This window comes from Rhinopithecus roxellana, chromosome 15, assembly GCF_007565055.1.
Source record: "Rhinopithecus roxellana isolate Shanxi Qingling chromosome 15, ASM756505v1, whole genome shotgun sequence".
Taxonomy (NCBI): domain Eukaryota; kingdom Metazoa; phylum Chordata; class Mammalia; order Primates; family Cercopithecidae; genus Rhinopithecus; species Rhinopithecus roxellana.
Window position 1 is genome coordinate 20,777,473 of NC_044563.1, and position 72,089 is coordinate 20,849,561.

At 40.4% G+C, this 72,089-nt stretch overlaps 1 protein-coding gene and 1 pseudogene across 1 annotated transcript; both read left to right on the forward strand.

The window, feature by feature from the left end:
* Nucleotides 1–7,212: 7,212 nt before the first annotated feature.
* On the forward strand, nucleotides 7,213–8,157 carry LOC104677677 (olfactory receptor 9I1). Its single transcript, XM_010382789.2, has one exon. The coding sequence runs from the start codon at nucleotides 7,213–7,215 to the stop codon at nucleotides 8,155–8,157; it is 945 nt and encodes a 314-aa protein (XP_010381091.2).
* A 6,568-nt stretch (nucleotides 8,158–14,725) lies between these two features.
* LOC104677692 lies at nucleotides 14,726–44,990 on the forward strand (annotated as a pseudogene).
* Nucleotides 44,991–72,089: the final 27,099 nt, after the last annotated feature.

The window sequence follows — 72,089 nt, forward strand, 5'->3', positions numbered from 1 at the left end:
ATGCATTGGAAGGTAGAATTTCCTGTGCTAACTGCCAGGAGTCCTGATCTGTGGCTGCCACCCTTCTTTGTAACATATTCTTGCATCATCTGGCATCTGCAGTTACAAAAACCACCCTAGTTAGGCTGAATGCTTGCTAATTTCCAAAAGGTTTTATCCCAGTCATGTTACTCAGAAGCAAACGGAGCACGTGGCTTCTTTGAGATTTCTTCTGCTGGAAGAGCTCTGATCCTACAATAATGAGCCAACGAAAGCTTACGGGACACAGAGAGGTTCTACTGAATCAGGACCCAAGTTATTACTAGGAAGAAAGATGGGTTTTCCAGGAACCCACAGTCCAGCAGAGGAGATGAGACTATTCACTAAAGAATAATTATGAACAATGTTAGACAACTGGAGTTCAGTGCCAAATTATGTGGTTCTAACAAAGAGATCGTGGGTTTCAGAGATGAGGGAAGAGACAAGAGCTAGAGTGGTTAGAGAAAGTTGACCATGGAAACCCTGGAAATGGATCTTTAGGGAAGGTGAGCTGACAAACTCCTCAGTGTAGACATGAATGAAGTATGTTTAGACCACCCCAGACTCATACCCTCCTGAGCCAATAATCATGCTTCCTTGAAATTCTGAGCAGACAATGCAGCCAGGTTTCAGCCCCTGATATGGGACTTGACATCAGGACTAAGGATGAGTGCATTGTAAAGAGAACTTCACCAGGAGTCCTAAGATCTGAGTTCCAGTCCTGATATTACCACTGAGTAACTTTAGGAATGGGGAGCCAATGGCCAAGAAAAACCAAGTTCATTCCCAGCAGAGTCTGCAGCTGAGCTTTGAGACAAACAAGGCTTACGCGTTTTCATGAGCTCCCATAAGATTTGTTTTTATTCTCTCAGAAGTGTGCAGAAGCTGAGATAATGAGCGTCTGCTGAAGTGTGGTCTCCCTGACCAGGCTGGCTTTTCTCTGGAGTCTCAGGGGCTATCCCAGGTGCCGATTCATAATTCAAGGAAAACCACGAGATCACTGCATCCCTCCCATAAAACTATCCACAAAGGCAATTTAAATATCCCACTAGTTTGCTTAGTAAGAAGAAAACCTAAAGTCAGTCAGCTACATACGTCTATTTGAGCAATCTTAGCTGCTTTCTACAAAATGCTTAAATAACCTTGGATTAGCTTCACTGCAAGCCCAAGATGAATCCAACTGAATTATTCCACCAGGTAATTAAGACTTAATTATTACCTTGTCTCTGAAGTAAGGTCCATGCAAACTAGAGAAGGTGAAACTGGCCAGAGAATCTTACCTTTGTCATCAGAACTTGTCGTCTGATAAGACCATGATCAGACTGGGATATCAGCTCTTATGTGAAATATACAAGTAAGATTGGATCAGTTTTGTGTGTGTGTGTGTGTGTGTGTGTGTGTGTGTGTGTGTGTGTGTTTTGGTTGGGGGGAATCTACAGCTTTAATCTCTTTGGGCTTTTGTGTCACTAGGTAAATTTTAGAAAATATAAATAGTTTCATGTGGGAGGCATGGTACTAGACTGCAGAGCTTAGACAAGAGATTTTCCTGTAAATGACTCTACTTTCTGTAATTATGCTGGAGTAGAATTAATCATATGTACTAGGACTCTGGCTTTGGAATAAGATAGACCTGGATTAGACTCTGGCCTTTTTCATTGACCAGTCATGTGACCTTGGACAAATTACTTAACTATTCAGAGTCCTAGTCTCCTCAGGGACAAAATAATACACTGTTCATAAGATCACTGTATAAATTATATGAACTAATGTGTCTACAATGCATAATATCGTGATCAGCACAGAGAAGATGTTCAATAACTGGTTGCCAGGATTAGGAAAAGCAGCACAGCATGTTGGTTCAACACTCCAACTCTGGGGTCAGAGAACCAGGGTTAGAATCTAAACATCTTTTCTTTCTAGCTGTGAAACCTCAAGCAAAACATTTAATGTCTCTAAACCTTCGTTTCCTCATCTGTAAACTAAAGATAAATATTTATCCCTCATAATGTTATTGTCAAGTTGAAAGGAAATGAAAACCTTTAAAGTGCTTAGCATCTACCTGACTTGGAGCAAGAACTCAGTAAATGTTAACAACAATATTTCGAGACACCGATTTCAGTAAGGTGAGAAATGTTAACTTTGTTGAGCTCCTTCACTCTCCCCAAGGGACTCGATCTTTGGAGGCAAAATGAAGAAGAGTTTGGAGAACGTCCCAAGTTAAAGTAAGTGTAAGGGTTGGGGACCATCCCTTCTGTAAAGGGTTCCTCCTGAATTAGAGGAGTCTTTTTCCCTATCCCCTCCAGAGGTCACATATTCTTTTATGTCACATATTATAATTTAAATATATCACAAGTAATATTATCAACCTATAAATGTTCCTAGACTTTCTTAAAAGGGTCACTGGCCATAAACCATTGCTTTCCCTTTCATAAACTGTCCTGGGTTCAGGGAGTCAGTTGTTTCTCTCTACTCTGGGCCTCACCCAAGCTAATGGTACCCCAATCTCCTTCTTAAACAAGATCACACAAAACTGGGTGTCACCAGTCTGGTCCTAATATTTTTCCCTCTGGGAAATATTTTGAAAATTGCCTTTCTGGAAAATAAGCAAACTCTACCGTATTAGATAAAAATCCATTCTAAGTTTTCAGGAATCATTATTATGTTCTCATTTTATTATTGAAAAAATTGAGGTTCCAATTCGTTGAGCAGTTTTCCAAGGGTATATCAAGAGGGATATGGTCCAACTAAGTCTCCCTCAAGTTATAAAGAAAGAAAAAGAAGAAAAAACATGGACCACAAAGAACTCCAAAATCAATCTTTATACTTGACGCCCATAGAAGTTGAGTATTTGCCTGATGGTTTTAGAGAGGCACTTTGATTTTAAAGGTTTGGGGCTCGGGTCTGCAGAAAGGGTCTTTCTTGTCCCCTAAGAAGAGAGCATGATAAGATGGAAAGAATACAGAATTTGGAGTTAGAATGTCCTAGGTTCAAATGTCTGTTCTGTTCCTTCTTAGGTATATAACAAGTTGGACAACTTTCTTAACTTCTCTGAACTCCACTTTGTTCATCCATAAAATAGTCATAGCTATACCCAGCTTGGAGGGCTTTAGGAAGGACTAGAGCTAATGTATGAAACAGGCCTTGCATGCATGTGCCACAAACTCAGTGTGATAGCATCTGCACCCCAACAATCTGCCACCTAATCTCTGGTCAGGAGCCTTGAACAATTGTGTCTCTAATCAGAGAGACCCCCAGGAATTAGCCATGAGATACATGTAAGATGGACTACAACAATTTCAGAATTAGATGCTGAGAAAAGTGTTGAAATTAACCAAGTTTTCTCATGATTTGAAGGTAAAAAAGCTCTGATTAACTGCAGGGACATTTCTTTGGTTCCATAGATTATAAAGATATAGGAAAATGCAGGGAGACAACAAAATAAATTTATTGCTAAAAGGATTTGCCATCAACTAACTCTTCTGCTTCTACTTTCACTTGGAAGTAATTTTAGACAAATTAATCTCCCAAAGATTTAAATTCCTCATTGGTAAAAATAAGATCATAATACCTGCTTACAGGACTGTTTTTGGAATTAAATAATGTATGCAAAGCACTCACAGTCTCTAGTAGAATTGATAAGTAAAATATGTTATAAGCATACCAAGGAAGATCATAACAACATCAGAAAAAAAAAAAACTAAATTTTCCAAAATTACATAAACAAATCACAAAAATACGGTGTATGCTAAAAAATGGGATTTATGTCACAATATCATGTACACAAATTTTAAAACACACCATAGCCACTATATTTTTAACATACATATATTTGTAAATAAATATGAAAAGAATAAACATGGAAGGATATGTATTTTGAATACACTAGAGTGCACCCCTAAGAGGAACAGGGGAAGGAGTAAGAATGAGGCAGGACTAGCAAAAATAATAAAATAAAATAAAATGAAATGAAAAAGAGCCTTGCCCTGACCAGTGATGATGGTTTATCAGGAACTGAGGAATAAAAGCCCTTCAATTTTTTACCTAAGATCCCATAATATTATGTTTAGGTAACTATGAATCACTTGAATAGTGCTTGCATTTCTTTATATACTCAGTATTTAGTAGCTAAAGAGCCTAAATACCTAGACATATAAATCATGGATTGTGAGAAACAAAAGATTTAATGGTCATATAATCTAGCTCTGCCATATCATAGAACAGAAAGTGAAGTCCACGTTGAAGGGAAAGTAAACGTTTGAAGGTCACTCAGCTAATGAGTGCCTGTCGTAGAGGTGACAACCATAGAGCTTGAACCATACCATGAAGGCCTTCCAAAGAAGCTGACTTATCCCCAGACCCTGCTGCTGGAGCAAGGTGGATGGAATAGCCCTAGGACAGGTTTGACGTGATCTGTCAATGTCTGTCTCCCACTAGGACCCTGATTAGAGCTGAAGTAAGCTCCAGACCCAAGAACAGCTACCATGAGCCCTTTCATGAAAGTGTGTGCTGCTTGTCTCTCTCTACCCATGTGGTGAATAAAGCAGTCACAGTGATTCTACAGATGGGGCCTCATTACAAGTTCAAAACCTCTTCCTGGCAGGTCCCAGTGGAGTTAGACCTTAGGTGAAAGGGAAGTAAAAGAGGGATCCCATGGAAGCCAGAGGACCTGCCTGTTATCCCCATGTCAGCAGACAACTAATTATTTGACTTTGGGACAAGTCATTAACCTCTCTGTCAGTTGTCTCAATGCCAAAATAATTACAATATCTATCTTGTCCACTTTACAGGGGTGTGGAGGCAATAACAGACATTTATGGATATAAAATGTATGAAAGAAGGTAGAAAGAGGTATTATGATTAGTTTTTACTACTATGGATTTTATCAAAAATAGCAACCCCCATGTTGCCACAGCAAAGAAAATTCCTTGTTGTGCTACATGGAAAAAGAGTTTCTTAACAATCTAATTTTTATATTCATGGCTTCATCAAACATAGTTCTAGATTCAAGGACTCTGAATTGGTAGATTCCAACCTAAGGAAATTGGGGGTGTGAGATGAGGGAGGCCAAGCAAATGGTTCAAGGGGAGCAGTGTAGGATAATGGAATCTGGAGACTTGGGTGTGGATCCTGGCTCCTCTACATGTGGGTCAACAGATGGTTTCATTTCTCTAATCTCCATTTCTCAAACACAAACAAGACTAATGTCACTTGTCCAGTAGGATTGTTGCCAGGTTTCCATAAAGTATTGTATATGGCAGGTCATGGGAGAGTAGAGATGCCTTTGAAAAATAAGAGATGGGAACCTGGGCTTCCATGCAAAGACTCCCAAGGAAGACTTTAGGCATTTTAATGAGTATACTGGATGGACTTGGAACATGGTTTATGCAGTATTACGAGGTGACTCAAATCTGCACCATATGGCAACAGGAAATCTTAGGAAATGCAAAATTTCCATGACTCAAATATAAGCAAACTAAACATAATTATTTTAACCAATTTGGTAGATCAAAAGAAGGAGCATTCATTTGACTTGACGTTTGAAAGACTCTCCCAGAAGCAGAAGTTTAATGACATTTCCTTTTCTGTGTATCCAATCACAATATTTAGTCTTTTTGTGTATGGCGTGTATGTAGTCATAATAGAGAAACACAACTTATTGATAGTAGAATCAACCCATAGTCAAAATATAGAGAAGACTTAAATTAGCAAGCATTCCCATATGAATGGGATAAAAGACTGATTTTTTTGTCAATGAGGTAGAACGGAGAAGAGAGGAAAGAACAAGGGAATAATTTCTTCATCTTACTAAGGATCAAATTTACTCAGTCAAAAAAATAATATATATATATATTATTGAAAGAAAGATACAAATATATTACACGAAGATAGCAATATTAACAAAGTTCATGTGGGGTAAATGGACTATGTTTCAGAACAGAAAATCAATAGCTACCATCTAAAATTGATGGTAATAGCAACAACAAAATTAGCCAACATTATTTAACTTTATGTGCTGGGCACTGATCTACACCTGTTACAGGTATTAACTTATTTAATATTTAAAAGGCTACAAATTGAGTTCAGTGTATACTACTCGGGTGATGGATATACCAAAATATCATGAATCACCACTAAAGAGTTCATTTATGAACCAAATATCACCTGTTCCTCAAAAATGTGAAAATAAAAAATAAAAAGTTATATTCAAATTCAAAAAAGATAATAAATCTATTTTCTCTTCCTTAAAAAAATTAAAAGAGCCCCACGACGTAGGCATATTTTTCTGTGTTACAAATGGGTGAATATGTTATTTTAAGAATGTATGAACTCCTCTACCCAACTTTGATTTAATGAAAAGTTGAGGCACAAAGGGGTTAGGTAACTTACCCAAGGTCAAAAAAAGGTAGCAGGCCCATGAGTTTGAACATATTATTTACAATCATGGTGTATAAATAACCAAAAACATTTTTAATGCAATATGTTGAAGATGATGGCCTCTGAGATGGGGTGGTGATGATTAAAGTAGAAAGAAAGACTTTTTGTTATCAGTTAATACTACTCGACTAGGCAATTTTTTTACTGCCCACTAAATAATTATATAATAAGACAGAAAATATCATTGTGTACTATAAGGGAATGGAGGGCAGGAAGAACAGATTCATCAGCTTCCAACTTGTGAAAGGCTTTCATGAGAAGAAGTGATTAAAATTGCTGTGAGTATCTAGAAGGGGTAAAACTAAGGCCAGTATGTGAAAGGTACAGAAGGAGAAACCCTAGGTCCAAAAAGAGAATCAACAGGTGGAACTGTTCGCAGATGGAGACTCATATGACAACTGAGTGACCGTGTGGTGGGTATATGGTAAGTGAGACTCCAGCCCCAGATGGGATTGGAATAGATGCTATCTAGGTCTCTTCCAAAGCTGAGAATTGTGTGCCTCTTATCTTTACAGAAATTTCCAAATGTAAACTAGAATTAATTTGAATCAGAAATACCAGCTTCAGGCTCAGTTCCATAAAATGCAAGAGATGTCCAAAGAAAATCAGCCAGTTTCAGAATTTCTTAAAAACAAGCTTTACAAATAGGCCCAGAATTATAAGCCACACTTCCATCATAGAGGGAAATATTCTGTCCTTCACTTCTGAAATTCTTTTTATTTCATTCTCATCCTCAGACCAACAGTCCATATTGTCTCCATGGCCAAGAATAATCTCACCACAGTAACCGAATTCATTCTCATGGGCTTTATGGACCACTCCAAATTGGAAATTCCCCTCTTCCTGGTGTTTCTGAGTTTCTACCTAGTTACCCTTCTTGGAAATGTGGGGATGATCATTTTAATCCAAGTAGATGTCAAACTCCACACCCCAATGTACTTCTTCCTGAGCCACCTCTCCCTGCTGGATGCCTGTTACACCTCAGTCATCACCCCTCAGATCCTAGCCACATTGGCCACAGGCAAAACGGTCATCTCCTACGGCCACTGTGCTGCCCAGTTCTTTTTCTTCACCATCTGTGCAGGTACAGAGTGCTTCCTGCTGGCAGTGATGGCCTATGATCGCTATGTTGCCATTCGCAACCCGCTGCTCTATATTGTGGCCATGAATCCCAGACTCTGCTGGAGCCTGGTAGTAGGAGCCTATGTCTGTGGGGTGTCAGGAGCCATGCTGCGTACCACGTGCACCTTCACCCTCTCCTTCTGTGATGACAATCATATCAACTTCTTCTTCTGTGACCTCCCCCCACTGCTGAAGCTTGCCTGCAATGACACAGCAAACATCGAGATTGTCACCATCTTCTTCGGCAGTTTTGTGATTTTGGCCAATGCCTTAGTCATCCTAATTTCCTATCTGCTCATCATCAAAACCATTTTGAAAGTGAAGTCTTCAGGTGGTGGGGCCAAGACTTTCTCCACATGTGCCTCCCACATCACTGCTGTGGCCCTTTTTTTTGGGACCCTTATCTTCATGTATCTGCAAAGTGGCTCAGGCAAATCCCTGGAGGAAGATAAGGTCTTGTCTGTCTTCTACACAGTGGTGATCCCCATGCTGAACCCTCTGATCTACAGCTTAAGAAACAAAGATGTAAAAGACGCCTTCAGAAAGGTCACTGGGAGACTCCAGGTGTCCCTGACCATGTAGATCTGAGTGAGAGGAATTTTGCTTTAGTCCACTTTTTTCCCATATCAATATATCCTAATAGGCACCATCACTATATGCAACCTATACCTACAAACAGAGAAGACAGAAGGTAGGTACCACCAGGCACACAGGGAAACTACAACTGTGGTGAAATTAGTTTCCAGTCATTCCATGTTCTTTCTTCTTATCCCCGTCTTCCGCTTTCAATCCATTCCTTAGCACTCAGCAGTCTCTTGCTGTTCTCTAATGTCACAACTTACAGACTCTCAGGTTCCGGGAGGTCTTGAGTTTATTTCATTCATAAAGAATTTCATATTCTTTATGTTATTTTATGAATATATGAACTCCTCTACTCAACTTTGATTTTATGAAAAGTTGATCCTCATTGCCTCTCCATATGGAAACATAGCTGACTGATACTGAGTTAACTCTTTGCAGAAAATTATAGCTATAAATTGTACTATTGGAGAACAAGGGTTTTTTGTGGTATGGATAACCTGTCAACTCATTATAAAGTAAATGAAAAGAACCTATGAACCCAGTGAAATTTCTAATCAGAAAAAAATAGAGTAGATCGGGAAAGGGTGCTTTCTTTGGACTAGTCTTCCTCTAATGGCTTCCTAAATGGTTTCTAATATCTGCAGGACTATAATATCTTCTTCTTAAGTGACAATTCTCTAGATTCTCAATCTCCAGTTTCTTTATTTTTTTCTCCTCCTAAACACACTGCCTGCCTCATGACAATTACTGCTCTCAGGCTTGTTCCCAGCATCTGCAAAGTCAACAATGATAGACCTGTAGCAAGTAGTCACAATTGATACTACTTTCTCAAGTAAAAATAGCCTCTATGATTACAGAAGTAAGCAATTATTGTCCACATCGGATGGTGAACTCCTTGAAGACAGGGTCATAATGCTTCATTTAATACTCTCTTCTATATTGCTGCTTCTGGTACACTAAAAACTACTATACATTTATGAAAGACATTAAAGAAGAGACAAATAAATAGAAAGACACCCCACATTAGAGTGTAAACTAGTTCAACCATTGTGGAAGACAGTGTGGCAATTCCTCAAGGATCTAGAACTAGAAATACCATTTGATGGATAAATTCCTGGACACATACACCCTCCCAAGACTAAACCAGGAAGAAGTTGAATCTCTGAATAGACGAATAACAGGCTCTGAAATTGAGGCAATCATTAATAGCTTACCCACCAAAACAAGTCCAGGACCAGATGGATTCACAGCTGAATTCTACCAGAGGTACAAGGAGGAGCTGGTACCATTCCTTCTGAAACTATTCCAATCAATAGAAAAAGAGGGAATCCTCCCTAACTCATTTTATGAGACCAATATCATCCTGATACCAAAGCCTGGCAGAGACACAACAAAAAAGGACAATTTTACACCTATATCCCTGATGAACATCGATGCAAAAATCCTCAATAATATACTTACAAACCGAATCCAGCAGTACATCAAAAATCCTATCCACCAAGATAAAGTGGGCCGTATTCCTGGGGTGCAAGGCTGGTTCAACATACGCGAATCAATAAATGTAATCCAGCATATGAACAGAACCAAAGACAAAAACCACATGATTATCTCAATAGATCCAGAAAAGGCCTTTGACAAAATTAAACAGCCCTTCATGCTAAAAACTCTCAATAAATTAGGTATTGATGGGATGTATCTCAAAATAATAAGAGCTATTTATGACAAACCCACAGCCAATATCATACAGAATGGGCAAAAACTGGAAGCATTCCCTTTGAAAACTGGCACAAGACAGGGATGCCCTCTCTCACCACTCCTATTCAACATGGTGTTGGAAGTTCTGGCCAGGGCAATCAGGCAGGAGAAGGAAATAAAGGGTATTCAATTAGGAAAAGAGGAAGTCAAATTGTCCGTGTTTGCAGATGACATGATTGTATATCTAGAAAACCCCATCGTCTCAGCCCAAAATCTCCTTAAGCTGATAAGCAACTTCAGCAAAGTCTCAGGATACAAAATTAATGTGCAAAAATCTCAAGCATTCTTATACACCAATAACAGAGAGCCAAATCATAAGTGAACTCCCATTCACAATTGCTTCAAAGAGAATAAAATACCTAGGAATCCAACTTACAAGGGATGTGAAGGACCTCTTCAAGGAGAACTACAAACCACTGCTCAACAAAATAAAAGAGGACACAAACAAATGGAAGAATATTCCATGCTCATGGATAGGAAGAATCAATATCCTGAAAATGACCATACTGCCCAAGGTAATTTATAGATTCAATGCCATCCCCATTAAGCTACCAATGACTTTCTTCACAGAATTGGAAAAAACTACTTTAAAGTTCATATGGAACCAAAAGAGCCCACATTGCCAAGACATTCCTAAGTCAAAATAACAAAGCTGGAGGCATCATGCTACCTGACTTCAAACTATACTACAAGGCTACAGTAACCAAAACAGCATGGTACTGGTACCAAAACAGAGATATAGACCAATGGAACAGAACAGAACACTCAGAAATAATACCACACATCTACAGCCATCTGATCTTTGACAAACCTGAGAAAAACAAGAAATGGGAAAGGATTCCCCATTGAATAAATGGTGCTGGAAAAACTGGCTAGCCATATGCAGAAAGCTGAAACTGGATCTCTTCCTTACACCTTATACAAAAATTAATTCAAGATGGATTAGAGACTTAAATGTTAGACCTAAAACCATAAAAACCCTAGAAGAAAACCTAGGCAATACCATTCAGGACATAGGCATGGGCAAGGACTTCATGTCTAAAACACCAAAAGCAATGACAACAAAAGCCAAAATTGACAAATGGGACCTAATTAAACTAAAGACCTTCTGCACAGCAAAAGAAACTACCATCAGAGTGAACAGGCAACTTACAAAATCGGAAAAAATTTTTGCAATCTACTCATCTGACAAAGGGCTAATATCCAGAACCTACAAAGAACTCAAACAAATTTACAAGAAAAAAACAAACAACCCCATCAAAAAGTGGGCAAAGGATAGGAACAGACACTTCTCAAAAGAAGACATTTATGCAACCAACAGACACATGAAAAAATGTTCATCATCACTGGCCATCAGAGAAATCCAAATCAAAACCACAATGAGATACCATCTCACACCAGTTAGAATGGCGATCATTAAAAAGTCAGAAAACAACAGGTGCTGGAGAGGATGTGGAGAAACAGGAACACTTTTACACTGTTGGTGGGACTGTAAACTAATTCAACCATTGTGGAAGACAGTGTGGCAATTCCTCAAGGATCTAGAACTAGAAATACCATTTGACCCAGCCATCCCATTACTGGGTACATACCCAAAGGATTATAAATCATGCTGCAATAAAGACACATGCACACGTACATTTATTGTGGCACTATTCACAATAGCAAAGACTTGGAACCAACCCAAATGTCCATCAATGACAGACTGGATTAAGAAAATGCGGCACATATACACCATGGAATACTATGCAGCCATGAAAAAGGATGAGCTCATGTCCTTTGCAGGGACATCGATGAAGCTGGAAACCGTTATTCTGAGCAAACTATCGCAACGACAGAAAACCAAACACCTCATGTTCTCACTCATAGGTGCGAATTGAACAATGAGAACACTTGGACACAGTGTGGGGAACATCACACACTGGGGTCTGTTGTGGGGTGGGGAGATGGGGGAGGGATAGCCTTAGGAGAAATACCTAATGTAAATGATGAGTTAATGGGTGCAGCAAACCAACATGGCACATGTATACATATGAAACAAACCTGCACGTTCTGCACATGTACCCTAGAACTTAAAGTATAATTTTAAAAAAAGAAAGACATCCCACATTCATTAACTGGAAAACTTAATATTACTAAAATATTCATTTTATCCAAAGCAATCTACAAATTCAATGCTATTCCCATCAAAATCCCAATGGCATTTCTTAGAGAAATAGAAATTGTATATGGAACAATAAAATACCCAGAATAGCTAAGGCAATCTTGATAAAGAAGAATAAGCTGGAGGCATCACATTTCCTGCTTACAAAATATAGTAATTCAAACAGTATGGTACTGGCATAAAAATAGACATACACATCAATGGAACAGAATAGGCAGCCCAGAAATAAACTCACACATATATGGTCAACTGATCTTTGACAAAGGTGCCAAGAATACACCATGGGGGAAAAGACAGTTTCTTCGATAACTGGTGTTAAGAAAACTGCATGTCCCTATGCAAAAGAATGACATTGGACCCTATCTTATGCACACACAAAAATTAACTCTAAATAGATTTAAAACTTAAATGTAAGACCTGAAACTGTAAAACTCCTATAAAAAATAAAAATAAAAAATAAAATAAAAAAATTTTAAAAAAAAGGAGAAAAGCTTCATGACATTGGTCTTCCCAATAATTTCATAGATAATGACACCAAAAACACAGAAAAAAAATAAAAAATTGACGAGTGGAACTATATCAAACCAAATATCTTCAGCACAGCAAAGGAAACAATCATCAGAGTGAAAAAGCTACCCAAAGAATGGTAAAAAATATTTGCAAGCCATCTGTTTAATAAGAAGTTAATTGCTAAAATATATATAAACTCAATTATAATAAAATAAATAATACAATTAAAAAATGAACAAAGGAACTGAATAGATATTTCTACAAAGAAGACCTACAAACAGCCAACAGGTATATTAAAAGGTATTCAGCATCACTAAATCATAAGGGAAACGCAAATCAAAACTACAATTAGATAACACTTCACACCTATTTTGAAGGCCATTATTTAAAAAAAAGATAGCAAATGTTGATGAGAATATACAAAAATTGGAACCCTTGGACATGTTCCAGTGTCCAAGGGGGTGGAACATGTTTGTGGGGATGTTAAATGGTACAGCCACTACGGGAAACAGTAGAGAGTTTCCTCAAAAAGTTAAAACTAGAATTATCAAATGATCCAGCAGTCCCACACCTGGACATATATCCAAAAGAGTTTAAATTAGGATCTCAAAGAAAGATCTGCACTCCCACATGCATTGCATCATTATTCACAATAGCCTAGACATGGAAACAATCCAAGCATCCATCAACAGATGAATGGGTAAACAAAATGTGGTATAGACAAAAAACGGAATATTAGTCAGTCTTAAAAAAGGAAATTTTACCATTTGCTACAGGATGATGAACCCGGAAGACATGTGCTTAGTCAAATAAGTCACAGAAGGAAAATACTGTATAATGCCGTTTTTATGAGGTATCTAAAATATTTAAACTTATAGAAGCAGAAAATACACTGGTGGTTGCCAAGGCATGAAGAGAAGGGGAAATGGGCAGTTGTTTTTGAGTCGATATGAAGTTACAGTTTAAAAAGATGAATAAGTCCCAGAGATCTACTGCACAACCTAGAGCCTGTGGTTAATCATACGGTTTTGTACACTCGAAAGTTTATTAAGAGGGTAGATCTCATGTAATTGCTCTTCCCACAAAAACGGAAAAGGGACAAAAGGAAACTTTTGAAGGCGGCGAATATTTTTGTTATTTTGATTTTGGTGATGGTATTATATGTAAGCATATAACCAAACTCATCACATTTTATATATTAAATATGTACAGTTTTGGTATATCAGTTATACCTCAATAAAGATACAAATTAATTAATTGCGACTTCAGAATAAATCTTACAGAACATTGTCATCATTTCATTTGCATGTCATGGCAACTTAAATGGTTGAGTAATAAAGTACTATTAGTGTCTATTTTACCTTCTCTACACAATTTCTTAAAGATAATGTCTGGTTAACCCGGGGTGTAGATGCAGAATTGCATAGAATTTATAATAAAAGTGGACTTGTATCCTCTCTGCTATTTAATGACTCTGTAAATTACAAAAAAAAAAAAAAAATCTACCTTCTCAGAACATCAGTTTCCTCAAATCAAAAAAGAAAAATATTTCCTACTTGAAAGAATTGTTATACAACTTAAAGATGATGAAAATTAGTTTGTAAGTTTGGATTAGTCAGAATTGGTTAGGTTTTCTGTAGCAACAATCGACTCCAAAAAAGTATGTTATTTATTGTTCATAATGCTTGACTCAGGCAAATTGACAGGGGGCTCTGCTTCATGTAGCCATTCAGGCACCCAGGATTAAAGAAGCTCCACCATTTTAATAGCTGTACTGTCTGGAACATGCAAACTCCTCAATCACCAGAGCAGAGGATAAAAGACTACAAATTTACACATGGACATTTACTGCTTCAGTGTGTTGGTTAAAACTAGTCACATAGTCCTGCCTCACCAAAAGGAGGCCATTAAAGATAAAACAAAAATGTTACATTGGCTAAGGAATACTGACTCTCCAAGGGATTCTCTGTGGTTACAATTATTAACATTCCAAAAAATCATGAATAATCAGATTACTTTTTTATTGTTCATCTTATTTCCTACAAATCACTGCTCCCATATTTGGGGAAATTATTGTGTTTTGCCTGTACAAAAGCTTATTTTGTATAGGCAAAATATACTTATTTTTGGATACCTCAGATGGTATTGGAGAAGATTCGGGAAAAGGCAATTTTAGGGATAGGGGATAAAGACTTCTGTTTTGGGTATGTTTTACATTAAAAAAAAAAAAAAAAAAAAAAAAAAAAAAAAAACTACCAGCCAACTGAGAATTGGCCTTTCTCTGCCTCTCATCCTTCTTCTTCTTTATCCACGGGCTTCTTTCTTTTCTTTTTTCTCCACTCCTTCTGTTCATATGGCAGGTCATGGCCTTGTACAAAATACAAGTTTCATGTATTTTAGTTTTACTCAGTATACATTTTTTCATATTTTTGGCTTCAGATAGTAAAGTATTTTAAACTACATTCTATTTCACTAATAGTATTCCCAGAGAAGGACTCTGATTAATTAAGTTTGGTTTAGATGCCAATGCATGTTTAAATGAAATCTGGCCTAGTAGCAAAGAATGTTTTGTACAAAATAACTACTCCAAAAGTATCCATGCTACCGACGCATTGCATACACATGCACACCCTTGCCTGAGAACCAGTCCAGTGAGCCCATCCCTGACAAAGGCACACCTCTGCTACAACAAACTCTCAAAGTCTAACCCACTGAGACACTCACAAACACTTCTTCTTAATAGCTGAAGAAGCTGTTAAAACACACTACTGTGTTTACCCAGAATCAAAGCCAATGCATCCTGCCCAATTGACATCCTAGGTCCCATTTATGGAAATAATTATTTCCTTATGAAAGGTACTCCAGTAAATTGAAAGAGGTGACTATTCTACCAGATGCACTGATAATGTAGTAGCATGAGAAATATTAAGAAGTAAAAAACGAAACACAAAATATGATGCCTCTAAAGGAACACAATAATTTTCCATTCACAGATCTCAAAAAATGAAATTTATGAAATGCCAAAAAAATCAAAATAATAATCTTCATGAAATTCAGTGAGATACAAGAAAATAGAGATACATAATTCAACAAAATCAGGAAAATAATTCATGATCTGAGTGAAAAATTTAACAAAGAGATAGATGTCATAAAAAAATCATGAAAAAGAAATATTGAATGCTGATATGATTTGCCTATGTCCTCACCCAAATCTCATCTTGAACTGTAATTCCCATAATCCCCGCATGTTGTGGGAGGGACCCAGTGGGAGATAATTGAATCATGGGGGCGGTGACCTCCGTGCTATTCTCATGATGGTGAGTGAATTGTCATGCGATCAGATGGTTTTATAAGGGGTTTCCCCCTCTTCACTCTGCATTTCTCCTTGCCGCCGCCATGTGAAGCAGGACGTGTTTGCTTCCCTTTCTGTCATGATTGTAAGTTTCCTGGGGCCTCCCCAGCCCTGTGGAACTGTGAGTCAATTAAACCTCTTTCCTTTATAAATTATCCAGTCTCAGGTATGCCCTTATAGCAACGTGAGAATGGGCTAATATAGATGCAAAGAATTCAGTGAATCAAATCAAATCAAATAAACAAGTAAGAGTTTCAACAACAGATTAGATCAAGCAGAAGAAAGAATTTATGAACTTGTGAAGAAAATTCACAGGGCTTATGGGACATCACTAAGTGAACAAATATACATTCTATGGATGCTAAAGAAGAAGAAGAGATGGGGAAAACTGTAGGAAACTTATATAATGAAATAATAGCTGAAAATTTCCAAAGTCTTGAGAGAGATGTGAACATCTAGATCCAGGAAGCTTAAAAGTCCCTAATAGATTCAACCCAAAAGATCCTCTCTGAGGCACATTTTAGTCAAACTTTAAAAAGTCAAAGAGAATTCTAAAAACAGCAAGAGAATATGTCAAGTCACATCTAAGGGAATCCCCATTATACTAACAGAAGACTTCTCAGCAGAAACCTTGCAGGCCAAGTGAAAATAGAATGATATACTCAAAATGCTGAAAGAAAAAAAAAAAAAAAAAAAAACCTGCCACCCAAAAATACTATACCCAGAAAAGCTTTTCTTCAGAAATGATAGAGAAATAAAATATTTTCAAGAAAGGAAAGACTGAGGAAATTCGTCAACACCAGGCTGGCCTTACAAGAGATACTTAAGGAGTCCTACATCTGAAAGTGAAAGAACAGTAACTACCATCATGAAAACACATGAAAGTATAAAACTCACAGAAAGAGCAGAAAGAGAAAGGATTCAAACCTTATCAATGCAGAAAACACTAAACTGCAAAGATAAATAATGAGGAAAAAAGTTGAAAAGGGCATACAAAACAACCAGAAAACAATTAACAAAATGACAGAAGTCCTCACTTACCAATAATAACCTTGAATGTAAATGAATTAAACTATCTAATTAAAAAATATACACTAGCCAAATTGGAAAAAAAAGACCTAACTATAGGCTATGGATCAAAGACTTAAATCTAAGATTTGAAACTGTAAAAATTCTGGAAGATGGCCAGGTGTGGTGGCTCACACTTGTAATCCCAGCACTTTGGGAGGCCAAGGTGGGCGGATCACCTGAGGTGGGGAGTTTGATACCAGCCTGACCAACATGAAGAAACCCCATCTCTACTAAAAATACAAAATTATCCAGGTGTGGTGGTGCACGCCTGTAATCCCAGCTACTCGGGAGACTGAGGCAGGAGAATCTCTTGAACCTCGGGGGCGGAGGTTGAGGTGAGCTGAGATTGTGCCATTGCACTCCAGCCTGAGTAACAAGAGTGAAACTCTGCTTCAAAAGAAAAAAAAATTTTGGAAGATAACTTAGGAAACCTGCTCTGGACATTGACCTAGGCAAACAATTTATGACTAATACCCCAAAACCAAATGCAACCAAAACAAGAAGAGATAAATGGGACCTAATTAAATGAAAACACTCTGTACAGCAAAAGAAATAATCATCAGAGTAAACAGACAACCCACAGAATGGGAGAAAATATTTACAAACTATGTATCCAACAAAGGACTAATAACCAGAATCTACACGGAACTCAAATCAGTAAGAAGTAAAAACAAATAATCTCGTCAAAAAGTGGGCAAATGACATGAATAGACATTTCTCAAAAGAAGATATACAAATAGCCAACAAACACATGAAAAAATGTTCATCACTAATCATCAGACAAATGCAAATTAAAACCACAATGAGATACCACCTTACCAGAGCCAGAATAGCCATTATTAAAAAGTCAAAAAACAATAAATGTTGGCATTGATGTGGCAACCACACACTGCTGGTGAAAATGTAAATTAGCTCAACCTCTATGGAAAACAGTATAAAGATTTCTTAAGGAACAGAACAAGACCCTGTCTCATATATATACACACTACATATGTGTGTGTGTGTGTGTATAAATATATGTATAGTCATTCTATTGTGTTATCAAAAACTAGAACTTAATTATTCTAATGGTATTTTTGTACCCACTAACTAACCCATCTTTTCCTTCCAACCCCACTACACTACTCAGGTTCTGATAACCACCACCATTCAACTCACTACCTCCATGATATCAATTTTTTAGCTCCCACATATGAGTGAGAACATGTGATAGTTATCTTTCTGTGCCTGGATTATTTCACTTAACACAATATTCTCCAGTTCCATCCATGTTGCTGCAAATGAAAGAATTTCATTCTTTTATATGGATGAATAGCCATATAAAATTCCATTGTGTATATATGCCATGTTTTCTTCATCCATTCATGACCACCTAGAATTCTATACTCTGTAAAAATATAATTCAATAATGAATTCTAAATACACATCTTCAGATAAATTGAAGCTGAAAGAAATAGTTTCAGTAGACACAAACTATAAGAAATATTAAATATAAATATAAACATACAGAAAATAAACATAAATATAAAAGAAATAGTGCCAAATGAACACTTTTACCTATAGGAAGGGGAAAGAAACACCATAAAGGGTAAACATGTGTAACATAAAAGACTGCTTTTTCAAATTTTTAAGGACTGTCTAATTAAAATAACAATTTATGATAAAGTTTATAACACATACAAAAGCAACATATACGACAATTATAGCACAAAGGACAAAGGGAAAAAGTAAACAGAGTTATACCATTGTAAGGTTTCTACATTGAACATGAAATGGTATGAAATTAACTCAAGGCAATCTATAATAAATTAAGGGTATGTGTTACCATTTTTAGATCAGCCACTATGTGATGAACAAAAAATAGCCATATATTGTCTAGAGATCCTTCCATTGAGAGTTAGAGTCTACAATAAATGTGGCAAAGTGATGCTGTATGAGTTCTGAGCCAAGGTCTCAAGAAGACTTACAGCTTCTGCTCTCACTCTCTTGAAATGCTGCTCCAAGGATTAGCATCCTTAAGGATAAGAGACTACTGGGCGTAGAAGAGCTAGCCAACCCAGCCCACCTAGCTTTGTAACTAGCCTACACTATGTGGAACAGAGACTAAGGCACCCTATCTAATGTGATGCACAAAATATTATGAGTCAATAAGTGCATGTCATTTTAAGTCACTAAATTTGGGAGTAGTTGACAGTCACAAAAAGGATGCATGTTGTAAATTAAGAACAGCTATTTTAAAAAATGATACAAACAAGTATGGCTAAAAAGCCAAAAGACAAGCTAAAACAAAATAGTAAGGAAAAAACTTGATTGATTCAAGAGAAAGGAAAAGAGAAACAAGAAAACAAAGAGAAAGTGTGATAAATAGAAAGGAAATTGCCAGATAAAAAACTTAAACTGGGTCACATCAGTAATTCCATTAGATGTAAGTGGATGAAGTTGATCAACCAAAGACAAAGATTGCCATACTACTAGAAATAAGACGATCCATCTATATGCTACTTGCAAGGGACACAGTTCAAGGAAAAGGACACAAATGGATTGAAAATAAAAGAATGGAAAATTATATGCCACGCAAACACTAAGCATAAGAAAGCCAGGGTGCCTGTATTAATGTTATACAAAAGAGACTTTGGAACAAAGTTCCAGAGATAAAAAGTTCCAAAGTTCCAGAGATAAAGAAAAACATTTCATGATGATAAGATGATGAATTTATCAGATGGACCATAACAACCTTACATATCTGTGCACCCAATAACATAGCTTCAAAATACAATAATTTATAATGTACAGAAATAATGTTATACATTATGTTATATGTTATGTATGTTTAATATATTGTATTAGGTTATATATTTTTATTACATTATGTTATATATTATATATAATGTATAGAAAGAGTAGGCAAAAAATCATTTAGGATAAATAAGATTTGGAAAACACTATTAAGCAACCTCACCTAACTACATATAGGATGTGCTACAGTCCAAACCAGCAGACTTCAAATTCCATTCAAGTGTATATAGAAAATTCACCAAAATGGATCACATGTTGGTCAGGTTTAATAAATGACAAAGGATTGAAATCAAACCAAATATGTTATTTCACCACAATGGAATAAAAGTAGTAATACAAGTAATTAATAACAAAAAGAAATTGAACAACACACTCCTAAATGACTCATGCATGGACGAATAAATCATGCATAGGAATAGGAAAATACTTTAAAATGAACACTAGTGAAATAAACATGAAACTTCATGGGTTGATTCTAAAGTAGTGTTTAGAATTCTAAATGACTATAGTAGGAAAGAAAAATTTGGAATCAATGATCCAAGCTTCCGACTCAAGAAGCTAGAAAAGAAAACCAAATTAAATCCAAAGAAAATCAAATAAAAGAAGAAATAAGAATGAGAAGACATCAATAAAACATAAAACAGATCAATGTCAATTATACCTCAACAAAGCTGCTAATAAAAATAGATTATGTATTTATTTATTCATTGATTCATTCATTCATTCATTTATTTTAAACGGAGTCTCGTTCTGTTGCCCAGGCTGGAGTGCAGCGGTGCAATTTCAGCTCACTGCCAGCTCCACCTCCTGGGTTCATGCCATTCTCCTGCCTCAGCCTAAAAATAGATTTTTAAAACTCCAAAAAAGTTAATTTTTGCCCCTTGAAAAGATTAGTAAAAGTTATAACTACAATCATGTAAATGAAAAAGGGCATTACTACAGATTCTATTGATATAATAAAATATGAGATACTGCAACTAGCATGACAAAAAATTTGACAACTCAAACGAAACAAATTCCTTAATAAAGTTAACTTTCACAAACTAAAACAAGAAGAAATAGAATCTGAATAGTCACATATCTGTTAAAGAGTCATATATCCTGTTAAAGAAATTGAATCTATAATTAAGAACACTTCACTCCCACTCCATCCCCACGACGGGATAAAAAACCCCGGGTGCAGATGATTTCTCTCAAACATTTAAGGAAGAAATGCCAGTTCTATACATATTTCTTCAAAAAATAGAAGAGGAAAGAGCAATGTTCAACTTGTTTTTTTAGTTAGCTTTATTGAGATTTAATTGACATAAAGAGTTTTGCCACATATACACACAATTACCATAATCAACATAAAGGACATGTCTATCACTCCAAAAAGTTTATTCACGCACCTTGGTAATCCATCTCTCTCCCATGCTCCATTTCCACACAAACACTTATCTGCTTCGTGTCATTATCGATCACTCTGCATTTTTTACAATTTTACACAAATTGAATCAAAAGATTTACTCATCTTTGTCTGGCTTTATTCAGCATAATTATCTTGGGATTTATCCATGTTGTTGCATGCATCATTAGTTCTTTTTGATGGCTGAACGGAATTTCCTTAAACGGATATGCTAGAATTTGTTTATTCATTCACCTGTTGATGAACATTTAGATTGTTTTACATTTTTGCCTGATACCAGCATGGCTGCTATGAACATTCACGCAGAAGTCTGTGTGTGGATATATGATGTCATCTTATTTCTCTTGAGCAAATACCTAGGAGTGGAATACCTAGGGTTTTATGGTAGACAAATGTCTAAATGTTTAAGCAACTGCCAAACTATTTTCCAAAATGGTTTTACATTTGACATTACACCCACAATACAGAGTTACAGTTTCTCCATATGGCTTCCAACACTTGGCATGGTCCGTATAAAACTGTATGACATTGGAAACCATTTGCCAGTTTCTTATAAAGTTAAAATACACATCTAACCTATGCCCCAGTAATTCCTTCTCCTTAGTGTACATGCAAGAGAAATAAATGCTTATACTCATTCAAAAAGGACATTTATAAGAATGTCCTCAGAAACTTACTTCACAACAGCTCAACACTGAAGACAACCCAAATGTGTACTGGACAGAATAATGGATACACAAACGGTAGTATATTCCTATTTATACATACAACAACATGGGCAAATCTCAAAAAATATTATGTTGAAAGAAAGAAGCCAAGGCCAGGTGCAGTGACTCACACTTGTAATCCCAGCACTTTAGAAGGCCAAGATGGGGGATCGTTTGAAGACGGGAGTTTGAGACCAACCTGAACAACATGGTGAGACCCCCATCGCTACAAAAAACATTTAAAAATTAAGCCAGGCACAGTGGCTCACACCTCTAATCCCAGCACTTTGGGAGGCCAAGGCAGATGTATTACTTGAGGTCAGGAGTTCGAGACCAGCCTGGCTAACATGGTAAATCCCTGTCTCTAGTAAAAATACAAAAATTACCCAGCCATGGTAACGGGCACCTGGAATCTCCCCTACTCAGGAAGCTAAGGCAGGAGAATTGCTTGAACCGAGAAGACGGAGGTTGTAGTGAGCCGAGATCGCACCACTGCATTCCAGCCCGGTTGACAGAGTGAGACTCTGTCTCAAAAAAAAATAAAATAAAATAAAATAAAATTAGCCCAGTGTGTATGGTGCAGGCCTACATTCCCAGCTACTCAGGAGGCTGAGGTGAGAGGATCGCTTAAGCCCAGGAGGTAGAGGCTGCAGTGAACTGATAGTGCCACTGCACTCCAGCCTGGGCAACACAGCAAGACTCCATCTCTAAAAATTAAAAAATTACATATTACCAAAAGAAGAAAGAATCCAAACACAAGAGAACATACTCCATGATTCCATTTACATGAAGCTTAAGTAGGCAAACTAATTTGTAGTCATAGATGTCAGAATAGCGGTTGTCTGTGGAGGGTGGAGGAAGAATGATTGTCTGGACAGGGACAGAAAGGGATTTTTCTAGGGTGCAGAAATCTTTAATATTTTGATCTGTGTGGTGGTGATATGCATGCATACATATTTTTAAAATTCATTCAGCTATACATGTAAGATTAATGTATTTTACTGTATGTAAATTATACCTCAGTAAAGTGCTGTCAGCGTAAAACAGAAAACCTGTATTTGGTAGTCGGTTCTCCTGGAAAAAAAAAAAAAAAAGAAGGAAAGGAAGAGGGAGAAGAGAGAGAGAAAATGAGGGAGAAAGAAAGAGAGGGAGGGAAAAGTATATTTACAATTTCATGGCTTTCCATAATAGTCTTTAAATGCATCTGTTGTCCAGGCATTCCAGTCAATGTAACGTTTGTCCCAAATTTTTCCATTTTTTATTATTAGTTTTGTAACTTTCAGTTTATACCTCTAGCTTCTACCATGGTGAGACCTACTATGGTGTGAGACATGCATGCATGGAAGAGTTGTCACTTTGATGTGTATTTAAATCTAAAAGACAAATCAATCATATCTTATCTTGATTTTCCTGATTCTTTCCAGACTAAAATCTCTTATACTAAGAGAGCACTGATATGGTTTGGCTTTGTGTCCCCACCCAAATCTCATTTTGAACTGTAGTTCCCATAATCTTCACTTATCATGGGAGGGACAAGGTGGAGATTGTTGAATCATGGTGGTGGTTGCACCCATCCTGTTCTCATGATAGTGAGCTAGTTCTCATGAGATCTGATGGTTTTATAAGGTGTCTCTCCCTTCGTGCAGCACTCACTCTCTCTCCTGCTGCCAGATGAAGAAAGATGTGTTTGCTTCCCCTTCCGCCATGATTGTAAGTCCATGAGGCCTCCCCAGCCTTGCAGAACTGTGAGTCAATTAAACCTCTTTCCTTGAAAAATTACTCAGTCTCGAGTATTTCTTCATAGCCACAGGAGAATGAACTAATACAAGCACAGAAGATGTTCTCTATTAAATATATATATATTATATTTATTTATCAGATGTCCATGAGGATTTGAAGACTAGAAGATACATAGATAGATAGATAGATAGATAGATAGATAGATAGATAGATAGATAGATAGATAGATATAGAGATAGAGATATCAGATGTAAGGATCTAGGGAGGGCTAATTTCTGTGGTCTAGGGTAGAAGTGAGAGAATATTCTATACTGCTGCTCCTAGCAGCCACCTGGTGTACCAGCCAGTTGTATTATGGTCCATGCCATAGCATGGAAGATGCACAAAGCTGACAGGTTGTCCATTGGCAGGCTTTTAGGTATAAATGAAAAATGTGCAGAAAACAAGGACTAAAAGCCCTGCTGTAAAAAATCTAGAGGGTAGTTTGAAAGCTCTTGCTACAGTGGTTTGGTCCGTTTTTGTATGATACAAAGCCACAGCAATATATTTTGTTTGGTAACCTTTTGTATTTTGCAATAAATACTCTCAACAGCAGTAAACTCAAGAAATAGAAGTGCATGTTACTCAACAAAATTGACAAACATGTATTTTGCACAAAATGTTTGTCAGTGTCTATCATCCCTTGTCTTAGCCACAGTAATGTCCATGAGGATTTGAAGACTAGAAGATAAAAATCTGTTGAAGATGCATGAGGATTTGCTTTCAAAGACTGTGCCTGATGATAATGATTTAAAACACAACTATAGCAGGTGTGTTTATACTTCATTCTGTGAACCATGACTTTTCATTGAAATCAAAGGTAATTTTGTTCATTTTTTAATTTCAATTTTTTGGGCACAAAAAGAGTAAAGCAATACTTAGTAAAATATTGGTTCTAATAGCAAAAATATTATTTTGGACACAGTGAAATGGTGACAGTCATATAACATATCATTAAATGTTTCAACCAGAAAATCATTTAAGTTATCCCAATAATTTGATTTTTGCATTCGTTTCAAAGTAAAGTGGTTGAAAGTTCATTCTGTCAAAGATAAAATATCTGACATTGTGAGTATTTAAATTCAGCCAAAAAAAATCAACCTTAGAAACAACACTGTTTTGTTGTAGATGCATTTTGAGGGGGGTATTGTATAAACTTATAAGGTACATGTGTAATTTTTGTTATGTGGATAGATTGTGTAGCAGTGAAATTGGGGCTTTTAGAGTATATATCACCTGAAAAATGTGTACTAAGTAATTTTCAGTCATCCATTCTGCTGTCACCACACCCACCCTTCCAAGTCTCCAATGTCTATCATTCCACAATCTATGTCCATGTGTACACATTATTTATCTCCCATTTATAAGTAAGAACATGCAGTATTTGTCTTTCTGTGACTGACTTGCTTAGTTTAAGATAATGGCCTCCAGTTCTATCCATGTTGCTGCAAAAGACATGACTTCATCCTTTTTATGGTTGAGTAGTATTCCTTTGTGTATATATACCACATTTTTAGTTCAGTCATACATCAATGAACACTTAGGTTTATTCCATATCTTTGTTTTTGCGAATAATGCTGTGATAAACATATGAGTGCAGGTATATTTTTGATGTAATTATTTCTTTTCCTTTGGGTAGATATCCAGTAGTGGGATTGCTAGATCAAATGATAGTGCTATTTTTAGTTCTTTGAGAAATCTTATTATTTTTCATAGAGGTTGTACTAATTTACATTCACACTAATCGTGTATAAGCATCCCCTTTTCTCTTCACCTTTGCCAACATCTGTTATTTTTTTTTTTTTTTTTGGTTTTGAGACGGAGTCTCACTCTGTCATCCAGGCTGGAGTGCAATGGCGCAATCTTGGCTCACTGCAACCTCCACCTCCTGGGTTCAAGCAATTCTCCTGCCTCAGCCTCCAGAGTAGCTGGGACTACAGGCGCCCACCACCATGCCCAGCTCATTTTTTGTATTTTTAGTAGAGACAGGGTTTCACTGTGTTAGTCAGTATGGTTTCAATCTCCTGACCTTGTGATTCGCCTGCCTCGGTCTCCCAAAGTATGTCTTTTTAATAGTAGCCGTTCAGACTGGTATGAGACAATATTTCACTGTGGTTTTAATTTGCGTTTCTCTGATGATTAGTGATGTTGAACATTTTTTCGCATTCTTGTTGGTCATTTGTACGTTTTCCTTTGATAAATGTCTATTCATGCTTTTAGCCCACTTTTTAATGGATTTGTTTTTGTTGTTGTTGAGTTGTTTGAGTCCCTTGTAAATCCTGGATATTAGTCCTCTGTCCGATGCATAGTTTATAAATATTTTAAATTCAAATTTCAGTGAAATATAACGTCATGATAAAAAAATATTTTTATTGAATTATGAAATCTGTGAAACATATATATTTGGAATCAGTGTGATACACATAATTTTGAAGTGCATCTAAACAAGATGTGATTGTCTTTCCATCAAAATAGAAGCTATAATTGCTCAAATTTACAAACATTTTTAGAGTAGACAGAGTTAGAGAAGTTGAGTTGCCAAATTTTTTTAATCAACATGAAATTAGATTTTTAAAAAAACAAAAATGTAAACAGTAAACCCTCTGCAGGGTAGTTCTGTAGCTCACTGTTGCTTTCCTGCCTCTAATCCATAGGATCAGAGAAGTGTTTAAGCGTTTAAAATATGACCCTGTAATTAACCTACAATAGTATTGAACCCACTCGTGAACATTTTCTCAAAATTCTAGTTGTGTTTTCTTCAAAATCAGTTAGAAATCTTTAGTCTTTAATCACAACCTGTGGTAAATAAAGCACAAAAACCTTCAAATTTTGAAGACATTAGCAAATTCAAAATATTGGAAACTGATCTTGCAAACTGGAAAGCATTGAAATTTACCCCCTGTATAAAAAGGAGAAAACAAAAAAAGAAGCAAAAGCAGTGTATAATTCTGAAATGTGTAATTCTGAAAATGCATAATTGTGGCTTAGAATGTATTGACTTGTAGCAAGAAAGCTGTATCTTTGGATACAGCTCCCAATTTTAATTGGATGAACTTGTATTTTAAATTAAAATAAAATAGTTCATAGCAACAATCATGTTTTCATATCTAAATCTGATGAAACATTCAAAATATATATTATTATTTTGTCTTGTAAAATATATATTGTAATATATATTATTATTTCGTGTTGAAAAATATTCTAACTGGAGACCCAAAAAAATTGCACATGAAAAATACAGAATCTGAAATATTTCTACAGTTCAGTGTAAAAAAAATTAGAATTAAGAATATCCTTCATCTAAAAAGCACTAAATGTGGAAAGGAAAAACTGGTGCCAGCCACTGCAAAAAACACACAAAAATATAAAGACCTATGACACTATGAAGAAACTGCATCAACTAATGTGCAAAATAACCAGCTAGCATCATGATGACAGGATCAAATTCACACATAACAATATTAACCTTAAACGTAAATGGGCTAAATGCCCCAATTAAGAGACACAGACTAGCAAATTGGATAAAGAGGCAAGACCCATTGGTGTGCTGTATTCAGGAGACCCATCTCACATGCAAAGACACACATAGGCTCAAAATTTACCAAGGAATGTTTACCAAGCAAATGGAGAGGAATAAAAACAACGCAAGGGTTGCAATCCTAGTCTCTGATAGAACAGACTTTAAACCAAGAAAGATCAAAAAAGACAAAGAAGGGCATTACATAATGGTAAAGGGATCAATTCAACAAGAAGAGCTAACTATCCTAAATATATATGCACCCAATACAGGAGTACTCAGATTCATAAACCAAGTTCTTAGAGACATACAAAGAGACTTGGACTCTCATACAGTAATAGTGGGAAGCTCTAACACCTCACTGTCACTATTAGAGACATACAAAGAGACTTAGACTCTCATACAGTAATAGTGGGAAGCTCTAACACCTCACTGTCAATATTAGATCAATCAGACAGAAAATTAACAAAGATACTTAGGACCTGAACTCAGCTCTGCACCAAGTGGGCCTAACAGACATCTACAGAACTCTCCACCCCAAATCAAGAGAATATACATTATTCTCAGCACCACATAGCACATATTCAAAAATTGACCACATAATTGCAAGTAAAACACTCCTCAGTAAATGCAAAAGTACAGAAATCATAACAGTCTCTCAGACCACAATAGAACCAAATTAGAACTCAGGATTAAGAAAATCACTCAAAACCACACAACTACATGGAAACTGAACAACCTGCTCCTGAATGACTACTGGGTAAATAACAAAATTAAGGCAGAAACAAATAAGTTCTTTGAGGCCAATGAGAACAAAGAGACAACATACTAGAATCTCTGGAACACAGCTAAAGTAGTGTTAAGAAGCAAATTTATAGCACTAAATGCCTACAACAAAAAAGATCTAAAATCAATGGACTAACATCACAATTAAAAGAACTAGAAAGGCAAGAGCAAACAAATTCAAAAGCTAGCAGAAAACAAGAAATAACTAAGATCAGAGCAGAACTGAAGGAGATAGAGACACAAAAAACCTTTCAAAAGATCAGTGAATCCAGGAGCTGTGTTTTTTTAAAAAAAAAATTAACAAAATAGATGGACCAGTCACTAGACTAATAAAGAAGAAAAAAGAGAAGAATCAAATAGACACAATATAAAATGATAAAGGGGATATCACCACTGATCCCACAGAAATACAAACTACCATCAGAGAATGCTATAAACACCTCTATGTAAATAAACTAGAAAATCTAGAAGAAATGGATAAATTCCTGAACACCTACACCCTCCCAAGACTAAACCAAAAAGAAGTTGAATCCCTGAAAAGACCAATAACAAGTTCTGAAATTGAGGCAGTAATTAATAGCCTACCAACCAAAAAATGCCCCAGACCAGGTGGATTCAAACAGAGGTACAAACAAGGAGCTGGTACCATTCCTTCTAAAACTATTCCGAACAACAGAAAAAGAGGAACTGCTCCCTAACTCCTTTTATGAAGCCAACATCATCCGGATACCAAAACCTCACAGAGACACAACAAAAAAAGAAAATTTCAGGGCAATGTACCTGGTGAACACTGATACAAAAATCCTCAGTAAAATACTGGCAAACCAAATCCAACAGCACATCAAAAAGCTTATCCACCACGATCAAGCTGGCTTCATACCTGGGATGCAAGGCTGGTTCAACATATGCAAATCAATAAATGCAATCCATCACATGAACAGAACCAATGACAAAAACCACATGATTATCTCAATAGAAGCAGATAAGGTATTTGATAAAATTCAACACCCTTCATGCTAAAAACACTCAATAAACTAGGTATTGATGGAACGTATCTCAAAATAATAAGAGCTATTTATGACAAAACCACAGCCAATATCACACTGAATGGACAAAAGCTGGAAGCATTCCCTTTGAAAACCGGCACAAGACAAGGATGCTCTCTCTCACCACTCCTATTCAACATGGAATTGAAAGTTCTGATCAGTGCAATCAGGCAAGAGAAAGAAATAAAGGTTTTCAAATAGGAAGAGAGGAAGTTGAATTGTCTCTGTTTGCAGATGACATGATTGTATATTTAGAAAATCCCATTGTCTCAGCCCAAAATCTCCTTAGGCTGATAAGTAACTTCAGCAAAGTCTCACGATACAAAATCAATGTACAAAAATCACAAACATTCCTATGCACGAATAACAAACAGCCAAATCATGACTGAACTCCCATTCACAACCTGTAACAAAGAGAATAAAATACCTAGGAACCCAACTTACAAAGGATGTGAAGGACCTCTTCAAGAACTACAAACCACTGCTCAAGAAAATAAGAGAGGACACAAACAAATGGAAAAACATTCCATGATCATGGATAGGAAGAATCAATATTGTGAAAATGGCCATACTGCCCGAAGTAATTTATAGACTCAATGCTATCCCCATCAAGCAACCACTGACTTTCTTCACAGGATTAGGAAAAAAAAACTACTTTGAATTTCATATGGAACCAAAAAAGAGCCCACATAGCAAAGACAATCCGAAGCAAAAAGAACAAACCTGGAGGCATCAGGCTACCTGAATTCAAACCTATATTACAAGGCTACAGTAATCAAAAAGCATGGTACTGGTACCAAAACAGATATATAGACCAATGGAACAGAACAGAGACCTTAGAATTAACACCATACATCTACAGTCATCTGATCTTCGACAAACCTGACAAAAAACAAGCAATGGGGAAAGATTCCCTATGTAATAAATGGTGCTGGGAAAACTGGCTAGCCATATGCAGAAAACTGAACCTGGACCCCTTTGTTACCACCTTATACAAAAATTAACCCAAGATGGATTGAAGACTTAAATGTAAAACTCAAAACCATAAAAACCCTAGAAGAAAACCTAGGCAATGTCATTCAGGACATAGGCATTGGCAAAGGCTTCAGTGACTAAAACACTAAATGCAATTGCAACAGCCTGGCATGGTGGCTCATGACTGTAATCCCAACACTTTGGGAAGCCGAGGTGGGTGGATCACCTGAGGTTAGGATTTTGAGACCAGCCTGGCCAACATGGTGAAACCCTGTCTCTACTAAAAATACAAAAAATTAGCTGTGCCTGGTGACTGGCACCTGTAATCCCAGCTACTCAGGAGGGCTGAGGCAGGAGAATCGCTAGAAACCAGGAGGTAGAGGTTGCAGTCAGCCAAGATCATGACATTGCATTCCAACCTGGGCAACAAGAGCGAAACTCCATCTCAAAGAAAAAAAAAGCAATTGCAACAAAAGCCAAAATTGACAAACTGACAAATGGGATTTAATTAAACTAAAGAGCTTCTGCACAGCAAAAGAAAACATCATCAGAGTGAACAGGCAACCTACAGAATGAGAGAAAATTTTGGCAAGCTACCCTTTGACAAAGGTCTGATATCCAGAATCTACAAGGAACTTAAAAAAATTTTACAAGAAAAAAAAATCCCATCAAAAAGTGGGTAAAGGATATGAACAGACACTTCTCAAAAGAAGGCATTATGCAGTCAACAAACCTATGTTCATCATCACTGGTCATTGGAGAAATGCAAATCAAAACCACAATGAGATACCATCTCATGCCAGTTAGAATGGTGATTATTAAAAAGTCAGGAAACAACAGATGCTACTGAGGCTGTGGAGAATTAGGAATGCTTTTACACTATTGATGGGACTGTAAATTAGTTCAACAATTGTGGAAGACAGTGTGGCGATTCCTCAAAGATCTAGAACCAGAAATACCATTTGACCCAGCAATCCCATTACTGGGTATATACCCAAAGGATGATAAAGCATTCTACTATAAAGACACATGCACACATATGTTATGGCCCATTCAGTATGATGTCAGCTGTGGGTTTGTCATCGATGGCTCTTCTTATTTTGAGATATGTTCCTTCGATGCCAGGAATAAAGCCTACTTGCTCGTGGTGTATTAACTTTTTGATTTGCTGCTGGATTCAGTTTGCTGGTATTTTCTTGAGGATTTATGCATGTATGTTCATTGGGGATATTGGCCTGAAGTTTTCTTTTTCCCTTTAGTCTCTGCCAGATTTTGATATTAGGCTGATGCCAGCTTCATATAATCAGTTAGGGAGGAGTCCCTCCTCCTCAATTCTTTTAGAACAGCTTCAGTAGGATTGGTACCAGTTCTTTGTACATCTAAAGATGTCCATCTTAGATGTACATCTAAAGAAGGCTAATAGGACTGATAAACTATTTTAATAATGTTTCAAGATACAAAATGGATGTACAAAAATCAGTAGTATGTCTAATAATGTCCAGGCTGGGAGTCAGATCAAGAACATAAGCCCATTTATAATAACCGCAAAGAAAATGAAATACCTAGGAATACAGCTAATCAAGGAGGTGAAAGATCTCTACAGATAGAACTACAAAATACTTCTGAAAGAAATTGCAGATGACAAAAATAAATGGAAAAACATTCCATGCTCATGGATTGGGAGAATCTGTATCATTAAAGTGGCCATACAACCCAAAGCAATCTACAGATGCAATACTATTCCTATCAAACTATCAACATCATTCTTCAGAGAATTAGAAAAAAACTATCCTAAAATTCATACGGAAGAAAAAAGAGACCAAATGGTCCAAACAATCGTAAGTAAAATGAACAAAGCTGGAGACATAACACTACCCAACTTCAAACTATGACATTAGGTTATAGTAACCAAAATAGCATGGTACTGGTACAAAACCAGACACATAGACCAGTGGAACAGAATAGTGAACCCAGAAGTAAATCCACACACCTATAACCATGTGCTCTCCAACAAAGTCGAAAGAAACAAGCAATGAGGAAAAGATTCCCTATTCGACGAACTGGTGCTGGGATAACTGGCTAGCCATATGCAGAAGAATGAAACTGGACCCTTACCTTTCACCATATATAAAAATTAACTCAAGATGGATCAAAGACTTAAATGTCAGACCTCAAATTTAAGAAAAAAAAAATCTAGAAGAGAACCTAGGAAATACCCTCTGGATATTGGCCTTGGGGAAGAATTTAGGACTAAGTCCTCAAAACAACTGCAATTAACCAAAAATTGACAAGTGGTACCTAATTAAATGAAAGAGCCTCTGCATAGCGAAGGAAACTATCTACACACAAAAAAAACCCTACAGAATGGGAGAAATACTCACAAATATACATCTACAAAGGTCTAATATTCAGAATTTATAAGGAACTTAAATCAACAAGCAGAAAACAATCCCATTAAAAAATGGTCAAAGGCAAAAACAAGCAATGGGGAAAGGCATTCCCTATTTAATAAATGGTGCTGGGAAAACTGGCTAGCCATATGCAGAAAACTGAAACTGAATCCCTTCCTTACACCATATACAAAAATTAACTCAAGATGGATTAAAGACTTAAATGTAAGACCTAACACCATAAAAACCCTAGAAGAAAATCTAGGCTATAATACCATTCAGGACATAGGCATGGGCAAAGACTTCATGACTAAAACACCAAAGGCAATGGTAACAAAAGCCAAAATAGACAAATGGGATCTAACTAAACTAAAGAGCTTCTGTACAGCAAAATAAACTATCATGAGAGTGAACAGGCAACCTACAGAATGGGAGAAAATTTTTGCAATCTACCCGTCTGACAAAGGGCTAATATCCAGAATCTACAAAGAACTTAGGCAAATTTATAAGAAAAAAACAAACAACCCCATCAAAAAGGATATTAACAGACACTTCTCAAAAGAAGACATTTGTGCAGCCAAACAAACATATGAAAATAAGCTCACCATCACTGGTCATTAGAGAAATGCAAATCAAGACCACAGTGAGATACCATCTCATGCCAGTTACAATGGTGATCATTAAAAACTCAAGAAACAGCAGATGCTGGAGAAGATGTGGAGAAATAGGAACGCTTTTACACTGTTGGGAGTGTAAATTAGTTCAACCACTATGAAAGACAGTGTGGCGATTCCGCAAGGATCTAGAACCAGAAATACCATTTGACCCAGCAATTCCGTTACTGGGTATATACCCAAAGGATGATAAATCATGCTACTGTACAGACACATGCACACGTATGTTTATTGTGGCACTATTCACAATAGCAAAGACTTGGAACCAACCCAAATGTCCATCAGTGATAGACTGGATTAAGAAATGTGGCACATATACATCATGGAATACTATGAAGCCATAAAAAAGGATGAGTTCATGTCCTTTGCAGGGACATGGATGAAGCTAGAAACCATCATTCTAAGCAAACTATCACAAGGACAGAAAACCAAACACCACATGTTCTCATTCATAGGTGGGAGTTGAACAACAAGAACACATGGACACAGGATGGGGAACATCACACACCAGGGCCTGTCACGGAGTGGAGGGCAAGGGGAGGGATAGCATTAGGAGAAACATCTAATGTAAATGACAAGTTGATGGGTGCAGCAAACCAACATGGCACATGTATACCTGTGTAACAAACCCGCATGTTGTGCACATGTACACTAGAACTTAAAGTATAATTTTAAAAAATGGTCAAAGGACATGAGCAGACACTTCTCAGAAGAAGACATACAAGCAGCCAACAACCGTATGGAAAAATGCTAATCATCACTAATCATCAGAGAAATGCAAATTAAAAAACCTCAGTGGGATACCACCACACACCAGTCAGAATAGTTATTATTAAAAAGTCAAAAAACAACAAACGCAGGTGAGGCTGTGGAGAAAAGGAAATGCTCACACACTATTGGTGGAAATGTAAATAGTTCAGCCACAGTGGAAAGCAGTTTGGAGATTTCTCAAAGAACTAAAAATAGAACTACCAATCAAGCCAGCAATCCTATCATTAGGTATCTACCCAAAAGGATATAAATTGTTCCACCAAAAAGACACATACACTCATAAGTTCATTACAGCACTATGCAGAATACAAAGATAGAAAATCAACATAGGTGCCCATCAACAGTGAAGTGGATTTTTTTTTAATGTGGTACATATACACCATGGAATCCTATGCAGCCCTAGGAAAGAATAAAATCATGTCCCTTGCCGCAACATGGATGCAGCAGGCAGCCATGATCCTAAGCAAATTAACACAGGAACAGAAAACTGAATACCACATATTCTCATTCATAAATGGGAGCTAAACATTGAGCACACGGGACATAAACAAGGGAACGATAGACACTGCAGACTATTAGTGGAGGAAGAGAGGAGAGGGTGTGGGTTGAAAAACTACCTATTGGGTGCTATGCTCACTACCTGGGTGCAATATACCCATGTAACAAGCCTGCACATGTACCCCCATATCTAAAATAGAAGTTGACATTTTAGAAAAAGAAAATCGTTTTTGTAGAACAAGGTATTTATTACTTTTTGCTGCATAACGTAAAACTTAAAAAACTTAGTGCGTTTAACCAACAGCCATTCACTTAACTCACTCTTCTACAGGTCAGCAGCTTGTGTTGGCTCAGCTGGGCAGTTCTGGTCTGAGTGGGACTTGGCTGATATTGGTTGGATATGTTCATTTGCCTGTAGTTCTCTGCAAGGTATGGGCCTGAATGGTCAATAATGACTTCATCTGGTACAACTGAGGCAACTGGGGCTCCTTTTCTCATGGTTTCCTGTTCTCCAGTAGGCTATCCAGGCTCATTCACATGGCATTCTCATGGTTCCAAAAATACAAAAACAGCAGCCTCAAAGCCTTTTGAGGCCTAGGGCTACGAATGGCATGACGTCACTTCCACCACACTCTATCAGTCAAAGTAAGTCATAAGACCATACAGTTTCAAGAAATGGAGAGATAAATTCAGTCTTTTAATGAGAGTTGCTTTGAGATATTGTGGCCACTTCTGCAAATCTCCTACAAACTGTTTTAGAGCTCTACCAATATAAAAATTCAGTTTACTGATAAACAAATACTCTGAAAAGTATATAATTTTAATTTATTTTAGAACCCTTTTCATTCACTCACTACTTGGATAATAATGGATCTACTCAAGCCATTCCATCACTCCTTCAGGAGCCCAGGGAATCTTTTTGCAAAGCCCTAAAATTGAGAGCGATGACACCAGAAGATAAAAAAAAAAAAAAAAAAAAGACTCAGAACTTAGAGTACAACTGAGTTATGGCTGTGGTGTACACCAAAACAAAGATCCTTGACTTCCCTCTGCTATAGTCTCTAGGACCTTCCTGATGTAGGACCTACCCTGCATCTTCAACCTCTGTGAAGCTGAACTTGTCACACTGCATTGGCATAGAATAAATACCCTTTATTTGAGCTCCTTGGGAAGTCTTTCCTCAATTTCTCTATCACAAAACGGTCAAATGCTCTACAAGGATCAGTGCTGTCTCCTGGAAAAAGAAATGGGATTGAGTTAAAAGAATTCTGTTTCTGTCCTTGCTTCAACACTTGTAAGGTGAATGTCTTTGCCAAGTCTTCCAATTCTTAGATTCTCAGAGTCTGTCATCTTTGTGGAGGACTCCAGTTATGAGCCAACAGGTGGATTTTAACCAGGAACAATACTCCATATCAGCTCCATTAGATGTTTTCAAAGAGAGGAGATGCTCAAGAGAAAATACCAATGATGGGTTTTCTAGAGGGCAACCATTTACTTTCTCCTTGAGATATGCCTAAGACATCCTCACAATAACTACTGTAGAAGAATAATACCTTGTCTGCAGTCATAAAGGTAATATTATATTCCCAATCTCAGAAAGCAGGCAATAGTGAACCTACAACTGAAAAGAATCTCATCTCTAGGAATGGGTTTATGAACTTCACTGATTACCCAGAGTTGGAATTGCCCTTGTTCTTAGTGTTTCTCAGTTGCTTCCTGGCCATTATTTTGAGAAATATGGAATGGGTCATTCTGACCCAAGTGCATCTCTTCACCCTATATACTTCTTCCTAACAAATGTCACCCTTTGGGATACCTCAGTCATCATGCCTCAGATCCTGGCCATTCTGGCCAGAGGCAAGACAACCATTTCCTATGGCCACTAATAAAAGCAATGAGATTCTTTTTCTTCATTTGTGTAGGAACTTAGTGTTTCCTGCCAACAGCAATGGCCATAAGCAGCCCACGGCCCCACACTGCAGCCATGAACTTCAAGACATGTTGGGGGTTTTTTTGGTGGGGATTTGTTGTTGTTATTGTTGTTGTTGTTGTTCTTTTTCAGACAGAGTTTCATTCCATCACCCAGGTTGGAGTGCAGTGGCACAATCTCAGCTCACTGCAACCTCCACCTCCCGGGTTCAAGCGATTCTTGTTTCTCGTGCCTCAGCCACCCGAGTAGCTGGAATTACAGGCATGTACCACCATGCCCAGCTAATTTTTGTATTTTCGGTAAAGATGAGATTTTGCCATGTTGGCCAGGCTGGTCTCAAACTCCTGGCCTCAAATGATCTGCCCACCTCAGCCTCCTAAAGTCCTGGAATTACAGGCATGAGCCACCATGCCTGGCTGACATGCTAGGATTTTGATGGTGAATGTGGTGAATACCTACACCTGAGGACTATCAGGAGCCACTTTCAACACCATCTGCACATTTGCCCACTTCTTCTGTGATGACAATTAGATCAAATTCTGTCACATCCTGCCCCTGCTGAAGCTCATCTGACATACTTCAGGCAACAGTAAGATAATCGTTGTGTTCTTTGACAATTTTTATGATTACAGCTGGCACTAGGGTCATCCTGATCTCCTGCCTACTAAACATCAGGGCTTTGAGGGTGAAGTCATCAAGTGGCAAAGCCAAGGTTTTATCCGTCCACTGTGCCTCCCACCTAACTGCTATGACCTTCCTTTGGGATCCTCATCTTCAGACATGTGAAGTATCTCAGATAAATCTCTGAAAGAAGACAAGTTGGTATCATGTCCTGCACCATTTTTATTCCTATGCAAAGACTTTTGATCCAAAGTCTAAAGAAGGATATACAAGTTGCCTTCAGAAAGGCCATAAGTAACTTCTGGGTTTTTGAGAGGCTGTAACTCTAGATGAAACTTCTTCTTGGCCAATCTCCTCTTAAAGTCCTTAAGCTATTGAAGGATGAGCAGGGTGTGACTTCCCCAATAGCTGCTTGACCAACTTACAAGATCAGTTGTTTCCCATTTGTGAACAATCCTGCTCCTCCACCTGATTCATGTCTGCCTATTTTCATCTATTCTCTATCCCAAGCCTCTCAGAACCTTCCTGGAACCTGTTTTCCAAGAGTCATAGAATCTCAACATTGGAAGTGCCTTTTAAAGTCATCTTTGTCCACCCTACTCCACCACTCCTCTCCATGTCCAAACATCCTTACCTTACTTACCTAATGTTTCCAGAACTATTGTTTTTCCCTTCCCATCTCTTCTCTTGTCAGAACCATCACTCTATTTATCCTGAAAATTTTCACTAAGTGTTAAAAGGGGAAGATTTCAATTATTTTATTTGCATAATTCAAGATTTGGGTTCTGTAGGGGTTCACATATATTTATTTATTGTATAATGAAAAAGACAGTTTAGTAAGTTAAAATTATAACATTTCCTAAAATTATTGTTTCATTGATTTTAAAACTGTTCTTAGGCTAGGCATGGTGACTCACCCCAGCACTTTGGGAGGCCAAGGCAGGAGAATCACTTGAGTCGAAGAGTTCGAGACCAGCCTTGGCAATAAAGTGAGACCTCGTCTCTATAAAAAAGAAAAATTATAATTAAAAACTGTTCTTAAGTTATATATTGGGTGGGTATCTCAAAGTTCTGTCATTATCTCACCCTTAGAAAATAAGCCAAAAGTCGGTGAGTCCATAAAAGAGATTTGAAGCAGCAGACACATTCTCCTGCTTGTCTAGAAGGGGTAGGCTGCCTTGTTGTTAGAGATGTGGCCATATGGCAAGGGCTTCTAAGTCAGTCCCTGGCTGACAGCTGGCCAGGAAATGGGCACCACAGCTATGCAAATAGCAGGCAAATGAATTCAACCAACGACCTGAAAGAGTTTGGAGGAGGACCTTGAGCCTCAGATGAGACTGAAGCCCCACACAATAACTTGATTTCAGTCATGAAAGACCATGAGCAGACAACCCCTATGCTGACTCTTGACTCATGGAAATTATAAGATTTGTGTTGCTTTGAGCTGCTAAATGTAGTAACTTGTTATTCAGCAACAAAAAATTACTTGTAAACTAAAAGTTAGGTTTAAAGCAGAGGCCAATAAGCTTTCTCCATAAAGGGCCAGAGTAAACATTTTAGGCTTTTCAAACCAAATGGTCTTTCTCACAGGTACTCAAGTCTGCCATTCTAGTGAGAAAGAAGCCGTTGGGCAATACATAAACAAATGAGTGTGGCTGTATTGCAATAGACTTATAACAGGCAGCAGGCTAGATTTGTACTATGGGCCATAGCTTGCTGATCCCTGAGTTAATGCATATCCAGTACTTGGTACATGGGTTGGCACATAGTAAGTGATGATTCCTTTAGTAATCATCATCATTAAAAGAAGGGACTGGATCACACTGATTCTGGCCCATGATCATCAGATGCAATTACCTACAACCCATGCCATCACTTGTCTTAGCTTCTTCAGGCTGCTGTAACAAAATGCCATTAACTGGGTGGCTTTTAAACAACAGAAATTTACTTCTAATACTTCTGAAGTCTAGGAAGTCAAAGATCAAGGTGCTAGCAGATTCCATGTCTGGTCAAGGCCCACTTTCTGGTTCATAGGTGGCACCTTCTTGCTGTGCCTTCAAGTCACAGAAAGGGACCGGCAGCTACCTGGAGCCTCTTTCATAAAGGAACTAATTCCATTCATCAAGGTTCTGCTATCATGACCTAAGCACCTCCCAAAATTTCCACGTCCTAACACCGTCACGTTGGTGATCATGTTTCAATGTATGGATTTGGGGGACACAGTTGCCATGCACCCTAAACAGGTGTCTGCTGCTCATGGCAGCTCCTGAAGTTTTGTCTGCTTTAATAAAGTCTTCGCTAGAGAATAAAATACCTAGGAATACAACTTACAAGGGACATCAAGGACCTCTTCAAGGAGAACTACAAACCACTGGTCAAGGAAATGACAGAGGACACAAACAAATGGAAAAACATTCCATGCTCCTGGATAGGAAGAATCAATATCATGAAAATGGCCATACTGCCCAAGGTAATTTATAGATTCAATGCTATTCCCATCAAGCTACCATTGACTGTCTTCACAGAATTAGAAAAACTACTTTAAATTTCATATGGAACCAAAAAAGATCCCATAGTGCCAAGACAATCTTAAGCAAAAAGAACAAAGCCAGAAGCATCATGCTACCTGACTTCAAACTATGCTACGAATCTACAGTAACCAAAACAGCATGGTACTGGTACCAAAACAGATATATAGACCAAAGGAACAGAACAGAGGCCTCAGAAATAACACCACACATCCACAACCATCTGATTTTTTTACAAACCTGACAAAAACAAGAAATGGGGGAAGGATTCCCTATTAAATAAATGGTGTTGAGAAAACTGGCTAGCCATATGCAGAAAACTGAAACTGGACCCCTTCCTTATACCTTATACAAAAATTAACTCAAGATGGATTAAAGACTTCAATGCAAAACCTAAAACCGTAAAAATCCTAGAAGAAAACCTAGGCAATACCATTCAGGACATATGCATGGGCAAAGACTTCATGACTAAAACACCAAAAGCAATGGTAACAAAAGCCAAAATTGACAAATGGGATCTAATTAAACTAAAGAGCTTCTGCACAGCAAAGGAAATATCATTAGAGTGAAAAGGCAACCTACAGAATGGGAGAAAATTGTTGCAATCTATCCATCCAACAAAGGTCTAATATCCAGAATCTACAAGGAACTTAAACAAATTTACAAGAAAAAAAAAAAACAACTCCATCAAAAAGTGGGCAAAGGATATGAACATACACTTCTCAAAAGAAGACATTTATGTGGCCAATAAACATATGAAAACAAGCTCATCATCACTGGTCATTAGAGAAATGCAAATCAAAACCACAATGAGATACCATCTCACGCCAGTTAGAATGGCAATCATTAAAAAGTCAGGAAACAACAGATGCTGGAGAGGATGTGGACAGTGTGGTGATTCCTCAAGGATCTAGAACTAGAAATATCATTTGACCCAACAATCGCATTACTGAGTATATACCCAAGGGATAAATCATTCTACTTTAAAGACACATGCACACATAGGTTTATTGCAGCACTATTTACAATAGCAAAGACTATTGCAACACTATTTACAATAGTAAACCCAAATACCCATCAATGATAGACTGGATAAAGAAAATGTGGCACATATACACCATGAAATACTATGCAGCCATAAAAAAGAATGAGTTCATGTCTTTTGCAAGGACATGGGTGAAGCTGGAAGCCATCATTCTCAGCAAACTAACACAGGAATAGAAAACCAAACACCACATGTTCTCACTCATAAGTGGGAGTTGAACAATGAGAACACATGGACACAGGGAGGGGAACATCACACACCAGGGCATGTAGCAGGGTGGGGGGCAAGGGGAGAGATAGCATTAGGAGAAATACCTAATGTATGAGGGGCTTAAAATCTAGATGACAGGTTGGCGGGTGCAGCAAACCACCATGGCACATGTACACCTATGTAACAAACCTGCATGTTCTGCACAAGTATTCCAGAACTTAAAGTATAATTAAAAAAAAAAAATTAAAGCCTTTACTATCACTTTTTGGAAGTCAGTTCACCAGCAAACAGGAAACTTACAGAAAGTCGCCATTTTGGATTCTTAGCATTCTTTGTGAAGATATTGCAAGAAATGTTACGAAACGGACAGTGTGTGCTAAGTTCTATTTGTACATTCATACTCTATGTATAAAATAAAGATTCATACATGTAATAAAACATTGACATAAGAAGAAAAAGTCAAATGAATAAAGCAGTTGGATTTCTGCCATTTAAATTCTGCAAATTTAAAGATACCACAACATATATTCTATATTTTGGAGAATTATGGTTTAGACCCAAACTGCATCCCTATGAATTCACATAATATTTATTTTAGTAGATAAATCACAGATGGACAGAGAGAGCTTATTGAGTCATACACTGTCAAAATGAGACACTTTATTGGAAATACAAGCATGGATGCTGGTTTGTCATTCATCATGACTAATTATGGAAAAGAGAAAGTGATATTGATTTTGATCCATTTGCTGGAACAGGTGGCCTCCTGATAGCAACTGCTCATTTTGATGCACATGTGTATGAGACAGGCATCAACTATAACACAGTTTATGGCTCAGGAAAGGCAGGTAAGAAAACCCAGAAATGGAGAGGACCATATGAAAACATCAGGGCAAATCTTTGTCAGTATGGTTTAGAGAAGGTAATACTTTCTCTAATACATTTCAACAAATATGGTTGACCATACTAAATTTCCTGGTTTCAGATACATCTAAACTTTCCTGGAGAATGGCACATATTTTATTTTATTTTATTTTATTTTATTTTATTTTATTTTATTTTATTATTATTATTTTTTTGAGACGGAGTCTTGCTCTGTCGCCCGGGCTGGAGTGCAGTGGCCGGATCTCAGATCACTGCAAGCTCCGCCTCCCGGGTTTTACGCCATTCTCCTGCCTCAGCCTCCGGAGTAGCTGGGACTACAGGCGCCCGCCACCTCACCCGGCTAGGGTTTTTTTTTTTTTTTTGTATTTTTAGTAGAGATGGGGTTTCACGGTGTTAGCCAGGATGGTCTCAATCTCCTGACCTCGTGATCCGCCCGTCTCGGCCTCCCAAAGTGCTGGGATTACAGGCTTGAGCCACCGCGCCCAGCCCGCGGCACATATTTTAATGCAGTAATTACTGATCCTCCATATGGCATTAAAGAGTCTACAAGAAGAACAGATTCACGGAAGGAAATATTAATAGGGATAGAAAAATGTCCAGGAAGCCACATTCCTTGAGTTATCATCAGAGTAATATGTTTTTTGACCTGCTAACCTTTGCAGCTGAGACTCTCATGTTATTTGGAAGACTAATCTATTGGTTACAAATATATACAGCAGAATACACTGATGAGATAACACCCCCATACATATTTTAATAGATGTTAAATGAAAAAAATAAACCCTACGAAGTAAATTGAACAATTGTTTCAAAGTTGTCTGTTTTATAGATGTTTTTGTTGTATGTATTATAAGTCTTTTGAACCTCATTTAATATATATCTGTACTTTTAAATGTTAATGGAGATTGACTCAAAACAGTTATATTTTTACAATTAATCTACAAGAAAATTAATTTTTTTAACTTTTATTTTAAGTACAATGGTACATGCGAAGGTTTGTTACATAGGTAAACTCATGTCATAAGGGATTGTTGTACTGATTATTTCATCACCCAGGAATTAGACCCAGTACCCAATAGTTATCTTTTCTGCTTCTCTCCCTCCTCCTACCCTCCGCCCTCAAAAAATTAATATTCTTGACTCTCTAAACATCTCTGCCAGATATAAGCAAGTAATAATGGTTATGAATTTATTTGATAGATTTATCTAATTTCATTTTGGATTGTAATTTACTTACATTGCCACTAGTGAATCTTAATAAAAATCTCTAAATAAATAAATAAATTTGGAGAGCATGCAGACATTCAGACCATAACACCACTCGTATCTGGAAAAGTTTGTTCTCGTAGTATGTTGCTGCAAGGCTCATCCACAGCCCTTGGTCATTGCCCTCTTCTTATCCCAGTCCTTTTATGCTATTGGCCCTTTGCAGGGTAGATTTAATCAAAGGAATGCAAACTTTACTTCACTAGGCTCTTTCCCATAGGAGAAAGACAAGTTTGGCTGCCTTTTTTTTTTTTTTTTGGATGCTGCTCTGTCTTCCAGGCTGGAATGCACTGGTGCAGTGGTGCCATCTCTGCTCAAAGCAACCTCTGCCTCCCAGATTCAAGCAATTCTCCTGCCTCAGTCTCCCAAGTAGCAGAGACTACAGGCATGCACCACCACACCTAGCTAATTTTTGCATTTTTAGTAGAGACAGGGTTTTACCATGTTGGCCAGGCTGGTCTCAAACTCCTGTGATCTGCCTGCCTTGGCTTCCAAAAGTGCTTTGATTATAGGCATGAGCCACAATGCCCAACCCCTGTCTGGCTTCTTGAGAAATTAAGTGTCTTAGGAAATACATATGCAGCCCATTTGGGAGCAAGGCAAGGGCAGACCTTAGAGAGAGAAGCGTTTCTTTTCTCCCAGTTGCCACTGGATACAAAACAGTCCCCTGGAAATAAAAGAAGTTTGCTTCTCCTTTTTGGATCATAAAGTTTGTGGAGCTGAACTGAGGAAACCCTGTGATCCTTGCCTGACAAGACCAACCCATGACCTCTAGGCCAGCATCATTCATGAGACCAGGGTCTTCTGTGGGTAGCAGAAGGGAATGGGCTGGACTGGTTATTTGACACAGAGGGAACTGGTTAGCATTCTTCTCTCAAGAGGCCCAGAGGACAAACAAAGTAACCTACTGTCCACCCAGATGGAATGTGAGGTAGCCCCATCCTGTCTCTTAGCCCCTCAACCAACCCACAGCCCAAACATCTATGGCTAGAGCTTGATAGTGAAGACACTGTGGCCATGGCTCAGTGCCCATACAGGGCAGATGATGACTCATGTGCACTACTGTCTGTGTTGAGTGATTCAAGAGCCACCATGTCCACAGAACTTATGTCACTGAAGTCTAAAGTTCCAATGTCAGTGCTGCCTTTTTTGTTAAATAGTAGGGTGGTCCTGGAGGAGCCTGTGGGAAACCAACCACGTGGGACCTGTGAATTCTGATTTGCAAATATTGATATGCATGAGCATCGGGACCTCAAGGTAGGATGGGGGAGATTTTTGCTCAGACACCTAGGAGTGTGTGGGGTGGTGGGTGACACAGTGTACACGCCAGGACTACTTTTGAGCTTCTATTAGAGTGGGGGAGAAAGTATATAATGTACAGCTAAAGTGATTGTTTTCAAGAGTTTTAAGAGCAATGCTGGAGCAGGACCTGGTGGTTCACACCTGTAATCCCAGCACTGGGGGAGGCCAAGGTAGGTGGATCGCTTGAGGTCAGGAGTTCAAGACCAGCCTGGCCAACATGGTGAAACCCCCCACCCATCGCCACTAAAAAAAAAAAAAAAAAAAAAAAATTATGCAGGCATGGTGGCGTACGCCTGTAGTACCAGCTACTCGGGAGGCTGAGGCAGGAGAACAGCTTGAACCTGGGAGGTGGAGGTTGCAGTGAGCCAAGATGGCACCACTGCACTCCAGCCTGGGTGACAGAGCAAGATGCCATCTCAAAAATAATAAAAATAATAATAATAAAAGAGTGATGCTGGGGCACACAGCTCTGCTGCAAAGCCCAGCTAATAAAACAAGACCCAGAGTTTGGAGAGAGAGGTGTTTTGTTTTGTTTTGTTTTGTTGTTGGAGATAGGGTCTCACTCTGTCATACAGGCTGGAATGCAGTGGCGCCATCTTGACTTACCGCAGCCTCAACCTCCTGGGCTCAAGTGATCTCCCACTTCAGCTTCCCCAGTAGCTAGGACTACAGGCATATACCACTGCAGCCTAATTTCTTACTTTTTCACAGAGACAAGATCTCACTATGTTGCCAAGGCTGGTCTCAAACTCCTGGGCTCAAGCAATTCACCTGCTTCAGCCTCCCAAAGTGTTGGGATTATAAGTATGTACCATGGCACCCAGCGCTGAGGAGAAAGTTTGTATAGCCCTTTCCTCCGGGCACATAGAAGAGCCCAAATGCAGTGAGGACTGAAACTAGGAAAAGATCCTTCTCACATCTTGAGGATTTGGGCAGCCTTGTGACTCCAGGAACCAGTACTCAGGGCGAGAGAGCCACAATCCAAGCAGAACCAGCCTCCCCAAGTGTAGCTGAGAAAGAGAATGTGCCTCCTTCCAGAGGTCTGCACACCGCAGGTGTCACAGAGAGGAAGGGGACAGTGAACTGGTTCCGTCACGTATGAAACACCCTCTGGGGCCTCCCAGACAGTTTAGAGGAGGCTGTGAGACTGCCCTCAAGTCTGCTCTGAAGCTGGCAAGAACAACAGGGCCCACGAATCCAGGGTGTTAACTCCAGGTGAGGCATGGAGTCTCCCATGTGGGAGGCATGGACTCACTTGAGTAACAGTCACAAAACAAGTCCCTGTGAGTGGACACCCCCAGGAAACCTTCAAGCAGCCATTAGAGCCACCGGACTGTCGCTCACAGGCGGAGACAGTCCCCACATGGCTGGACAAACAAGCAGAATTTCCCCTGGGCTGTTTGCTCTCCCTTTCTGAGGCTCCTGAATCTGTTCTCGGGACTGTCATGGGCAGAATAATGTGTTCGACAATTTATATTCACGGACGCGAGGATCTCCAGCGCTGCACTTTTCCTGCTCCCTGGTGCCCACTTCAGGCCAACCGGTGTATAGTCCCTGCCCATAATCTTCCCCACTTGCCTCCCACCAAACTGCTCTCTGGAGAGTCCCTGAGAGCCGCTATTTACACCGCTATGCTGTTGTTATTGAATTACCAATGCTACAATAACCACCTCTTATTTTTCATAGCACTTGAAAATTGGAGACGCTCTTTTGATGACCGAATGATCACACTGAAGCTTTACAACAGCCAAGTGGGCAGGGAAGGCAATCACTCCCATTTTACCTGAGATAAAAGTGAGACCCACAGACGTTAAATATCTGGCCCTGGGTCAGGATTTGAATCCTGGGAACTATTTTTGGTGTCACTTGGGAAGTGTCACACTAAGAGGGTCTTCCTGCCTGGCATGGGCTCATTCCCGTGAGCTGTTGGAGGGATGCTGTGTAACAGAATAATTTCAGGCTTCAGCCAACAACCCGGCATGGACACCATGGCGTTGGGTGTCCTGAGCTTTTTTTTTTTTTGAGACGGAGTCTCACTCTGTTGCCCAGGCTGGAGTGCAATGACAACCTCAGCTCACTGCAACCTTTGCCTCCCAGGCTCAAGTGATTCTCCTGCCTCAGTCTCCCAAGTAGCTGGATTTATAGGCACCTGCCATCATGCCCAGCTAATTTTTCTGTCTGTGTATGTGTGTATTTTTGTAGAGACGGGGTTCAACATGTTGATCAGGCTGGTCTTGAACTCCTGACCTCAGGTGATCCACCCACCTCGGCCTCCCAAAGTGCTGGGATTACAGGCATAAGCCACTGTGCCAGGCCAGGTGTCCTGGGCTTTATTGGAGCTCATGGCAAGTTGTCTCTCTTGCTCTGTGAGGCAGCTTGGGTGAGAAAGGACCTGGTGCATGGTCCTCCTTTCCTCCCCCATAGGGAAATACTTCAAAACACTCGGCAGCCCAGCTGCATCAATGTCCCATCCAGCAACTCAGCAGGCAGCCCTTGCAGAGGATGTCCTTCCCCATTTCTGCAGGGCCACCTTGTAACTTAGTGCAGGTCTGATCTGGGAGACCTGAGTCCTCTTTACTGCCTGTGTGACCTGGAGCAAATCACCTGACCTCTCCACACTTCCATTTCCTACCTGTAAAATGAGAAAGAGCATTCCTGCTGTGTGTGGACTATCATAGGAAAGTGGGTTGGAGGAGGCTTTGTGCACCGTGCCACTGTTACAATCCCGACACTGGCCTTCTGAGGCCCTGGCACCAGCCCTCCTCTTACTGCCCTCAGGTGCTCACCTGGACCTTTCTGGAGCCTTGACTGTTTTTGTCTCAGAGTCCACTATTTCAATCCACACTGTATAGTGTGTTATGAAAGGGTTTTGCTGTTGAAATAAGAGTTTGCAAACAGTTGAATCCAATATTTTCCCATCACAGAAGAGGAAACTGAGACCCAAAAAGAGGTGATTTGCCGAAGATCACTCAGAGAGCTCGCAGCAGAGTTGGGAATAGAATTCAAGCCAAAAACAGGACCGGGCGCGGTGGCTTACACCTATGATCCCAACACTTTGGGAGGCTGAGGCGGGCAGATCACGAGGTCAGGAGATTGAGACCATCCTGGCTAACACGGTGAAACCCCAGTCTCTACTAAAAACATACACAAAAAAATTAGCCGGGCGTGGTGGCGGGTGCCTGTAGTCCCAGCTACTTGGGAGGCTGAGGCAGGAGAGTGGCGTGAACCCAGGAGATGGAGCTTGCAGTGAGCCGGGATCGTGCTACTGCACTCCAGCCTGGGTGACAGAATGAGACTCTGTCTCAAAAAAAAAAAAAAAAGAAAAAGAATTCAAGCCAAAAATAAATTGCAGCTGAACCCTGCAGCCAGCCCTCCCCTAGCCTGTGCCCCACTGTGGACACCATGGCCAGCACACACTCCCCAGTGCCGGTGAGACTGAGAGGGGGCCTTCAGCCACAGACTCAGGAAAGCTGCTTTGCTGGCTTGTTTTGCAGCCTCTCCCTGGAGACCTCCGGACTCTCCTGTGCATCACCAGATTATCTCTGGCTTTGAAGATGATGGGGTGTGAGCAGGCCCAGGAGGCCCAGGGGCAGGAAATCTGACTTCTTCATAAACACAGACCCTGGTTCAGGGTCATCAGAAGGACAGAGGTGTGGATGGGAAGGACATCCCTCCCACTCCTATACCCTGGGGCTGTCTCTGCCAGTCACCTTGGCCTGAAAGTAAGGAAAAGTAGTAGTTGACAGGGTGCTAGAGGCAAGGATAGGGGCTGCTGCGGGTCCAGGGAAAGAAGAAAGTCTCAGAGATCTGGAGAACGCTGAAGATATCACCATGTAGGGCAAAGGCAGAGAGCTCAACTACGATTTTCTTCTTTATGGGGTCTCATGGAAGCCCCAGCAGGTGTGCCTAGATCCTCCCAAACGAAGCAGACCCAGACACTCTGACAACAAAGGACCCCCCAGCCAAAGGCCCACAGAGAAGGACAATCCACGTGTCCTATCCTGCAATCCTTGTGGTCTTGCTCTCACAGTGTCCATGGTGGACACTATCTGGACCCCCAGCTACCTGCCAATGTCCAGACCCTCAAATACCTTCTCCACCAAAGGAGATATGTTCATCGGGGCTGTGGCCCCTTACACACAGCGCTGGACCAGACAGAAGTCAAGTTCCAGCAGCCTCCAGAGCAGCCACTGTGCCGATGGTGGACCATGCTTTTTATCCCTGGAGAGGGAAAGAGGGAGAGAAGGAGGGAGGGAGGGAGGGGGGAAAGAGGGAGAGAAGGAGGGAGGGAGGGAGAAAAGGAAGGAAGGAGGGAGGGAGGGAGGGAGAGAGCCACCTTCCCGATCACTGTAGGCAGCTGGGGACTCCAGACCTGTGATACCCACTACAGGGTCCCTGACAGGGAGACCCTTGGCCAGCACAGCATCCCTCTCCGTGAGTTCCCTCGGAGTCTTGCAGGGTTTGGTGAGGAGTAAGTTGGTGGAAGCCATAGTGAGGGACTGAATCCACACTGGGCTGTGTGTCTTCAAGACACTGTCCCAGGCGCCATGACCCAGCAGAAGGAACACACACCTGGGCATTAGAGGGTCTGTTCTAGTCCTCGTTCTCTCTGAGCAGCTGAGCAACTGAAAGCAAGGCCTTTTTTCTCTCTGGGTCTCAGTGCTCCCCCTTGCACAATGCTAACACTCCTTAAATTTGCTGGACAGCAAAGCCCAGCAACTTCTGCCTGGGCATGGTTTCAAAATCATGGCAACTTAAAGCCATGAGAGGCAAAATGTATCTTCATGGACACATTCACAGAGAAGGTAGCCCCAGGCCTACCTTTGTCAGCAAAACAAGCCCACAAACCCAGCTTTAATGAATATTTGAACTGTTTCCAAGGTAAACCAGTTTTGAACCAAACTTCAATCTGTGAGGCAGCAGTTCCTCTCCAGAAAGCTGCCCAGGAAGTATTTAGCTAGACTCCTATGTCACCTGCTCCAGGTCTGTCTTATTTCTTCCTGCCTGAGTTTTTGTCAAAGGCATTGTGCTGTGTGTCTTTTGCATCTGTTCATCGCTCTCTGCTTCTGTCTGTCTATGCAGGTATCTGCCTGTCTGCCGAGGCCTGTGCCCATCTGACTACCAGTCTCTCTATGTGTCTGTGTCACCTGTGTCCCTATCTCTTCTACATCAGAGTGCCTGTCTTTGTGTGTATCTGACTGTTTCTGCATCTGAATCTCCTATCCCAGTCCATGTGTCTTCCTGTTTACGTGTCCCATCCACTCCATAGCCCCTCTGTCAGGTGTCTGCCTGAGTTTGCAGAGCTGATGCTGTTGATGTGCCTCCATTGCTGTCAGCCTCTTTGCACTACAATGAATCTTTTTGTGTCTGTCTGCCCACCTGTCACTCTGTGTGTCCCCTTGTCCTTCTCTAGGAAACCGCAGCCTTTCTCTAAGTCTTTCTGCTTGTGTGTGTGTGTGTGTCTAAATCTCTAGAATTATCCCCTCCCCCAACGCTTCTTTAAGCAAATATGCATCTACATTCAGTCCCACCTCTCCTTTGCTCCTCCCAAGGAAGGACTCCCTGGGGCTGTTTTTTCTGGCTCTTTAGAATGTTACTGACCAAATCTAACTCCCTCTGTCCTTGACCCTCTCTCAGATTCAAAGCCCTCCTTTTCCTGAATGCCCTGAGTCCCCTGTCTTTGCTGTGGCTGAGGCAGAAGGGAACCAAGCCTTCCTGCCCAATGTCACCGTGGGACTACAGATTTATGACTCCTGCATCTCAGGGATCCGGGCTCTGGGGAGCACCCTGGCCCTGCTGCCCAACCAGCTTCCATCCGCAACCAACTATGCTTGTGGCTCCCAGCAACATATCCTGGGAGTGGTTAGAGGGATGACCTTCCTGGAGTCAGAGCCCTTGGCTGAGCTGCTCTCCGTCTAGAGGGTCCCTCAGGTGAGAGACATGCTTGGGAAGAGAAAACCACTTAAATATTCTGTCTGGGCACACAATGACAAAGTGCAGCCTGGTAGAAAGATCAGAGTAATGACCTCAAAAAGGTTACTTCCCTGGGCCTGGGATTTCCCCCTTTCTACAAAACAGGAGGTGAGTATTAGACTAGAACATTTCCGAATGCTGATCCATGCATGGACTAGTACTGGTTTGCAGTGATCTTTCTCTGTGTGCAACAGAATGACAAAGAAATGACACAGTATATGCACATGTTGGTGTGAGGTCACCAACCCTCCTTAGATGGTGGTTTTATTTTTCCAACGAACTTTTTTGTGGCAAAATAAAAATTTGGCAAACTTAGGCTAAACTCCCGAATTGTCCTATGGATGTCTTAAACAGCCTGGAATCCCCAGGACTGATAATGCCTGGAGGCCCTGCACTCTCCAACAGACCATGATCTGAGGGCTGATGACAGCATCTAAGATTTATAACCCAGGCTAGGATCATCTCATTCCTCCTTTGCAGCCTTCCCAGAAATTCGGAAAGTTGAACAAGTGACAAACCATTCCACTGGATTTCTTGATGTTTCTGTGAAACATTTGCCTAGATTTCAGTTCTGTTTGATCTTCGGTATATACTAAATCAGTTAGGCAGGGAGGCAATGTTTATGAAATTATTTCCCAGGTGAAGAATATTTATTTCCCCTAACATGCCTGAAAGGTACCTGACTGCCTGATTGTGACCTTTAAAACTCACTCCCCAAAAAATTAAATATCTTCCCTTCTAAATTCCACTGAGGCCTCAAATGCCACCATTAAAAATATCCAATTAGATGCAAACACTTTATTCTCTAGGAGAAATGAGTTTGTCACATGCTTTTTTTCTTCTACAATATTGGCTGAGAGTGACACTAATAATAACTACATCTATCACTTACTGGATATTTACTATTAGTAGAAAGTTGATTTTTAGATCCTTTGCATGTGTTCAAGTCCTTAAGATTAAATAAATTAATACATGTAAAACATTTAGAAAAATGCCTTGCTTATAGTAAGTGCAACATCAATATTTCTTATTGATATTATCTTCTTTTATTATCTCATTTAATCTTCACAACCTTATGAAATAGACACTATAATTAGTCCCATTTTGCAGATGATGACATCGAGGCTGAGAGGAAATGTTACTTGTCCAAAGTCACATAGCTAATAAATAGTAGTTTGAGATTAAAACCCAGGGACCTTGATTCCAGGGGGAAAAGAAAGTGCATAAGCAAAGAGGAGGGAAACTGCCCTAAATAAAACTGCTCCCTCTTTTTATACTGGTTACTATTTCCAAATGTTACTGAGCACACTACCACTAGTGATGTGCAGAATTGTGCTATAGTCACATGTACCATGAGGCACATGTGAGGCCATAGCCCTATCCTCAGGGATGTTCACACTCTGGAAGAGAAGGCAAGCATGAATTCATATAACCATAACTCCAGGGTACCCACATGGCTCTCAAAAGGCTTCTCTTGGAAGAACTCAGGGCAGGACCACGCAGCCTCAAGCCTCTAAATTAGAATGTTAGGTTACAGTGGCTTCGAATGATGTCTTCTAAGTCAACCCTCAAGACATCTAATTGACAGGATTGCTTTTTCTAGTTTTTTGTTTACATGAAAAGTCTAGCCGGGTGCAGTGGCTCATGCCTGTAATCCCAGCACTTTGGGAGGCCAAGACAGGCGGATCACGAGGTCAGGAGATCGAGACCATCCTGGCCAACACGGTGAAACCCCATCGCTACTAAAAATACAAAAAATTAGCCGGGCATGGTGGCGGGCGCCTGTAGCCCCAGCTACTCGGGAGGCTGAGGCAGGAGAATGGCGTGGACCCAGGAGGCAGAGCTTGCAGTGAGCTGAGATCCAGCCACTGCACTCCAGCCCGGGCGACAGAGCCAGACTCCGTCTCAAAAAAAAAAAAAGAAAACTCTTACAAAGGCATGAAGATAAGTCACTTGTGTACGATCTTGATTGCCTTAACTAAAAAAGTTGAAGTGCATGAAATTAATACAGTCCCCATGCCTGCAGGCTGCTTTGAGGTCTCATTCAGCACAGCAGGTAGTATTAGACCTAAGACCATTCTCCCCACAGTGCTAGAGAGAAGATGCCTATATCCTAGGTGAGTTCAGTTTTTAAGGGCTCTAGACCTAGGAGTGTGTGACCTCCAAGGCTGATCCTTAGGAAAATGAATTTAAATTGCCAAAGTTAACCTCTTCACAAAGGACCCTTGGGCTTGATGCTGGGGAGAGGTGGGAGGTAGGCCAGGCATATCCTTAGGACTGGAATGTAACTAAGGGAGTCTCTCTCCTAGATAGATGATGATAACCCAATCAACTAAAAAATGGCTCAGCCTACCTGGGTGTTTCTGTCCTTTATAAGGGAGAGGATGTCTCAGCTGAGCTGAACTCTGTCTAGGCAGGTCTGACTTCAGAGCCACAATGGTCCAGTTATTTCTTTGTGCCACAATGCTAGCCTCATGGATAATCCTTCTGAGAATAATTTGACTTCAGATAGAGGCTTCCTGTAGGAAGAGAATACACTGACCAGCCAACACAATGTTGGTCACATGGAAAGTTGTATTTCTCACTCTTAGTAAGTGGCGTCTGGTCTTGGCAATGATTTTGGGAAGCCTGCACCAGTCTCATCTATGTCAGTCATTTCTGGGTGAGTTCCTCTTTCTTGAAACTATGACATCATCTTGTTGCTCATGCACCACTCACCAGGACATCTTTGAGATTGGCAACTTGGTCTTGCTTATATTAGTATATGAACTGGCATGTAGCTGTTTTTCAGAACCCATCCATTGAATGGGTTTGAACTGAGACATTTCTGAAACTACAAAGTAGATTGTAACCACCACCAGCAGCTCAATGCTTAACATATGCTAAGTGCTACCTGTAACTTACTAAATATCCAAGGAAACTCCAAATGTGTTACATCTTAAGAAATTCTTGAGCATTTTGCAATAGCCCTTGCTGTTGCCGACTCTGGTTTTCCAAAACCCCAGAATCCCTAAAAATCAAAGAACCCACCTCATTTCACACAACTCACCAACAGAGATCACTGGACAGAGGTGGGCTGGGAAGCCAAAGAGCTAGAAACGACGAAGGGCACTGGCTTGACAGTCAGAAAACCTGGATCTTACGAACGATCGCTACTTACTGATTATGTGACCTTGACAAATTGAGTCGTCTGTCTGAGCTTCACATTCCTCCTCTATAAAACGAAGGTAACAGAGGTTAATGATAATGTATCTGCCTCTTAGAGTCATTGTGGATATTAACAACGGAATAACCAGGGCCTGCTACTTCACAAACCCTCAATGACTGTTACTTGGAATTGCTATTAGTGATAATGATGATACAATGCAAGCCTGGAAGGAGCAGTTATCTTTGGAGAAAAGCTGGCTCCCATATCCTCTGTGTAATTTTGCCCAATATAGGGCCAAAGACTCACCAAAAACTTTGAAGTAAAAGAACTTGTCTACACATATCTGGTAGGACAGCTTCCTTACGGTAGGCTGGGAAAAGTCTGACAGCAAGCCCCTGCATAGACCTGAGGAGCCTGTAGGGGAAGGAAAGCAGGAAGAAGATGAGTAGGAGAGAAGAGAAAAGAACAGCCATTCACTCATGCACTCACAACTAAGATAAATTGGATGGATCCTGCTTAGAATCTGATTGGAGAGGAAAAGGCATAAACTCGAACACTATGCAGTAGAAAGAGTTCAGTGATGACGTGATGAAGGTGATGATCCCAGGGCTGGCATGAACGAAGAACTGAGAACTAGATCTCAGCCTGAGGAGCAGGCATCAGGGAAGGCTGCACAGCAGGCGTGGGACTCCTCAATAAACGGGGAATACTGTGTTTTGTTCTTATCCTCCTCTATCAAAAAAAAAAAAAAGTACTCTCTTAATTTCATGACTGTTTCTTAAGTTTAATACTCAACTGACCATAGCAGAGCCTTCCAAGTAACTGTAATTACAGGCATGAGCCACCACACCCCACTACTTCTTGTACTTTTAGTTGAGACAGGGTTTCACCATGCTGGCCAGGCTGGTCTCGAACTCCTGACCATAGCTCCTGAAAAGTTTTCTGCTAATAAACAGGTTAAAGAAAACTTAATACATCATATGGGCACCCGCTAGCTCCGCCCACCAGAAATCACACTCTGCACAGACAACCCCTTCCCCTCTGCTCCAAAAGCCTCCCAGCTTTCCTTAGGCAGGAGGGCTGGAGAGCCTCCAGGTCAAGTGAACTCACCTAAGATTTTTATGTTACCCATCCCCTGATATTAGATTTTCTCGTGATTTTGCTTTACTTGTGTTTCTTCTAAATAGCAGATAACCAGCTTGATTTTTATCCAGTTTGAAAATTTCCCACCTATTACAGTCAAAATCTTTACTCAGGTGCCCTGTGATAGGAGAACTCAATTCTCCCTTCTTTACCTTTGGAAAAGAAAAACCCAGATGAAGCGGCTGCTTTCAAAGGAGTGGAAAGGGGTAACAGTGAGACAGCTGAAGGACAGCCACAGTAGGAAGCTGTTTCCATCCTTCGGGGAGGAAGCAGAGCTGAGGAAGGCAGCCACTGCCCACCCAAGGCTGAGCAGGGAGAAATGAACACCGTCAACCTCACTTTCCCGCTACCCCCAGTCTCCCATCAAGCCTCCTACCAGAAGGCAGAGGGCAGGGCAGGCCTTTGACACAATCCACAAAGATCAGCCCTTCTGGAGCTCAGAGCTATTACAGAGAAGCCTGGAGAGTGCATGGAGACAGGCAAGTAGAGAATATAGCATACTCTTCTTAAGTAGGGTAATGTAACCTATCATTTAAGCTGACTGCTGATATGGTTTGATGCTATCCTGCCCTCTTATATAATTTCTATTTATTATGCTGGGTCATTGCTTTCTATAATAGAAATAATAGAGATTTTTATTTAGTTTTCTAGTTCTTGTGCTTTCTCCTTTTCCTTTTTTTTTTGTTTTTTTTTTTTTTTTTTTTTTGTTGTTGTTGTTGTTGTTGTTGTTGTTGTTGTTGTTGTTGTTTTTGAGACAGAGTCTCACTCAGTCACCCAGGCAGGAGTACAGTGATGCAATCTTGACTCACTGCAACCTCTGTCTCCCAGGTTCAAGCAATTCTTCTGCCTCAGCCTTCCAAGTAACTGGAATTACAGGCATGTACCACCATACCTGGCTAATTTTTGTACTTTTAGTAGAGACAGGGTTTCACTATGCTGGCCAGGCTGGTCTCAAACTCCTGACTTCAACTGATCTGCCCGCCTCAGCCTCCCAAAGTGCTGGGATTACAGGCATGAGCCACTGTGCCCGGCCCTGAATTTTTGTTAATTGGATCATTTTTTTCCAATTGTTTTCCTTCTGCTGCTTTGGAATTTATGTATCTTGTTTTTATTCTATTAACAATTATACAAGTTTTTAATTCACTTGAAGCTTTATCTTTCAAATAATGCCAAGAATTATACAATGTATGGAGAGAAACAAAGCCGTTAGCACATCTTTACCTCTCTGCTTCTCCCACCCCCACTGGAAGATATGTTGGCATTCTTTAGTCCACTGCATTCCTTTCTAAAAACGTCAATTGGTTTCTTAGGCCTGAGCCCACAGGCTTTTGAAGGACCTGGAAACAGCATATATCAAAGGCCAGTGAGATAATAATTAGAAATAAAAGGCAGAGAGGGAAAAACGAGGCCAAATTACAAGGCTGGTGAGAGCATTTGTGGATCCTGAGCAAGTGTGTTCAGGCCAGGAATGTACAGCCCTGTTCCTTACCCCAGATCAGCCATGGATCTCAGCGCCCTCAGTTCTCCAACTGTTTCCAGTTCCCATCCTTCCTCCGCACAGTGCCCAGCAGCACCCACCAGCCCTGGGTCCTGGCCAAACTCTTGAGTTACTTTAACTGGACCTGGGTAGGCCTGGTCAGTTCTGACAACAGCAACTTTGAGTGGCTGGAGTAGCAGCTGCAGAAGCAGATCGGGGACAACGGTGGCTGCGTGGCCTTCTCAGAGATCAACAGTGTAGATGACAGCATCAACAGCACGGTGAACATCATCACCCAAACCCCTGCTGCCATGGTCATCATCTATGACTGCTACCACTTTCACTTCAGACTCCTGGTGGGAGCCCTTCAGGGAAACAATGTGACTGGAAAGATGCGGATCTTTTCCACCTCCTTCGCATTTAACCCCTCGGTGCTGGGTCCCAAAGCCCATGAGTTGCTGAACGGCAGCCTGAGCCTGATCATACACTTAGGAGTAATACCTGTCTTTAGGGACTTCCTGTTGGCGCTGTGCCCAGCCCCGTAACCAGGCAACAGTCTGATGAGGAAGCTGTGGCAGGAGCTACAGGGATGCAGGGGGTCTGGATTTGGGGCTTCCATCCAAAGTGCCAGAAAAGGGGCTTGGCATCGCACAGGGCTGGAGAACATGACCACTGCCCACCTATCTGCCTTCAGACTTCCGGATCTAACTGCCATTTACCAAGCCTACCTGGCAGCCACAGCCCTGTGGGTTGCCTATCAGAACTTGACGTCCTGCTGTCCGAGAGAGGGACCGTTCCTGGGAGACATGTATGCCAATGCATGGGAAGCCAGGCCTTCTCAGGTGAGCGGCCAAGAAGCCTTTCCCAGGCCCTGGCCATTCCAGCTTTCTGTGAGCCTTAGACTAGCAGAGAGGCAGTGTAGCCTAATGAAAGGAAGATCAAATTTAGAACCGAAGTGATTTGGACTCAAATCTCAATATGGGATTTCTCTGGGGCCTTGTCACCTTTCCTGAGCTTTAGCTCTCTCCTATGTAGATTGAGTATAATAATATATACATTGTGGGTTGTTATGAAAATAAGAAATCATACATACAAACCCTGGCTGGTGATTAGTGCATATTATGAGTTACAGCTTTCTCCAGGTGGTTTGACGCTGCTGCTTATAATGGTGATGACGTCCAAACAGCCAAGGGCCTTAGAAATCTGCTGGTCCAACATGAAGCAGGGAGATCACAGAAAAAGAGAAGCAGAGCTGGAAGAGAACGCAATTGTCCTGACATCCAGCCACTACATGCCAATGCTAACATGCAACAAAGACCATATGAGATTCACAGTAGGAAAGAGTTAACCACCAAGTTAGAAAACTGGTAAATCTGCAATGTAGAACATGCAATCCAGCACCGACACCCATTCTTCATGGGCTGCTCAGGGACAAGGACCAGAAGGGAAGATTAGGCGGTCTTCTCCTCATAGTAAGAGAGGTAATGCTGGAACAAGCTCAAAGAGATGAGATAGAGTTCAGAGGACAAAGGCCTCAACCAACACCACCAAGAGGAGAGCACTGGGTTTTCAGCTAGAGGAAGAGCTGAGCCTGAGTGCTTGGCCTAATCATCAGCCTTCTGTGTGTTCGAGGTCTCTTTTCCTCTCTGGTCATTAGGTACTTTAATCAAAAAGACCTTGGGCTGGGCACGGTGGCTCACACCTGTAATCCCAGCACTTTGGAAGGCAGGTGGATCACCTTGGGTCAGGAGTTCAAGACCAGCCTGGCCGACATGGAGAAACTCTGTCTCTACTAAAAATACAAAAATTAGCCGGGCATAATGGTGTGTGTCTATAGTCCCAGCTACTCAGGAGGCTGAGGCATGGGAATCACTTGAACCTGGGAGGCAGAGTTGCAGTGAGCCGAGATGGCAACACTGCACCCCAGCTTGGGTGACAGAGTGAGACTCCATCTAAAAAAAAAAAAAAAAACTCTGAATTGTATAACCTTGGAAGCCTTAGGAAGGTGAGTGCAGATCAGTAATTTTTACTGTCTGTTCCTTGGAGCCTCAGAGTTCTTTAGGGAGACTTAGGTGCCCCAGCTGATGGAACAATTCTTCAGGCAGTGAGAGGCTTGGGGATGGGGCTCTGGACCCCATAGCTGCCTGTACCAACCAGAGATGCTCTATATTCTCTGCCTAATATATTAGTATGAAGCATAAGATTTTACTTCGAAAAGAAGATTTTTCTTAAAATGTAGCAACTAATGGACTAGACAGTCAGCAAAATTTTCTCAGTAAAGAGCCAGAGAGTAAGTATTTTAGGATTTTCAAACCATACGGCTTCTGTCACAACTACTCAACTCTGCCGTTGTAGTGCAAATGCAGCCATAGAAAATCCACAAACAAATCAATCTGATTGTGTTCAATAAAACTTTATCTATGAACACAGAAATAGGAGTTTTCAACTATTTAAAAATGTAAAAGTCATTATTAATTCACACATCACACAAAAAATAGGTGGCAGACTAGCTTTGACCTACAGACAGTAGTATGCCAACCTGTGGCCTAGAAAATCTCCAGCAGAAGGAAGGGAGATGGTGACAGCTGCCTCTTCACAGCATTCATAAGACATCTTAGTATAGATACCAGGGGTCTAGGTCCAACAGAGAGAACTGGCTCTGACAGTGAAGGTCAATTGTTAAATTTTCAGGAATTGTGCAAGTCATTTGTTAAACCACTGGTAGCTTCAATCTGGCCATAGTGGGAGTATTTACACCAGGGAAATCAGCAAACACCAAAAATCCTGGCTTCAGAAGAGAGCCAGTTGTTCAACATTAAGCACATATTGCAAATAGCCATGCAAAGTTTTAGTAATAAAGTCAAAGTAGAGCAAAAATCCTTTTAATATTAAAAGAGGGCTGTCTTCGTCCATTGGTGCTGCTATAACAAAGTAGCACAGACTGGGTAACTTATGAATAGTAGAAATATATTTCCTACAGTTCAGGAGGCTGAGAAGTCCAAGATCAAGGCACCAGCATGCAGTGGCTGGTAAGGGCCTTCTTGCTGCCTCACATGGCTGAAGATAGAAGGGCAAAAGGGCCTAAGTTAGTAGTTAGCTCCAGCCTTTTTTTTTTTTTTTTTTAGAGATAGAATCTCACTCTGTTGCCCAGGGTGGAGTGCAGTGGTGCGATCGTGGCTCACTGCAGCCTCGACCTCCCAGGCTCAGGCAATCAATCCTCCTACCTCAGCCTCCTGAGTAGCTGGGACTACAGGCATATGCCACCATGCCTGGCTAAATTTTTTTGTATTTTTTGCAAACATGGGGTTTTACTATGGTACCCAGACTAGTCTCAAACTCCTGATCTCAAGCGATCCTCCTGCCTTAGCCTCCCAAAGTGCTAGGATTACATATGTGAGCCACCACATCCAGCCTCCTCCAGCCCTTTTTTCAAAGAACTAATTCATTCATGAGGGTGACTTAATCACCTCCGAAATGCCCCACCTCATAGCACCACCACAATGATAATTAAGTTTCAACATGAATTTTAGAGGGGACGCAAACATCCAAACCATGGCAAAGATCTTCAAACTAGGCTCAGCTTCTTTAAGATGGCTTTTAGGTAATTTCATTGGTGCTTCTGTAGTATAAGTTCTTAAAGGCTGTAAGAAAAATAATAGCTAATACCTTTTTAAACACTTTTTTTAGTGTTTTTTTATGTCGAGTAACAGGCGAAGCGCTTTTATGTATTAATGCATTTAATTTTCAAGATAACCCTATGGTGTAGGTCTCCTTTTTACAGATGAGAAAATTAAGATGTAGAGCAAGATCTACAAAGTCGCATCATTGATTCAGATAGAATGAGGAATGTCACCAGGAATGTTGGCTCAGGACTCTAGAACCAGTTCTGCTCCCAACCAAGTCATTCGCTCAAACTTCATGCTCTAGTTCTTATGAACTTTCATAGTGCAGTTCAACACACGCACACACACATATATTTGATTGGTGCAAAAGTAATTGCGTTTTGTTGTTCTTGTTGTTTGAGACAAAGTCTTGCTCTGTCGCCCGGGCTGGAGTGCAATAGCGCGATCTCGGCTCACTGCAACCTCCACCTCCTGGGTTCAAGTGATTCTTCTGCCTCAGCCTCCCAAGTAACTGGGGCTTCAGGCACGCACCACCATGCCTGGCGAATTTTTGTATTTTTAGTACAAACGGGGTTTTACCATGTTGGCCAGGCCGGTCTCAAACTTCTGACCTCAAGTGATCTACCCATCTCAGCCTGGGATTGCAGGCATAAGCCACCACACTTGGCCTCAATGCATGCATTTTTATGTCACAAGTGTTTACTAAGCACTTGTGTTTTCATGCACTTTATATACTAAACACAAGTATTTTCAGGTACTTGGAGTAATGAGGGATACAGAAATGTACAAAATGTGTGCTTGCCTCAAGATGTTTACATTGTAGTTAAAAGAATAATGAATAAGCAAAAATATTGGTATTGGTATTGGTAAAAATGGCACTTGCAGGAGTAGGAAAGTGATCCAGCTAATTCAAAGCATAGGATGGCCAAAGGAAAAGAACAGTAGAAGGAAAGGTTGGAAAGGTGGGTAAGAGCTCTATTATAAAGAACCTCAAAGGTCTTCTTAAAGAGTTCCAGGTTTCTGGAAAAGATGACCACTTCTTTTCCTAATCACAAAATCAAAGCCAATCCCACCTTTTCCAAAGACGTCAAAAGATCAAGCCGCTGGATCTAAAGTCACTAGAGCGATTCCTGAAGGCACTCTGCCTATCTTCCCTTTTCTACTCTTTGTTTTTCAGCTTTGTTCAGGTATAATTAACAGATAAAATTGTATGTATTCATGGGGCACAATGTGATCATTTGATACCCATCTACATTGTGTAATGGTTACCAAAATCAAACTAATTAACACATCCATCACCACCCATAGTCACCATTTATCAAATTTCAAGCCTCCTGGGTTCAAGCAATTCTTCTGTCTCAGCCTCCCAAGTAGCTGGGACCACAGGCCTGTGCCACCATGCCCAGCTAATTTCTTTCTTTCTTTTTTTTTTTTTTTGAGAGATGGGGTTTCACCATGTTGGCCAGGCTGGTCTTGAACTCCTGACCTCGGCCTGCTAAAGTGTTGGGATTACAGCTGTGAGCCACCGTGCCCGGCCTAATTGATATATTGAAATAATTGTTCATATTCATGAGATACAGTGTGATATTTCAGTACACGTATACAATATGTAACGATCAAATCAGGGTAATTCGCAAATCCTTATCTGCTTTTAGTCAAAACACATTTTTTTTTTTTTATCAGCCACACTTCTTTGTGTCTTCAGGCAGGACTGAGTTTTCTATCCTAGGTACCAATCCTATCTGGCACAAAGAAGGATGCTATGTAATTTGTATGGATGGATTGTAAAAAATTGGATAGGTTTCCATTCATAAGACCAGCCTATCTGTGAATCAGTCTTAGGCAAGACCTAATGTTTCAGATTGTCATTATCTTGACTTTCACTTCCCCACCCTGGTCCATATAGATTAACACAAACTTGGAACATGAGAAAACAGAACAGTTTTTTCATAAAATGTGCAGAGATAAGATGCCTCCCTTCAAGGCACCAGCAAGCATAGATATGGGAGAACTGTCCAGGGATGTGGAGGAAGGGCTCCTAATGTGAGACGGAGTCTCGCTCTGTCACCAGGCTGGGGTGCAGTGGCGAGATCTTGGCTCACCACAACCTCTGCCTTCTGGGTTCAAGTGATTCTCCTGGCTCAGCCTCCTGAGTAGCTGGGATTACAGGTTCCCCCCACCATGCCTGGCTAATTTTTTTTTTTTTTCTATCATTAGTACAGATGGGGTTTCACCATGTTGGCCAGGCTGGTCTCGAACTCCTGAACTTGTGATCTGCTTGCCTCAGCCTCCCAAATCCCTCCCAAACCTGGGATTACAGGTGTGAGCCACTGCGCCCAGCTACTCCTAATCAATTTCTTTACTGTTATCTTCCATCCCTCTCTCAGGTGCTCCATTATGCCTGAAAGGTTAACTTCGCCACAAAAGCCCAAGAAGAGGTTTTCTTCACCAAAGATGGGGAAGTGCTGTCAATGTTTGACATTAAAAATATCTATGTTCTCCCAGACCTGTCAGGAAGGACAGCCATTGCTGGACACTTTGACTTCAGAGCACCTTCTGGAAAAGATGTTCTGTTCGATGACAGCACAATTGTCTGGGCAGAAGGACTCTTAAAGATTAGAACTGAGAGCACCCTAAGAACAAAGACCACACAGCACCTCTCACATTTCAAGCTCCAGGAGTATTTGTCATATTGAACTCACTTAGGATACTGGGTCAAAAAGGGGTGGATTATTGACTTACACAACTCTGAGGCTGTTCAGAAAATAAAACCTTCCAAACTCCCTGGCTCCCAAAATTAGGGACCTTGCTAAAGGCAAAGATAACTGATGAGCCAATGGGAAAATAAATTACATACAGTTGCCAATTCAGGTTTATCCTGAGATGGTCAACTCCAGATACCTGGAGATGTTACTGCTTTAGCCTTGCAGACTTATGTCAAGAAATAGGCAATCAATGCTGAGCTTTTTTAAGCAGTGAAAAATAACCCATGGAATCCCATTAGTCACTTCCCAGACCCCTAAGTATCTAAGATCACCAGAGGGAGAAATTCTTTTTTTTTTTTTTTTAATTTTTTTTTAAGATGGAGTTTCGCTCTTCTTGCCCAGGCTGGAGTGCAATGGTGCGATCTCGGCTCACTGCAACCTCTGCCTTCCAGGTTCAAGTGATTCTCCTGCCTCAGCCTCCAGAGTAGTTGGGATTACAGGCACCCACGACCACGCCCAGCTAATTTTTTGTATTTTTAGTAGAGACGGGGTTTCACCATGTTGGCCAGGTCGGTCTCAAACTCCTGACCTCAGACGATCCACCCACCTCAGCCTCCCAAAGTGCTGGAGTTACAGGTGTGAGCCACCACGTCTGGCCAGGAAATTCTAATTTAAGTGCAGTTACATCTCAACTATCATCACGCCTCCTGCAGTTTCCTCTAACTCGTGTAGGCAGGGTTAAACACTCCCTTCACTGAGCAACTATAGCATTTTTCACATACCTCTACGAAAAGAGTAAGAAAATGACTATAACTGGTACAGTATGTTCTATGTCTTTTCTCTGTGATTTCAAACTTGTTCCCACTGGTCTCACCTTAGTCAGGCATATGGTTTTTTATTCCCATGACTATCACACCTCAATGTCCAAATCATCCCACCCTGAGAGGAGGGAACAAAGTTGCCGATGAACAACGCAGCAGAATAGAGTTCCAGGGAAGAAATTAGCATCATCGCCCTGCAGGCAAGAGGCTGACCCCGCCTGTTGAGATCTTCACTCAGTACTGTTTCAGGTATCTCACAGCCCAGGTACTTACCTTCTCACTTACTTCTCCTTTCCCAGACCACAGAATCCTTGCATCAGACCCTTCTAAGGAAATTCATTCTACAAGTACCATCTAAATCTCAGTTGCTCCCAACTTGGAGTGATTTTGCCTCTCACGTGACAATGACAATGTATGGAGACAATTTTGGCTGTCACAACTTGAGGGAGTGCTGCTGGCATCCAGTGGGCAGGGGCCAAGGTTGCTGCTGAATGCCCGAAGATGCACAGGACAGTTCTCCATAACAAAGAATTATTCAGCCCCAATGTCAGTAGTGCTGAGGTTTAGACACCCTGGACTCAAGGAACCCTTGAGTGGTGCCGAGGCTTAGCTAGTGTCTGTAGTCTTTGTTTCTGATTCACTGTGGATGGCCCAGTTCTGTTGGGGCTGGGTGAAAATTAGTCCCTTAAATATAAACAAAGGGATTTGACGAGCCCAAGGTGAAAGACAAACTCTTCAGTTAACACTCCAGAATATGATCCCGGCTCACTAGCATTTGTAGTGCACTCACAATTCTGGTCACTGTGATATGGACTTCACTTGCATCGTCTTATTTAATCCCCACACCATCTTCAAAATACATATTATTATGGCCAGGCACGGTGGCTCACATCTGTGATCCCAGCACTTTGGGAGGCCAAGACAGGTGGATCATTTGAGGTCAGGAGTTTGAGAGCAGCCTGGCCAACATGGTGAAACCCTGTCTCTACTAAAAATACAAAAATTGGCCCAGCTGTAGTGGCATGCGCCTGTAATCCCAGCTACTCAGGAGGCTGAGGCAGAAGAATCACTTGAACCCGGGAGGCGGAGGTTGCAGTGAGCCAAGATCATGCCACTGCACTCCAGCCTTGGTGACAGAGGTCGTGTCTCAAAAAAAAAAAAAAAATACATATTATTACTACAACTTGAGTATCCCTTATCCGAATTGCTTGGGACCAGAAGTGTTTTGGATTTCAGATTTTTTTCAGATTTTGAAATATTTGCATATGTATAAGGAGATATCTTGGGGATAGGATCCAAGGCTAAATATGAAATTCGTTTATGTTTCATATACCCCTTATGCACATAGTCTGAAGGTAATTTTTTACAATATATTTAACTATGTTGTGCATGAAACAAAGTTTGTGTATGTCAAGTCAGGTGTGGAATTTTCCACTGGAGGCATCATGTTGGCACTCAAAAAGTTTTGGATTTTGGAGCATTCCAGATTTCAGATTTTCAAATTAGGGGTGCCCCATCTATATCTCCATTTTATTGAAGAGGCACCTGAAGCTTAGAGAGGTTAAGCCCAAGACACCCCAACAAGAAAGGGCAGAACCAGAATTCCAGCCGGCAAGATGTCTTGTTTTCCCACCACACTCAAAATCCCGAAGAGCTTATTCTTACCCATCACTGTTTCCCTAACCCTCTGTACAGTACCTGATCTATGGAACACATTTTTAATTATCTGAGCAAGAAATGAAGGAAGAGGAAAATGAAAGAGAGAAGAAAAGGAAAAAGTGATAAAGAGGGGTTTAATAAGGGAAGGAGTAAGAGAAAGGAAGAGAGAGAGGGTCCCAGTAAGTGAAAACAATGAGGCTTATTCCTCCACGACCTGAGTGCACAGATGTCACTCAATTCCCCCGCAGTCTCCCCAGCACTCTCTCCCCTCCACTCTCTCTCCTCCACTCTCTCCCCTCTTGTGTGTAGGTCCCTTCCTCTATCTGCAGTGAAAAATGTCCTGAGGAAACCAAGAAGTCAACCCTATTTGAGAAGTCAAAATGTGCTACAAAATCCTTCCCTGCCCCAGAGGAAAAATCGCAATGTCACCAGGTAAGGAGGGAGGCTGGTTCTTGGTCAGAGCGTGGCCAGCCAACAGCCAGAGTAGGCTTCAGATGAAAGCTGTGTACACATCAAGGAAATTCCTTCAGTGGAAAAGTCCAGGAAAGTGGGGATCAAAAAGAAGATATCAATGTGACCTTCCCAGATGCTGCATTAAAGCCATTTGAGGTTATTACATTCATTCTTTCTTTTATCAACCATGAGTTTGTTCAAATCCTGTACTTAGTTTAACGTTTGGCCTATGGTAGGCATTTCATAAATGTTTAAAAAGAATTATCCTAATGACATAATCTGTATTTTACTAAGATGTCATTCATTCAACGGATATCAACTGGCACCAACTGTATACAACCACTGTGCTGGGTGCAAGGGTACCAACAACAAATAAGGCATGGCCCTGGACCCACAGACCTCAGGATATATTAAAAGAGAATGATACTGTACCCCTACACCTAGCACAGCTCACCTCTTAATAAAGAAACTAGACTATAAAGTGAAGTCAATACTCAAATAAATAAGTTAATATTCAAGCATTGAGCCATGAAAGCATGTTGGAACAATTAATTCTAACAAAGAATAGGCAGGGAGACTTTTCTATGCAGGGGGTGGCATATAACACAGGCCTTAAACAACAAGCAAGGTTTCAAAGGCAATGAAGCATAATAAGGATATTCCAGGTCAAGGAGGAAGTTGTTATAGTAAAGGCATGAAAGCAATAAGGAGCTGAGAGTGGGTTCAGCATCGATTGTGATGCAAGATACAGGAAGCAGGTGGTCAGATCACAGAGGAGCTTACCTGCTGGACTCAGGAGCATGGGCTGTATTCTATAGAAAATAGGGAGGAGCCTCTGAATTATTTCAGTATAAAGGCAATGTGTATTTCAGTGTGCGTCTGGGGGAAATGAATAGACAAATAGACAAAGGAGGGAGATTGGAGCAAGAAGACCTGGTTCAGAATCCAGGTAATTGCTGAAGCCACAGCTTTGGATGAAGTCTCTTCAAAACTCTCCCTGGGAAAGTAGAACTTTGGGAATACCTTTTGCCCTTTTGAAGAGAAAGTTTCCACTGAATGAAGCTGAGAAGGAACCACCAGGTGCTGAAGAGACGATGACAGAAACGAGAAATCTTTGAACTTGGAGACTAGGAAGACATGGAATCAAAGTATCTAGGACCCTACAAATATATCCAAATCAAGGAGAGATCAAATAAGAATAAATGACTATTCCAGGGCTCAGGCCACAAAATACATCCTTAAAATCACTACGGAATAAAAAACTGTTAAGCTTTGTCAATCTTGTTATTTAGAGAAGGGTAGAACGATTAAAAAAGAGAATCTGTGTATATACTAAGTACTCCATAAATATTCCTTACACTAAATCAGCTGATGCAAGAATAAATCTGTAAATTAATTCACTGTGGCTATGAATTACAACATTACCACAATGGCTGGTCAATTTGAAGGAATCCTAGATAGGAGTTGGAGCTTCCACAGGTGGTTGTCTCAGTGTTATTTCATGATAGTCTGATGCATGATAAGCAGCTGCTGTCAGGATTTCTGCCATCTGTGTCTTTGGCCCTAAATCCAAGGACATCAGGCAATGTGGAAGGCCCATCAAATTGAGACTGAAATACACCAAGCCTGCTGGAAAAGCCATCACAAGTCGTAGAACTGCTTGACCATGGAAAAATTTCCAAAAGTTTCCCCACTCTGTTGGCTGACCCAGTTTCTCTTTCTCCTTTCAGATAGTGTTGCATGTCATTAGTGTTGCGTGTCAGAAGTGCTCTGACAACCAGTGGCCCAATGTGCAGAAGAGCCAGTGCATCCCCCAAACCCTTGACTTCTTGTTCTATCACGAGCCCCTTGATACGGCGTTGGCTGTCTGCACAGCCCTGCTCTTCCTCCTTGCCCTGGTCATCTTAGGCATCTTCATCTGACACCACCACACTCCCATCATCCGAGCCAACAACTGCCAGCTCAGCTACCTCCTGCTGTCCTCCTTGGCCCTCAGCTTCCTCTGCCCCTTCAAGTTCATTGGCCACCCAGACCCCATCACCTGTGCTATGCACCAGGCAGCCTTTGGGGTCACCTTCACTGTCTGCATGTCCACTGTGCTGGCCAAGACCATCATGGTGGTGGCAGCCTTCCATGCCACCCAGCCAGACACCCAGCTTAGGAGGTAGGCGGGGCCAGTCCTCCCTAGCACCATTCTCACTGCCTGTTCTCTGACCCAGGCAGCTTTGTGTGCACTCTGGGTGACCAGATGGCCCCCACAGGCTTGAAACTCTACAGAACCCGGGCCCACAGTGACTGTAAAGTGTGATAAAGGCTCATTGGAACTGTTCTATGCCATGCTGGGCTACTTGAGTTTGCTAGATCTGGTCAGCTTGCTGGTGACCTTCCCCACCTGCCGGCTACCTGACACCTTCAATGAAGCAAAGCGTATCACTCTCAGCATGTTGCCTGCTCCTATGTTGGGGTGTCCCTCATACCTGCCCACATGCATTCCCACAGCAAAGACACCATGGCCATGGAGGTCTTTTTCATCTTGGCATCAGGAGGAGGACTCATGTCCTCCCTCTTCCTTCCCAAATGCTACATCATCCTTCTCCATCCTGAAAAGAACACAAAAGACCAAATGTTTGGCTGGCATTATCTCAAGTGGGAAAAACTGAAGTGAACCATGGGGAGTGTGGCTTTCTCAGGGATGCCTCCCTGAACTCCCCACCAGGAGGACGAACCTTCTTCTGAGCCCCATCACACAGGTCTGAACCCCTCCCTGTCCCTGAGCTGCTTCTATTTTATATTTCATTCTATCAAGGGGAGGACATGTTTGCAAATAATATTGTCCTTGATAGAAGCATCTGGTCTAATTCATTCTATGGCCTCTCAGCACCCAGCCAGCACCTCATACAGTGAGGAGACAGAATACTTGATTGGTAAACGAATGAATTAACTTATGCAAAATTAGCATTGGAAGAGGTCCTTGAGAGGAGACAGGTAGAGTCGTTGAGTGGAACCAGACAGACCTGGTTCATGGTCTCCTGCTGTCACAGCTATATAAAGCTGGGCATGTTACCTTACCTCTCCAAGCCTCAGTTTGCTCTAATGTAAAATGAGACTAAGACTTTATCTTCGGGTTGTTGTGATAAGACAAGAAACTGTATGAAACGTCTCAGCACATGATAAACACTCAAAAGGTAGATATTTAAAGTCACCCAGTCCACTCTGTCCTTTTACAGATAAGGGAACTGATGCCAGGAGAGGGAACCAATTTACTCAGGGTATCACTGTACAGAGGTTAAGAGTCAATGAACAGGTTTCAAGCCCTAGCTCTGCCACCTACTTCACTGGGTGACTTTGGACAAGTTACTTAGCTTCTCTGTCCCTCAGTTTTCTCCTGTATAAATGAGGATAATAATAGCACTGACTTCATAATATTATCAATAAAGATTTAATAAATTTAGGAGTAATAAATTTAGTAAAACTTTAAGGGAAGTGCCTGGCACAGAACAAACACTAAACAAGCATTTGCTATGTAAATCAATAAAATCATACCAAGTGGCAAAATCTTCACCTTGATTTATTGCCAAATAACTGAAACCTTTACAGGACACTTGCTCTAAGCTACATCCTGGGAAGGACCTTCACAGAGGCCAAACTATAATCCTTACAAGCAAAGAGTTTGTGATCTGCCATCACCAACCTAACCTGAGTGGAGTGGACTAAATATACCTATTGTAAAACTGTTTTATAAGTAAATAACCTGTAGCTGCTTGCCTTGGAGTAGATGAGGACAGGTGACTGTCACAGACCCCGTGAAGTGACCACCTATGCAGTCTGTTCTAAAGGAAGCCGCTCCACTTCTATGAGAGTGTGAGAATGCTAAAGCAGCCCACAAAATACTGGGCATCAACCGATTAAATGAAAGTGCTCCTGGGTTGCTCCCTGGGAAGAAACAGAACTTTACTGTCGTTACACAAAATATCTCAATGTATCAAGGCAAACACATTTCTTGGCAATGAGATCCATTTTAAGTTCCTACCAAAAGGTGCTGAAAATCCCACCTTGCCAAGGCTGGCCAAAGATGTTATTGGAACCAATGAGAATGAAGCCACCAAAGAAAACAAGGATATGAAGAAGATTCAATTGAGGCCAGGCGCGGTGGCTCATGCCTGTAATCCCAGAACTTTGGGAGGCCAAGGCGGGTGGATCACCTGAGGTCATGAGTTTGAGACCAGCCTGGCCAACATGATGAAACCCCATCTCTACTAAAAATACAAAAATTAGGCAGACGAGGTGGTGTGCGTCTATAGTCCCAGCTACTTGGAAGGCTGAGGCAGGAGACTCACTTGAACCCGGGAGGCAGAGATTGCAGTGAGCCGAGATTATGCCACTACACTCCAGCCTGGGCATCAGAGTGAGACCCTATCTCAAAATAAATAAATAAATAAATAATTTTTAAATAAAAAAGAATATTCAATTTAGAGGAACAAAGCTGTAGCATTCCACAGCCAAAGCCAACATTTTGACAGACACACCCTAAAAATCAATTGCTAAGGACTTGGCATGGAAAAATGGAAAAATAAGAGACTAACTAGAAAAACTAAGAACCATGAAAAACGAAATAGAAATCACAGCACAGGTACAAGGGACAAGAACAACATGGAGCCATAAAAGAGAGACCAGAAGAATGTTAGTGAAGGAGAGTTATACCAGAGCTTTTGACAGTGGTGATGTAATGGTACACAGAAAACTGTAGGGTTCTGATTACAAAGTGTAGATCAGGTCATTCTCACCAAGTCCCAAGTCACAGCACCTTCCCAAGGGTGGTTACCAGGTAGTTTCTATCTAACAAATCAGTATCCTAATACCCAGAATGGTCAGAGTAAGAAGCATCAGTCCTTACTGAATTCCATCTTAATAAGTCTTGTTTGTCCAGAAATACTCCCTGTGACATTCTCTGAGTAACAGTGAAGTAGTAGCTATGCTAGATTAGTCCTTCATATGACATTGTTTCATTCTATAATAGATATATCCCCAAAGAAGAAACTGTATTTTTAGAAACTCCCTATTTACAAAAATATGCATTTCCTACAACATGATTGTATAGCTTATCTCTTTGCAGACTGATCTGCCATAAGCAGTGGCTTTTAAAACTTTAGCTATCAATACCTGCACATACCATGCACCTCAAATTCTGGTAGGTAGGACTGGTTTCTAAGGGAGTTATTGTTTTAATGTGTAACATAAATAATCACATTCACAAAACTGGGTATTTCCCAGTTTCATTACTTGTATCACGTTTTATTAAAGCAATAGATTCACTTTAATATGTTTAGGATCCTTCCTAAGGATATGCATCAGAGCTTTTACCATTTTATGTAATTTGTCTCAAAAGTATAGTTATTCTTTAAGAAGCTCAAAATGGTAAGCTTTATTGACACTTCCCATGCAGTTATTCTTAGAGTAGTTCTCAAACTTCAGAAAACATTCCCTGTATTGGAATTTGAATTTTTTCTGCTACAATAAATGAAAACTACATAACCCAGTATGTTTTGCTTTCTTTTCATCTTTCCATTTTGTTCAGAAACCTAAAAGTCTAACTCATTTTGTGTTCATATCTACTCAGGTCAGGTGCCTGAAAGTCTACAGGCACACCTCAGACATATTGTGGGTTCGGTTTCAGACCACAGAAATAAGTGAATAAAGCAAGCTCTCACACAAATTTTTAGCTTCCCAGTGCATACAAAAGTTATGTTTCCACTATAGTGTGGTCTAGTAAGCGTGCAATAGCATTATGTCTAAAAAAATGTACATACCTTAATTTTAAAAATACTTTATTGCTAAAAAAAAATGCTAACAATAATCTGAGCCTTCAGAGAATCTTAATCTTTTTGCTGATAGAGGCACTTGCCTCGATATTGATGGCTGCTGTCCAGTCAGGGTGGTGGTTGCTGACAGTTGAGGTAGCTTTGTTAAAACAAGACAACAATGAAGTTTGCTATATTGATTGACTCTTCTTTTTGTGAAAAATTTCTCTGTAACACGTGATGCTACTTAACACTATTTTAACCACCGTAGAACTTTTAAAATTCAAGCCAACTTTCAAGCCCTGACAGTGCCTTATCAACTAAGTTTATGGAATATTCTAAATTCTTTTTTGTAATTTCAACAATGTTCACAGCATCTTCACCAGGAGTAGATTCCATCTCAAGAAACTACTTTCTTTGCTCACCCATAAGAAGCAACTCCTCATCCATTCAAGTTTTGTCATGAGATTGCAGCAATTCAGTCACATCTTCAGGCTCCACTTCTAATTCTAATTCTCTTTATGTTTCTACCACATCTGCAGTTACTTCCTCCACTAAAGTCTTGAACCCCTCAAAGTCATCCATAAGGGTTGGAATCAACTTCTTCCAAACTCCTGATCATGTTGATATTTTGACCTCCTCCCATAAGTCATGAGTGCTCCTAATGGCACCTAGAATGATCAATCCTTTCCAGAAGATTTTGAATTTACTTTATCCAGATCCATCAGAGAAATCACTACCTACGGCAGCTATAGCCTTACAAAATGTACGTCTTAAATAAGACTTGAAATCAAAAACTACTTGATCCACGGGCTATGGAATGGGTGTTATGTTAGGAGGTATGAAAACAACGTAAATCTCCTTGGACATTTCCATCAGAGCTCTCATGTCATCAGGTGCATTGACAATGAGCTGTAATATTTTGGAAGAAGTAGTCTTTCCCGAGCAGTAGGTCTCAATAGTAGGCTTAAAATATTCAGTAAACCATGCTGTAAACAGCATGAGACAGGAAAATGTTTACTCAATGAAGCAGTCAGAACATACATATTTATCAGTTAAGTTCACTGTCCTATATGTGCACAGTTCATAGCTCCCCAAAACAATGACAATAGTAACATCAAAAATCACTACTCACAGATCATTATA

Coding starts and splice junctions, on each gene's coding strand:
- LOC104677677 (XM_010382789.2), top strand. CDS start 7,213: ATGGCCAAGAATAATCTCACCACAGTAACCGAATTCATTCTCATGGGC.